Raw genomic sequence first — 72,089 nt, forward strand, 5'->3', positions numbered from 1 at the left:
TGAACAATACTGAAAAGAGAAAAAAAAAAGGAGAAAAATATGGCGACTTAATGACTTTATGAAAAATAACTTGAAAATAAATAATAATCTATTACGAAATGAAAAATGTGCGAAAGAACACGCTTCTTCTGCTCTCTACGTTCAACAAAAAATTTATTAATTTATCATTGCGTTTATTTAGCGCAAATCTTACTGACAGCGACAACAATACTGCCAACGAATATAATATACAACAACGTAGAAATTTCTACAACATTATACCTTTCATGTTTGTTTATTTGTACTTATGTTACGGAAAAAAAAAAAAAAAGATCGGATCGTCGACGTAGTCATCAATCACAATTATGAACTGGAAAAAAGCAGCAATAAATTAACGATAAAAGCTCTATACTTACGTTATTTTGAAAGGGTGTTGTCCGCTTACAAAAGCACATAAGAAACAACAATACAATATAACACACAAGATACATGTACACACACACACACACACACACACATACATATCATTTTAATGGATGAGATTTTAAATTTATTTCTAAAAAAATTATATATAAATATGTATATAAAAATAAATAAATAAAAGCAGAGAAAAAATCTACAATTTGTTATATGTGTTCACTAGTTCGGTACTTTTACTTTTTATTGATAAAAACCTTTAAAGTTATCAAGCCGACCGATCACCAAATAAATTGCACACATAACAGAAGTCCAGCAGTCATTAAGTATAACCAGATAACGCGTATCGTTCTTTTTTATGCCTTTCAAACTTAAATTAAACCTTTTCTTTGACTCTTAAATATATATCAAAGTACGTATGAAGGCGAACACATAAAAATTGAATATTTATCTTGACTTACACATGCCATAACTTAGAACTGCTTTCGGTCTACAGCCATGAAATAATAATAATAATAATAAGTGAAAACATTATAGTGAGAAACGACCCACTACTAAATATCCTACATTACATTAGTTAAATACGATTATTTAAGGAATGACTTTTCAATATAAAACTTTATGGGGGAAATGGTTGAAAAAGTTGTCCGATCCGCACCACTTTCTATTCCTACTTGGGACAAGACATGTCGATGTACCAAATTCCATCAAAATATTGCATAAATTACGCTCTGAAGATCGAATATAAGTAAATAAGACGGACAGACAAACACATAGAGAGATGGACGGACAGATCATCTTACGTCGATTTAAAAAGTGACTCTGAATTGATCGGTATAATAAAAGGTGGACATATCTTAAATTCTCCTAGGTGTTGCAGACATCCGTACAAACTTAATATACCTTTGTACCAAGAGTGGTGTAGAATATAATAAATAAATGAATAAATATGGCTAAGAAATCATATAAAATTTAGGATGAACCATAATACCTTTATCATGAATTTTTTCTCATTTTTACTTCTAATTACATAACCGCTAGAAAAGCAATAAAGAATTTCCGCACGACTACCTTTGCGTAATATCGTATTTTCTATGTCCGTGAAATGAAGAGAACTATCATCAGAATTGTATTGAATTTGAAGCAAGTAGTTTGCACTGAACACAATTAAAGCATAATCAGTCCACTCCGAACACTGCCTTAGTGTAAGAAATGCAGAAGTTTTTCCCCTTTGAATTTCTTTGCGTGAGTGCTTGGAACAATTTACTCACAATAGTAAAGCTGCACTTACGATTTATCAGAAATTAATACGAAATGAGTAAAAACATTATAGTGAGCCATAGCCTCTTCTTAAATACCCTACATCACCCTCCAAGTATTCATATAAGGATTAGAGAAGTTAAGGCATCATATGGAGGTCCAATCCGAACTATTTCAAATAGCGTTTGTCCTCAGACCAAAACATGTCTCTGTATGGCAATGTCATCAAAATATTTGCAAATTTTGCGACCTTTAGGTTGAACACAACAAAACAGGACAAACAGACGAACAGAAAGGCTAAGATCGATATGTATAATAAAAAGCACGTCTATCTCAATTCGATCTGGGTTATAAAGGTATTAAGGAAAACAATGAACATTCGTACGATCTTCAAAAAACCCGAAACGTCACCACATTTTCTTCAATAACTTATGATCCGCTGGTGGTGTTCGTGAGTAAAAAAAAAACTGCCTACAGGTACATAGAGTGAGTTTTTTTGCTCTTTGTAGTGAACTGAATTGATTAGCATTAATTCGATCGCTTTAGTCAATGTAGTAAATCTAGTATTCGCCTCACTTGTAACTTTTTACCTCTACATACAGCTTATTTGGATAAGTAAATCATAAACTGCCAAGGAATCCAATGTAAGTTATTCCCGTGGTTCTGGCTCGTAAGAGACCCAAAGACAAATTGCGACATGATTCTTTATAATCCGCATGAGCAGTCGAATAGTTACGAATTGCGACTGTCAAGTCAATGTTCGCGGGTACAACTCTCAATGCGGTAGAGCTAACTTTGATGGTAGCTATAGTGAGCGCTGCTTCGGTAAAGGTATAATACTTACCAAGTGAGCACACAGTCACTAGGCGGAGGCTGCTCCTTATCTTTTTCCCAGTACTAACTTTTTTCTGACCGTGATCGTGTTAACCTGAGTGATTGTGAAGGTTTTCGATGAGGGGAATATTACAACATTTTTCTCGTAAGACACTTCTATCACAAAACTGTGACCTTGACCAAACAAGAATTTGTATACAAAGTTCGCGTAATTTCCAAAACTTATTAAAGCGCTTATTATCCCTTGAACAGATGGTACATTCTGAATGGAGTGAACTACTGAACAAAAGAAATTAGAAGAGATGTCACAGTTAAAGAGAGTAAATAAGAATAAGACTCTGTTATAAATAGAGAAAGGTAAATGTAAGGAAGCACAACGAACCGCGCAGGACATTCAACAAGGAACGAATTGAATAAAATAATGTCACCTAAATAACTCGTTGAAAATATCATAAAAAAGTGATTACATCAGAAAAAACTAAATCTTAATTTTGAATTTAGAGAATCCTGACATTAAGGCTAACGGCTTGAAAAAAGTTTCCAAGTCGCCAACACAATTCTAAGAACATGGACTAATTTCTTTGCTTTTACTCAACAAACATATATATTTCTCCATATGAACATTGGAGATATTTAATAATATCCACCTGCTCTCGCTGCGCATTTTGTATGCCATTCGTTCGCGCACTATGCAAAGGTTAACTGTATAGTAATTGCTTCTATTTAACAAAATTATCAACTGCTACTGGTTTTGTGTCATCGCAAAATAATAATAAGAAAAAAAAAAAAAAAATGCAAATAAATTATGAAAAGCGCGAAAACAAATACAACAGAATCAACAAATAAAAAAGTTGAAATTAAACAAACTTCTCTTACTACTGACACTAAAGCTATAAACACACTGACGTTATAATACTTATTTATGGGGTGGAAACTTACAATCTTATTATTATATGATGTGGTATATTGTTGCACATATATCTTGGCTTTTAAATTTATATACGCTTTTTAATAAATTATCGTAAGTGTACATAATAAAACAACTTTATATAGTCTGTCCCTCTGTTAAATGTTAAGGAGGTTCAGGTGAAGAAAACATTGGTTATCGGAGAAGTTTTCATATTTGTCACGATTGAAGAGCTGGTCTAGCCGGTTGCTGTTGTATATTTAGAAATCATTTCCCCACACTTATGACCGAATATGAATTCAGCAATGTTTCTAATCATTTTTACAATCCTTGCATCACACACTTTACAAACCATCGGTAATGCTAAACTAAAATTAAATCTTTTTTTTGGCAAAAGCAGGTGTCAATCAATAAATGGAAAATCCAAAGGAAAGTGATAACATCTAAATAATGCTATGTTTTTGCAGTTAACAAAGTTTGATACAGAAAATATATATATATGTCTACGTGATTTACCTATGTCGTACTTAAACTAGCTTAACCTAGCTAACCTTAAAAAGTCGTTACGATTCGAAAATGAATTGTTGTTAACTATTATCGGTTGCCAGGCTTATGCATGTTTGCGATGGCTTAGGGGTTCATTTGCAATTTGGTCCTATACCGGTTGTAGGTGTGGCTCTATGCTGGTTGTGTACATGCTTCTATTCTTTTTTTCCTTCTTATTTGCTTTATTGTACTATTATACTAAGCTTTATTATTAATTAATATGAATTTTGCTTTAAGTGCCAATTGAACTCGACTGTTTTTGTTTGGTTGAGTTTCATGTATAAGTAGAATTAAAATAAATGAATAAATAAAATGTCCATGAAGAATTTCGATAATCATTTTTCTATAAAATTTATTCAGAAAAATCCCCATGTATTGCAATAAGCTAATGCAAGCTAGTACCTGAGGATTTCATAAATGGTTAATTGCTTTGTTAATAGGGGGAAAGTCATATTTATTGGATTGATTTTTTTTCGGAAAAATTTATTTATGCACACTTATTAGGAACAGCGGAAAAGTAGAGGTTGACAGCGAATCGGTTGCAAACACTTTTATCGAGCTCCATAGACAGAGAATTTGCGATAATCATATTCTAAGCTGTCGCTGCGGACGCATATTCTTAATGGTAACGGGTTTTCTGCAAAATTTCAGGCTTCGTTACCTTATCAGTCAATACACCTAACCTGTTTCCAAAATAAACAGACATTGATTGTTGCAACCTGATCTTTGTCTGTTAAGAAGAATATACGGCGCGGGTCAACCACATCTTCATAAACACAAAATTTAAAGAAACATTAAATGCCTATCACTGCACAATACATTGTTTATTAAATCTTGGTACAAAACTAATCCAGCACATTGATGCAACCACAAAAGGCCTTACAAGTAATATAATATATATATATACATACTTACATACATACATATTATATAGTAGATTAATAGGTTATATATATGGACATATATATATATATATATATATATAATGATAATATAATTTAATCATTGCTTGTTTAATATACTTAATCCAGATCGAAAATTTGATGTACCCATAAAAAGCAAAAAAAGTGGGTGTGTAAACTTGCTAGTCTCGATTATTTTTCGACTAACATTTTATACAGACGGCTTCGATAAATGATATACGGAATCACATCTTTTACATAGTAGACGTGGGTACATTAATAGGTATATAAATATATATATATATGTATATGTGCACATGTATCGTAGATAAACGAAGAGTCTACATATAGCTATGACTATATTTATTCGTCTATCTGTCTATCTTGACAGCTTATGTTTTATGGAATGACTGTGATGTGTCAGCGCTGAATAGCACAAAACAGTAAACTTTTACGATTTATATGTTGTGCGATAACCTTAAATGGCAACAGATACAGAATGTTTTACTAATAATTGCAATCATAATTTATAATAAGCTCTCCTTTAGACATTTTTTCTGTTTTTTTTTTTTTTGCTTTTTCTTTTCTTTCTTCATCATTATACTCTCATATATATTTTTTTTTTTTTTGAGCTAACTGACTGCTGGCGTTGGCATATCGATATGGTGCCAGTATGTCATACATTATAAATATTATTTACAGCTGCAAAAGTATATATGTATATATATACATGTATATTATTATAAACATTACAACTTACGTGCATTTATTTTGATTTATTGTCCGAAGTCATTTTTAATATTTTTATAAATTTTAAAATGAAATTTATGACAGCTCTGACCAACTTAATGATTGACATAATGCGGGTGCATTAAAGTTAATTTATGAAAAAATAATTCATTTATTGACGAGCTCGTTGACTAGAAGAAGTTATATGAAAAGATTTGGCATAATTTTTTATTTATTGCCACTAAAAGTAGAGAGCCGTAATTCCTCTTTCTAATCAACAGCCATAAGCAATTCATTCATAAGTTATTACACACAAGACTATGATTGAATACATTTTTTAGTATAACATTTAGAAGAAGAAAAACTAAACTCAGTCTATTATGTTATATCGTCAAGTCAAAATGATTTTCTGACTTCATTATTATTTACTTTATTAAAATTATATGAAAAAATTCCAAATTCATAACTAATTGCAATTTCATATCTAATTACATACGATATGCTCTGTTTATATCGGTTAAATAAGGTTTACGAAGAGGTTTCAAAAATGAGAAGAAGGTGTGTTTTTTGCCTATAGCAGGCAGAAATGTGATCGGATCGAAACTTCTTTATGTGGCTTTAAGGATTGATAGGATTTCCTGCAAGCGAATGCTGCAACTTGCTAAATAAAAGTCTATCTGACCAAACCTAAAATATATTGACAACAAATTTTGTCGTTAATTTAAATAATACCCTGGGCTGCGGAAACAGGTTTAACAAATTTATAACATTGCCCTTTGACTTTTTTATTCATTTCTCATCTTTGCCACAAACACATTATGTCTAACTTCTTCATGTGGGCTTGGCATACTCACTCGAAGGAACGTCGGTGACCCATGTCGAACAGTCATTTGTAGACGACGTGACTAGAACGAGCTGCTTAAAAGAAAAAGTACGTATTGTTTACCTTCGTTTCACATATAACGAATGAAGAAGCTCGTCACATTTTCGTTAATGTAGGAGAAACTTTTAGGGCCGCATCACACTTACCCTATCAAGCCATTGTATATCTCATGGAAAGTACGAGCGCTAATCAAAAATAATGTGAAAGGCAAAAGACATTAGTTAGTTCACCCGAAAGTAAGTGCGTCTTATTTTATTAATTAATATGAGCGATCACTAACGGAATGTCCCTAAGAATGTGAGACGGTGATGGTCAAAGAGGAAAGAGATAGGGATTGGTCGTAGTCTAACGGTTGTATGTTCAATCGGAGCCTTTAACAACAGAGCACTCAACTTACTAGGACCAGGCGTGGTCACATCCCACTGATTTTTGAACATGTGAATACCGGCTTGCTAGTCGCGATCCTTACCTAGTCGACTATGCGGCAGCTTAAATAAAAAAGTTCACGATATATTGCAATATTATTTTCAGCAAAGCAATAGCGATTCGCAGACTTCTGTTTATTCAGAAGATGCTGCGCCAACAGGCAAATGTTGTGCTAGTTGCTGGAAATTTCAATCTTAATGACATTAAAAAAAATTGTGAAAGTCCGACATTTCTTACTTGATGGCTACTGAAATCAAACAAAATCGAGGCATTCTTTAAAAAACCTATAGCGATCGGTAACAACATAACTAGGAGGTTTTATTGCATCCACTATACAGTCTGGACATTGTCTTGTTCGTTTCTTAATGATTCAAAGTTGAGTTCAAAGACACTTATGACAATTGTTTGATTCAACTTTTCGCCCAAAAATTTCCATAAGTTTTGTAGTGATGGTTTAATAGTCTTACCTACGACAAAATAGCAGCAGATATAAATTTGATTTAATAAATTTTATTTAAAATGAGTTATGTTGAAAAAAGCCCATGAACTTTTTCCTTAGCTCAGTAATCCTGCTTGATTACGGTGTAATCTCAAATTCATTTAAGTTTCAAAGGAAAATGTGATTCAAAACTGATCCATATATACTAAGTGAAGATATTTAAATTTTATATCTCTAGACATATATGAAAAACACAATCAAAGTTTCTCTAAAAACAATTATGTGAAAAACATTAGGTCAGAGAATGTTACCTTGTGTTAATGCCATAAGGAAATCATTTAAATAAATTAAAAGGAAAGGGTTGAAAGCAACCTGTGAGCTGTCTGACCGTTGTCTACCCTAATCAACTCGAAAGAATCAAGGTTTATAAATGTAAGTAATGTTAAAAACGTTAGCATTAACATGTGTTTAGTTGGTGGTTGCATCTTTCCATTCTTGTTGTGAAACATTTCTTGCATTCGAAAATATATACCTTTATATTTGTCTTCTTCTTCTTCTTGTTCTCTTTCTTAAATTACAAAGAATTTCATGAACTGTCAAGATAACGCGTTCACTGACAGTTTAGATAGCTTGGATTATTAGTAAAGCACTGGGAATAAACATTGATTTATAACTCATTATTTGTTTCAACTTGCCAATTACACATTTTAGCACCATTGCCCTTACCGCTACCACTACATAACCTGACATTGCTTTTTACAAAAAGAAAAAGAAAAAAAAAATATAAAAAAAAAAAAAGAACCAAAAACATTAAAAAAAAATAATAAATAAACAAAAGGGGACGAAGTTATACCCCGCTGATATAATAACTACCCGTCTATCACACGTTGCTATCGTTAAAAGGGTGTTTGATATAGCGAACGTTTGAATATCACGTCATCTCTATGGGTGGGAAAAGTGGGTTGAGTGTATTTGTTAATGCTAACAAATAATGACATGGAAATTTGCAGATTTAACAGATTTCGCAGAATTCCTGCAGAACTTATCGCGCTCTCTTCCCTTTTCCCCCTTTATACATGGCTGACGTCTAAATAAATTTATATACATCGCCCAACATTGCGCTAAGACCATGACTGCGAGCTGCCAAAAAAGGTTTCATGTCATGTCAGCAATATGTGTTTTTTCTCTTTTCGCTACGCTTTCAAACATTAATTCTTAAACACTCTACGCAAATATTTAGTTTCATAAAGTCTGCTGTGCCTGTTGACTGTTTGAGAGAGAAGAGAAACAAATCCTATCATTGTCAAAGTGATGCTGGTGCTGTTGTCGCCCCGCTGTTACTCATGTCAGTTAAATCAAACAGCACAACGCCAGTACTTTACAAAAGAGGTTCAACAAAGCGGCCTGGCTGTTAGTTTTGTCCCTCCTGCTGTCCTAAATCACAATTTCATTTCTGAGTTTTTTTTTTTTTTTGTTGTTTCTCTTTTTTTTCTTTGCTGCGCTACTATAAGAATGAGTTCTCACTTAAGTTTACGAAATATAATTGCTATTGCTGTTGTTGCACCCATCATCATATAATGAAGTGTATTGATTTTATCGTTTTGTTTGTCTTAGAACTCAGGAGTAAGTTGCAGAGAAAGCTACAGCGTCAGCCAGCTTGAAGAGGGGGGATCTCATTTTTGAACTGGTCACATAAGACTGGCATTTGGCAAGTAAAAGCTGCTAGGTTTTCACGTACATACGCTGTGCGCTGGGAATGCATGAACGAGATAAAGCTACGGTCATCGTCCTATATGACAGCCAAAATTGACGTACACAGAGCAGGAGAATCCAATGGAAATATTCGTTAAACCTCTGCCAACACAATCTAATGTAGTTTCGGCCATGCAGTCACTTACTCGACGTGCGCGATCACTTTAAGATTATGTTCATAATAGGTGAGGGCTTTGATCCATTAAAAGTTGTTAGATAAATCTCTCTCTCTCTCTCTCTCTATATCAAACATTCGCCCTTTATTAGGAAGAAAAGTGCTGTTTTCATGTCCATCCATCAAACGTAGAGGTATATACGAGTCGGCTTGAGAAGAACAAAACCCTCTTTCTTTTTGTTATGTGAACTCATGTTGAGAAACATATAATTTATCATATTAACCTATTCTTTTTTTTGTTTTTAATAAATACGTAGGTAATAATCAACTCATTGGTATCTACTTAAATTCATATATTTTAACTCACTGGAGGTGGGTTCTTGCGTAGAACAAATGGCATTTATCTATGTTACACGCTGCGATTTTAACAGGATTGTAAAACACCCGCTGAACGAATTCATTTTTTTTTTTTTTTTTTTTTTGGTATAATTTAGCATTAATTATAATGATGCTGCTTGCAGAGTCGCTCAGGCGTGCATTACGAATATAACAAATGCTCAAAAGTGATATTCGTATCAACGGTGGTGAATGTTACGAATAAGGAGTCAATTCATTTCTGCTCGGATATGCGACTCTAATAAAACTAATGATATGATAATAACACATTGACAGACCGAAATAGTAATGAGGTTTAATAGGTAGGTTGTTTTGAGCGAATCACATTAGCACCCATAATTCTATGAAATCTTTGGGGCGCTTTAATATAACCAATATTTTTATGCTCAAAATTCTTTAAATTTCTACTAGAAGAGGTTCAAATCATTTGTTTAAGCAGGCGATAATTTAAGTTTTGGAATCCGTCAAAGCGTTTCTAAAATTAGGGTGAACTGTTCATTTTAACCATAAAGTAGATTAGTCTGAAATCAAATTAAAGGTGTTTTCATTAAGCATACGAATTTTACAAATGTAACATAAATTTATACCCATCACCACTTGCGATATTGGGGTATATCAAGTTTGGGCGGATGTATGCAGTGCACAGTAGAACTCAAGATAGACCCACCTTTCGTTAAAGCGATTAGTTTGGAATTACTTTCGGAATAGGTCTCACTCCACAGGCAGTCATTTTTTAATTATTTTGATGAAATTTCTTACACTGCCTCAAGGACAGATGTTGTTTAAAATGGTTTGAATCGAACCACCGTAGAACGTCTTATTTTGAAAATTCCTTATATGACTAACTGTAGACTGGTGTAGGGTATTTAATGGTGAGACGTGATTTACTACAGATTTTTTTCTTGTTTTCGTTATAGGACTTAAAATTTATTGGTTTTATTGTCAATACCTGCCCTGCGGTCTTTCGCAATTTGTAAACACTACTTCTTCATTAACCTTAAATGCACGAATGAAAAAAAGTGATAGTCATTTCTGCCTTTGGCAAATAAATCACACACGCTTCGAATAAAATATGCGACTTGAAGGATTTCATATATATTTAACCATATTATGTTTGGTTAGGCAACATCAAAGCATTCACAAGTTTTAGTATGAATTATTTACCGAAAAATTGGAAAGAAAGCGAAAAAGGTTAACAGACAAGCGGTTGCACTACAGACATTAAGTATGCAAATCAACAGACATTAATGCATACATTTGATTTCACCCGGTTTTCGATTTCCATCGCTGTGGTCCTGAGTATGCAAAAATACCGTGACAACCTAAATTGGAAAAGACAGTCGGCAATCGGAACATACGTATAAACGGCGACATAGCCATACGTACTTCTTTATGCAGAGAGAGTAGAAAATACAATGCAACATGGGATAGAAAGTCTACCCATACACAAACACACATACACACACATACACACACACACACACACACAAATATGGTGAATAAAAACAGATGTGATTTAAAAACACTGACGAGAGGCAAAATGTAAATTTTCAAAAATTTATTTTACATTTGGGACACAAAACTGACGAATACTTAAGCAAAAGATAGATATATCTGTAGGGAAACGGGGAGCAAGAAGGAATACATTAATAACAAATGACAACTGAATAATTGTGAAAATTGCGTATGTCATATTTCAAGCGTTAAATATCAACAATCAACAAATTTTTAATGACACGCACGACATAAAAGGGATTGTTGTGATTTTGTACACTATGACAATATGAATACATTAACAAATAATGACTCGAAGCAAAAACACTCTCATATACGTATAATGACAAGCAATTGGAGGATTGGATGGTCAAAGGCAACAGTTGAAAGGGAGAAAAAATTATAAGAAAATGGGAAGTAAAGGAGAGTGAAAGTTAGCAAGCAACATGTATTCATCATATGCGCTCGTGCATCAGACCAGATTTTGTGCGAAGATTCCTCAGTCGATTTACGCATTGCTATTACATTTCGGTTGTGACTTATTTTCCTAACGGAATGTGATATGTAAATCAGACCATAGAAGTTGTAATAGGTTCGGTAACATATTGAAATTTATCTCGCAAATCCTTTAAGCTTGTATATGTTTGTGAATTATAATTTTCGCATTTTTGAGCTAAAATTTCTTCTTAAGAAAATGTCCGCGTTGAGTTTGAAAATTAATGAAGTTGGACTACGGGTATGCTCACAATATCCAAAAAAAATAGTATAAAACGTGAACGGAGCATCTACGTATAGCGCCCTGCTAGTTGATAAGAAACACCACTCTGAAATCATCATAGCCGTGTTCACTTCCGGATACGGTGATCACAACTCTTCAGCGATATACTCCAATATTTGTGAAACATAAAGGACTGTGTAATATGAAATTAGGTTGTAATGAAACGACTTGACAAAATCACTGTAATAACGATAAAATTTTGTGAGAAAATCCGATGGACTGATGGACGGACCATGACGTATAAGCCCATCATACACAGTGAACTGGTTATTGACAATTGATGACTGATAACAGCTATGATCAGTGCTCAACCGGTAAAGGCATAATATTCAGTTTGCGCGTAAACCTCCTCGGCTGCGATCACAGCCTATTTGTCTCGCCCCACTAGTTTTGTGCCATCTTCCTCTTTATATACGATGATACTTCTTGAGTGACGTGATAATACCTACACGAAGTAAAATGTGATTATTCTTAAGGTCGTCTGAATCGAATACAAGTGATATACATGCATATTGAGTTCTGTTGCTTAAAACGTAACGATGGGTTTCAAAAAGCTGAGCGCATCGTAACATAGCTTTTTTCATTATTTAACAGATTTGTGGTCAAGAATGTATATATTAAAAATTAATCAGAAAAATTACCCTTTTAAAATCTTCGCGTAAATGCATACACATACATATATACATATGCATTTATACATATATATATATTATATATATACGTACACGCCCAATTCTCTTTTCACACCAATTTTTTTTAGACGAAATTTGATTTAATACGGGTTAAAAGGAAAAAGTTCTCTTTTTACGCGAATCGTTTTGTTTAACCCGATTTTCTAAATCCTATGTATGTTTTTAATGAATTTTTCCGGTCATTTTTTTTTTTTTGGTGTTTCAATGAATTTTTTTCATTCCCTGTCCTCACAAATATGCATCGGAACTCTGCTTTATATTTTTCATAATTCATTTAGATTAAGTCGATTGTGTGGATATATGAGAAAGATTTCCCGATCTATCCATAGAGTAGAAGTGTAATGTATTTTTTACGATTTATTTAGTTTACTTCTTCAAAGCACAATTTATTTTTTCTAATATATTTAACGAACTAAAACGTATAAGCACGAAATGCATTCTTAAGTGAACTCTAACAAAACTGTTTTAATATTGTTTATTGTACTTTTTAGATGTGAAAACAATCGACTATTTTCGACTAAGCAAATATCTCTTTTTGCACGAATTTTTTCCATCGTGCAAAAAAAGAATTTGGTATATGTATATGTATATATACATGTATCAATAATATCTTTACACAAATAATGGATTTTTCAATTCTGCCATTACTTGAATGCGATTGCAAACCCTGCTGTGTTATAACGCAGATAAAGAAAGACTTCATTCTACCCCTGCTTTATTCTTGCTTTTCAGTTTCAGAAACGTACATTGCCTTAAATTAGCATCAATTAAAAACTAATGCATTCTGACATTTTTCCAAATGTTATTTTAACAATTTTTACATAATTCATTTGTTGCATTTTTTACATGACAACACACACGAAGCGGTTCATCATAAATCTTGTGACAATCAACGCCGCCCTCTGTTCAACGTTCATGACATTTTGCGTTCGTTTTTCATGTCATATCACTAAAGCATACAGAATTAAGAATAAAAGGTTGACAGTTGTCACAGTTGCTTGTTCCTCTTTATGTTTCATATGAAAAATGAATTATGATTTTCATTTTATACATTTATGAAATTTATCATCATTTAATTTTTGTATAAAGATCCGCACATGAAAGTTGAACTTTTTCTGTTTCTCTTTTATTAATTCAATTTACGCACGCATGGAGAAAGAGCCGTTTGGTTGCGAACAGTTCAGTATTTGAGTAGATACACGAAAAGTAGATTATGTAAACGATAAGATGATGAGGGTAGTGAAAGGAAGAATTCTTATTCCAGAGCACCAGAGCTAGCCAATATGAGCACGGGGTCGAGAGTCTGCTGACTTAACACAGGTAACGCTGTTATATTAGGAACCATTTGATTGATCGATTGTTCTTCCATTTTCTCTATTTGTATAGTCGACAAGTGAATTTTGTCAAGTGCTAGTTGTAGCTGGGTTACTTATTTGTAGAATGCACCTGGTGTTCCCTTTAATACAAGTACGTGAATAGCTTCTACAAGGGGAGTTCATAGCAAGAGTCATTTTTGGTCGTTACTCGTCGCAAAGAGCGCATGCCTTCTGGCAGCATTGCACAATGACAATACGCATCTTCCTAGCAAGATATTCTTTGTGGCCCCTCGGAGAGCAAATCGATCGGTGAATACCCTATTTCGAAATTGAGTGGAACAAGTAGAAGTCATATTAATTGTCAGTACGGTTTCGAATGCCCGAAAAGCGTTCGCCCAATGATATGTCGTTCCTCTGTTTAATCTTTGAAGAGCAAAACCTTGGAGAATCCTGTGTAAAAATATCCTATGTTCTGCAGGAGCGGTTGCCATTATGGAACCTCATAAAGCTCGATCCCGGATCATTTCGGCCATGTTCTGCGGCAAATGTTTCTTATCTAGGTGTCCCTTAGAGCTTCCCCACGCATTGCGTAAACACCAACCAGTTTTTAATTACTGTAAATTTGAAATCCCCTTCCGAACCACATATATGACTGGCCTTCTGTGGACTGAAGACGTTTGCAAAACTAATCTTGAGCTCTACCGGCCGTTTTTTCTGCTTTCCAAAACATTAATCTCAGGTTTATTTCACTGTTAAAATCTTAAAATCTTTGTTTGATTTAACTATACACTGCTTTTACAAGTTTTTGTTCTAATTCAAGTGTACAGTGTTTGTAATTTTTTTCTTTTCTTTAATTTCTCGAATTTGATCCGCACACTAGAACTTAACTACCACCGTCTGGTTTTTGTCCACATCGAATGGATGCCCAAAAAAACAAAGAAAAAAAGAAATATCAAAACAAGCATCAAACAAGTCATACCACAAACATTACCGCACGCACGCACAAATACTAATGCAAAGCAACCTAAGCTTTGCTTAAATGGGGCATACAAACACGAAGCAATACAAACGATGCCATCGGAATGCATTCAAATTCAAGTTTGGCTAATTGTTGTACGATTGGTTGGCATACTTTGATGAAACACTTGTCTGACGGCATCATTAATGATTAGAAAAATTTGGCGTTCGGGTGTTTCTTGTGCCATACTATGAACAGTTTTGTGGAACTTGACTTCCTTTTTGATTTTCATTCTTGGTTTTCCTCTCCGTTTTTCGTTCTTACATCACCTATGGTATATTGTGAACTTGTTACTGTATTTGAAATTGTCCACTGCGCAAGATTTAAATTTGTTCTTGAGTTTCTTTGATGTCCTTCTTTACACACAGAGAAGATAAACTGGAAACAGGGTCTGTTTTCGTAGGTAAAAAAGTAAGACTTTCGCTTATTACCAATTATTACAAGACACGTATTTCCACGTATATTCTATTGATGATGCTACAAGAACTAAGTGAATCAATCAGGTGACGGATGCCACTTAACGAACAATCAATAGCTAATCAATCTCATTGCGGTGTTTAGAAGTTTTCACAGTGTCACGACTGTCATGTGTTTAGCTATTCGGTATCTATCTTAGAAAAGGGGCCGAAACTACGGAAATCACCCAGGTGGCGGATGCCACTTTTAGGTCGTCCAAAGATTAATGTTCAACCTTGCCAGACCTCACCTAAGAACCATATATTTCAACAAAGAATTTCCTCTAAGCAGTCCTTCCTCGCGCTACACTAGTCCGGTGTAATTAATTCCACCTGGACGGAGAAGAAGTGCACCAAAAATGAAATACGATGGCACATCTAGCGTAGTTTCTGTTTTCTAAGCGATATCTTTGATTAGGGTCTGTATATATATGTTGCTTAAATAATGCTTTTGAATCTTTTTGACATCTGCCTATGTAGCAGGTGTTGCTTTTTGCAATTCAATAAGTAAAGTCTGTCCTACAGAAGTACTGTTCGTAGAAATGTTCTTATCTAAAGATCATATGGATTCGTTAATATTGGCGTCATATGCGTGTAATCCTACGTTCTTATTGAGCGATATGTTGTAATAAAATTATCAATACTTAGTGAATGCTTTGCTTTTTTCAAAACGATTGGCATAAAAGTGCCGTCTCTTGTTGCTTATGGTGTATTATGATTATTCATGCCTTTTCTCAAGGGATTGATTTTGGTGTTGCATTATAATTTCAACATATTTGCATTGTATGATAGCTTCACACACGCACACGCACACGCACACGCGCACAAACACTATGCTTTCATTTTGAATAGCTAAGAGAATATGTAATACAATCAGTTATACTTAATCTTAAAGATAATTCGTATTGAATCACTGCATTAAGAGTTAAATCTTTTAAAAGACATATTTCAGGTAATTAACAAAGTCGAGACTTCGGGCTATTTATATTATTTTATCACCTGCGCCATTCTCTTACCTTTAGCCATCTTTCTACCTTTTACACAACAGCATGACAAATTATCACTTAATTATAATCCCAGGGGCCTTACAATAAATTTCGAATAAAATGAAAAATTACAATCATTAATTTTACATAAAAATACACACATCACCGGATTGCGACGAGAGAGAGAGAGCGAGAGAGGAATTCTTAAAAAAAAAAAAAAAAAATGTCTTCATAGATATACGAAGAATATAAAAAATGATATTCATTAATATGAAGCTTCCTTAAAATCGTATAATTTATAGATATATAACTGCAGTTTATTTTCTACGACTTTTTCGTTCTTTGTAGTTACTAGTCAGATGGTAATTAAATCTCGTAAACAAACAGGTCTTCAGATATATAAAAACGCATAATTTGAATGTCTGTCCACAGTCCGACAATTAAAAACATGTCGATTAGGCATCGATTTACACTGAAGTAGAAAGGCTCATAAACTAAAGACGAAGAAGAAGAAGAAGAAGAAGCTGTTGCCGATAAGGTGCGTTAAGAACAGCATTGACATCCAGCATTTAAACCATTTATACTATAATATAATGCTTCAGCGCAGAACTATACTATGAAATATGTGAAAGAAAAAATAAGAAGGCAGATAGAGAAAGCGAGAGAAGATTATGCGGAGCTTACTCCAAACATGAGCGCTTCCAACGCTTTCCGCAGGCGATGTGAGGCGAGGAGCATCTAAATAGTTAAATACTCAACGTAACATTTTCAAATGAAACACATATCTGTTGTCAATGCAAGACAAACAGAAAATAAATTCTCCAAGTAAAGATATACATATACTTTTATATATATATATATATATATATATATATATAGTGCTCTCAGGCGGACTTAATAGAGCACAGAGTGGAAGGTAGACGTCCTGCTGTTGTTAAGGCTGATATCACTGGTATTGAATATCTGCAAACACACAGACATACACTCTTGTATGCTCCGCAGTCGTTCTTATTGTTGATTTTAGCTAAGCCACCGAGAATGCATGTATCTAATTTATGACTTAATTATCAGGCCATATTTAATGCGCCAAATAAACTAGTGTACAAAAGTATACAAACACATCGTGTATCTCTCTCACTTTAAACCACAAAGTATTTTGTTTCGTCCGTCAGTCGTTTAGTTTTCAGTATCTTACTAAGATTTTATGTAACATTATGTCGCCTTGGTCTCGGTTATATTATCGTGTTGTATTAAGCATTGGTTTTATTGCTTATAGTGGTGTTGAGACAACTTAGAATTGTCTGTTTGCTCGTGCCTTCGCCTACCTACCTACTGCATAAGTTTGTTTTCCTTTTCTTTTCTTTTTTTTTTTTTTTTTTTTTTTCTTGTTTTTAACATTCGGACATTTCGCCTCTCCGACCCGCCGTCAGTTACTGAATGGCAGTTTTTAATACTTCTTTTAAAAAAGAAGTGTCCTTTAAGTAGAGGGAAACTTGTGTTGATGGTGTTGGTGATTCACCTTTAGTATTAACACGATAAGCCATCGCTGACTGTAGGCCTCTCAAGTTTCTGAAGTAAATGTCTGTCAGCTTGGCTGGCTTAATATACGTGTCGCTGTCTCCATGTAAATGTGCGGTTGTATGTGCATTGTTGCAATAAAAATCCATTTAAAGTGGCAGCGATTATATCTCAACAGACCATTAAAGTCACTCAAATGACAACTACTATTCTACCCACCACCATCATCACCAACATCTTCAGTAACATCATCGTCATCATCACGACCATTATTATTAGCGCGATCATCAGGTCGCTTTACATGAAGATAATGAAGATCAGCATGGTTAAGCAGTCACGATTTCGAGGAATTTGTGAAAAACAATATTTGAAAAATTAATACCCGTTTTCGGATCCAAAAATGCCCCAAGAATGAAGAAGAAGAAAAAATATATGAGAAAAGTATAAGAGAATGACAAATTTTTATTAAAGTATATGTTAAGTACCGACGTTCATCCTAATTGTTTTTTTACCAATCATATACGTGCTAGCAAGCGATCAGAACGGTTTTCGCAACAAATCGTAGGATTGTCCCTCCACTAATACGAAACAAACGATTGTGCTTGTTGGCGATTTAAGACAATTTTGAAATTCTTTTTCCATGGTCGTCGTTTAGGAACTTGTATGAAGATCAAATTCTCCGGTCTCTTAAAATACGTAAATCTTATGGGTATGTAATGCGTTTCGGCTTTTCTGAGAGCAATGCCAGATCGACTATATTTGAATGTTATAACTAACGTTAAAACGATTTCTAATTTGGATCATTCAAAACAAGGGAAAACGCTAGACTGGGCCATGGCTCACCATTAAATATCCTACAGCACTTTGTACATATTACGACTTTTCAAAATAAGTTTTTATTTGGGAATTGGTCTAAAAGATGCTCCGATCCGAACTTTTTTCAATAGTGTCTGTTCCTAGATCAAAGCATGTCAGTGTACAAAATTTCATGAAAATATCTCAAAAGTTGTGTGTTGAACGCAAAAAATTAGACACCCAGACGGACGGACAAGCTGAAATCGCTTTAAAAAGTGATTTTGAATCAATTCAAAATGGGTCGACGTCAAGTGCTTCTGGGTATTGCATACATCCGTACCGTGGTACAGGGTACAAATATAATTAATCGCAGCGAAAGAGTTGTTGTGCACATAAAAGCCAACATAATATTAATGTTAAAAACGGGCGATTTTGCCGCGCCCTATATAGAATTCGAACAAGTACGAAAGAAATTCTAGGCCGAAATGAAATAACTCTAACTATACGGATAAGAGCAATCTTGCTAATCGTAAACCAACTCTCTGTGCCTGTTTATATGTTTCACGAGAGTGAAGTCAATTTGCTTATGGTAATTATGCATGAATTCTACATCTATAAATGCGTGAGAATAAATTGGAAATAAATTGGGATTCGAATTTTTTCGTTAATTGTGGGCGTATTATTTAACCGATGCCGATCATTTTTGAATCGAACTAGCAGATCCTAATGATGAACATTAGAAACATAACAGGTTTTCCGACATATGTTCACAAGATAGAAAGTTATACGCGAAGACATGGAAAAAGTCTTCGAGCCTCAGTTCCTAATCTGTTGTGCGCGAGTGCTCGAACAGATCATAATAAGTTTTGAACCTTGCATCCTTAATGGTGCAAGCAATTTTTGTACTAAATTTCAAAAATCTAGCTTCAGTTTTACGACTAATCCTTTCTTGTACACATAAGTACACGTCATCGGCATCTCGAAAATTAGACCAGACATAAAGAAATCAGACTTTGAAAGTTCTTTTCATACAAACAGAATTCACCAATAAAATTTCTATCAACTTTTTTTGAAGGTTGACCATTAGAAGGATCAAGATTACGTTCTAGTGTTAATGCAGTATTAAGGTAATAAGTTGGGCACGTTTTTAGTCCCAACTTTGAAGTAAGTTTTCTAATGAAAAATAAAAGAAAATAAATAAACTTTAGTTAACCTTAAGTTAACTTTAATTAATTATAATTCAATAAAAGTTTTTAGCCCTGAAACGATTTAAAGAGAAATGACTTTTCTGTTCGTTGTCACAACTTGACACTGCCATTTCTCTTACATTATGTACATCTTTCTTAATAGCAGCTACGCGGCAGATCATGATCGTAATTTTATGATTTTAATTGCTTAACGTGTCAAGTCAATTTTAAACACTTCAGCAACTTTTCGAAGTTTTTGTGAGCAACATAAGCACAAACGTATACATTATACAAACGCATGCAATAGTTGTGTAAAACTAAACATAATCTACTTTTCAAATGATTTTATCATCTTCATAAAATGACAAGAAAATTAATTTAGTTGAATAAGAAGACGTTATGTATAAAGATGTTGTTTATATATATATATATATATATATATATATATATATATATATATGCATGCAGTAAATAATTGGAATGACGCAAAGGCATACAACTCAAGTCGATTGCAATAGTGAACATTAACACGCAGTTGAGAATATATAAACTTTTTAACTTAAAATCAATTAAAAAATTATAGAAGATGCTATCTTAGATGATAATGTCTACGATGATGACTATTAAATTTCTACTAGTTTTACTATGTGAAAAGAAGTTGATTTTATTAAAGGCATGACTATAAGAAATACCTTAACGTGTAAAGTATTATCTCCATCTACGGTAGGCATTTGAAATTCTCTGTTCGTTTGATTTCGATTCGATTTAACTATCTGCACCAGCTTGTCCATTCGCTTATGTAGCACTCACGCAAAGATTGGAATTAAAATTTTTGATAAGTTCTCATTGTCTAAATATTGCTGAGGTATCTAGTTCTTGATATCGGGTAAGTTTGATCGTAGTTTGAATGAATTACTGGACAGCAGTTTTACGAGCGAAAGGCTCTTCCTTTGATAATAAGAAAAATGCATACTTCATTTCATTTCAGCTGTAAACGTAACATTTGTTAAAGCGGGTGCATAATCGACAAGTTATCGAGAATCATAAAACGATACCTGTTGTTTTAATACCAATATTTCTCAAGGGCCACGTAAAAATATAGTCTTTATAAGGATTGGAGCACGCAACTCTCAGGCTCTCCTAGAAGCAAATATTTTATAAGATTTTCACATTGGCTTGAGGTGGAGGATGATGGGCACCAAATATTCGTTCCAATGTCTTTATATTTTATTCCTATATAAAATAAGTTAATGCCTTCTGTTACTGGATGACAAGCACAAAATATTATGTTCTAACCAAAACATCATCTCACAGAGTGACAGCTTGTAACACTTAATATTTCTCACATCTATCAGCCATATTGACAGTCTCAAGAATCAATTCATTCACAAGTCAGCAAAGCAAAAAAAAAAAAAAAAAAAAAGTAGAGAATATCTGTGAACTGCAATAACAGTAGCAACAATCAGAGGAAATCATCTTAAAATGATGAATTGTCAGCTAGATACGCTCGGCAACATCAGAATTATCATCATCTCTGTCATTCAATCTCTGCATAAATTTCTATAGTGTTTATTCATCATGAACATGACAAAACTTGTTAATGAGCATCTTCTCGCAGCCACCTATCAAGTGAAGGGTACAACGTACACATTATCTCTGATGCTATTATGCTCAGATGTGATTTGACAGCATCAGCAGCTGCTTCTGTCCATTTTTGTTATTGTCACTTAATGCCGCCACATCGCCTCATAACACGCACATACAAAAAAACAAAAGAAAAGATTCAAACCGACCGCGTCATCGTCGTATTCATCATCATAATCGTCATCATCATCATCATCATCATCAGGTTTCAGTCTTGTCATTCATATTTTCTCTTCTGTTTTTGTTTTATTGTTTTATGTTTATTTGTCTGTTTCGGTTTTATTCTATAATATAGCTTTTGTAGTTATTTGTCATATATATTCATGCAGTTGACAACTATTTTATTATGTATGTGCCCGCAAAACGCTAGATACGCTAGTTTCGCTGACGTTTTCATTATTATCCTTTATGCCGCGAGTAGTTTAGATATCACTTTGGAATTTGGAGAATAGCAAAAAACGTAAAGCAAGAAACACTCACTCATTTAAGATTGTGTTTTCTTTTTTTCTATGTCTTCAAATATTAGCTATGACTTCGTCATAAGATTGACGTGAACCCAAATTGCTTCAAACAAAAAGGCATACTGACAGCTTTAAAATGAATGAACGCAAGAACAACTACCCACACTCACTTCTCAATCACGACAGCCGCAAAGTTTATTTCCATCAGATTTATAGTCTACTGTTTTCGGTGCAATTTCATATTCTTTTGGGAAATTGATAGTTGTTGACGGCTCATCTCACAACAGCGAGCATATTTTTTTGAGCCTTTGAACTAACACTACACCAGCTTGTGTGTATTAAGGCAGCAGAGTCCATCTAGCCGGATGCTCGTTTTAGAAAAGAAAGCTATGCTATACGATTGATATAAGATTTTCGTAAAGGTAGTTAACATTATTGGTGTCAATGGGTATCGGCCAGTAGAGCTGTCACGAATTGCTCGGCAGAAAGACGACTGGATTCATAATAGACGGTGAAAGAGATCATCAACTTTTTAAGTTCCCTTTAGATGACATGAGTTCTTATGCTTGTTTTGATCTCACACGTAGTTCGAATACATACGATCTTGTTAATTTCTCTTCATACATATTATACTTAATACGTATATAAGGATTAGCATTTAATATAAAGACCAATATGGAAAATGGGAGGATGAACCGATTGGCAGCTTCAATTAAATTCGAGCAAGTGTAGAGAAGAAAAGAAAATTGCACTTCCTTTTTCTTCTATATCCCCGTACGTACGATTAACATCGGGCACTAATAAAACCAGGTCCATTGCGCATCCGGACAGGAAAGATGTTAAAGCAGCTTTGACATTTTGTAGTCCGATAGAAAAGAGTTATATAACGATAGCGATGTTTGACAAGTGATAGATTGCAAGGAAAAACACACTCCATTTATCATGATCCCAATTATACTACAGCCTTCGATAACTTAGGTACTGAGGAGAATTTATAATCATATTGAAGTTGGAAAAGCACGTTGAAGAGTTTGATAATTGGAACATGATAATGACTTTGAAGATAACTTTAGAACACTTTTCTAATACGAGATTCGAAAGGTTGATCAAACCGCTGGGACCTGCCTAAGACAGAGTTATATAAAACTCTCTCATTTAGGAAGAAAATTCAAATCTTTACAAACATATCCAAGAGATGTGCTCTACACTGACTCTCGTAGAAATGAGAAAAACAGAACGAGAAGGAAAAGCCCTATCCATTTTCTGTATTCCTGCTTTGCTTGGCAGTAGAACAGTGAAAACTCCAGAGCGTGGGTTTATTCATGTATTTTGTAGTCTATACATAAGTATAAGAAGCCATCAGCTTTATTCATTACAGAATTGCCAGTTTTTTAAGAGCTACTGCAGTTATTGTGAGCCATTCATACCAAATCAACCTTTTGATGTTCTCTCAAAGTATTTATATAATATAAGATAATATAAGAGAAAGCAAAATATGAAATCATCTTCCCGCTTCAAATTCTTTTGTTTAACAAATTGAGTTTTTCCTGCATGTCCTCGCTTTTTATTATAATAAGTCAAAAGTAATTTGTTAACCACCACCAACTGTCACCGCAGTATCCAAAAAAAAAAAAGAAAGCCCCGCTATAATTTTGTGCCATGTCAGCTAAAAATCTATTAAACGAATTTTTTTTTTTTTCATTTTTTTGTCTATTCAACGGTTTTGGAACGATGAAGGTGGCAAGGACTTGATTTACCCACAAAAGGCTCATGCACGCATCAAATATTTTAATCTAAACTGCGAAATTCACGTAATATCCGACAACAACAACAATAATAAGAGCACATCAACGAAGGAACGCACACAATTAAATTCACGCGAAATATATTTCCTTACGTCATTTACATCCTGCACGGAATGAATGATGGAGTGATGGAGAATATTTAAATAAGTGTCCGTCTGCATATGCACAAGAGTGTGTACATTTGTGTATGTACTTAACGTTGTTGTTCATTTGATAATGTAGATTTTGTGCGAAAATATTGTTGTTGTTGTTGACGTAACGTGATGCCTAGCGGCTGTTATTTCTTTTCAACTGCTATTTTTTTCTCTCGCTTTCTCTCTCTCTCTCTCTCTCTCTCTCTCTTCGCACAGCGTCTGTTTGTTATTGTATGTAAATGCATACATATACATGAAGATATATAGATATGTATATAGTTTATACAAGTACAAGTAAACATGCATTCATATGGAGATTCGCATACGACGGTGCTAAACAATTCCCATCAAGCAACTTCACTGTCACTTGTCACATCTCACATGTCAACATGTTGGCATTGAGGTGACAGACAGGAACAGAACAACACAACCAAACTTGTGAGTTGAACTAAGCCGAGCTGAGTTGCGATAAACGCGAAAATAACAGTAAGTGCATGTTTCGTATGTGTCAGTGCATGCCTTAGTAAGTGATAAAGTATGTGTACATGTATATGTAAAAGTTACACATATACACTGCCTGCCAGATCCTGCTGCATGCTTGTATATATTATGTACGGTGGAGTTGATGTTGATGATGCCGTTTCTTTGCTGTTGTTTTTGTTGTTGTTGCTGTTGTTGTTGCTGTTGTTGTGCCTCACATGACACAAAATGAATTACTCGCGTGAACAACAAAACTGTCAGGGCGCTGTCAGTTGAAGAGGCGTGTTGCATTCATGTTGCGTGCTTATGTTAAGGTGTCAGCTAGAGCTGTTTGAATTTTCACAATAACAAGAACATTATATTTATATATATATATATATATATATATTCGTATGTATATAGTAAAATAGATGACAAGACAGCAACGCCGCGATACATACCGTGCTACTGCTACTAGCCATATCTATGCTCGCATACACATAAATATGTTCTCTTAGGCATACTTGCACGTCAAACACACAAACACGCGTACACATATACGAGCAGTCACACACACACACACACACACACACACACGCATATACGTTGATATACTATTCATTCATTCATTCATACTATCAGAAATTAATGCACTGACAGTAGCTGTTATTGTTATTGTTGTTGTTGACGCTGACTGTTATTCTTTTAACATTAAAATATACTTCTGACAAAACAAAATATGAGATAAATTATTTTAATTTTTCTCTCATATCTGCATTTGCTTGTGTGTGCAGCTCTCTTCCTTTTTTACACTTTTTTTTTCTCCTTCTTGCGCTTTCGGTCCCTTTTTTGTCAGTATGTATGTTATTGCGTTCCTTGTTCGAGGAAATTCGTCGTACGTTTGTTGTGACAAATGTGTTTTTACGTAAAGAAAAAACTTTCGGTAGGCAACGCCTCAGGTATTTTGTTAAATTGCTGGAAATTCTTACGCGGTGGAACAAAAACAAAGCCACAGAAAAATGCTTTTGGCAACTCGTCTGACTCGGTGTATATAGGCATGTGTTTGTGTTCACGTTTGCGTATACGTGTGTGAATTTCCATATTACTGTATATGCGCTGGTTTGAATAGTAAAATTATTTTTCCACACGTGTTGAGTTATATGCCACGGTTCCTTGCCACATATCCTCCTTACTCGTCTTCTTTTAAAATGTTTATGTTGATGGATTTCAAGTTGTTTTTAAGTGAATCGTTTCATATTATTCCTTAAATGTCTTTTTTTCTCCTGTCAGTAAGAACACATACATAAGTACTTCACGTACTTTACAGGTAAGTGAATTTAAACAGAATTTTATTGTTTCTGCCTTCTATGAATAGATTACGCGCCTAGAAAAATGATTGACGTGTGACAGTTATGCAATTGAGGAGGCTTTATGAGCATAAGAACATTTTTAGAGACGTTTCCATGCGGAAGAGAAGAGAGAGTCAGACGAGGCAAAAAATGTACATAAATATCTGCCACATGTATATATAAAAGAATTAAAGGAAATTTTTTTTCCTTTATTATGTATTAAATCAGAAGTAGTCAGAGTTCCGTGCTGACAGAACAACAAATTCGACACGAGTAGATATGGAGCGCGTCCACCAAGTCAATCAGCAATCTCAATGCGCTGGAGTTTGGTTTGGTTGCAACTATAGTAGGTGCTCAGATGCAGTAAATGCAGAAAAGACTTTTCATCCGTACATCCACTAGATTACGGCCGCTCCTTATCTTTTTCGCATTCCTCACTTTCCATTTTCTGAACATCATCGCGTGACACATCCTTTGAGTAGTTGGCACACTTTCAGTCAAGGGCGGAAAAAATGGCATTACATCAATGTCGGTAACCAAAACCAGTCAGATGGATAACAGGAGGAAGCGTAGTACATTTCAGGTTAGCGTCGTTAAAGTTCCTTAGGCAGGCTATGAAGGTATTATGATTTTTGGCCACGATTTGTAGTTCGCGGTTTGAATTGAATTTTTCAATTTCAATTTTTACAATTAGTTGTTGTTGGTAGCACTTCGTAATGATGGTTGAAATGTGTTGCAACAAAACAACCGTACACTCGTGCAACCGTACCCGACTGATTCTTCCCAAATGGCGTGACCATGGATATCCACACGATGCTAATAGTTTTTCTAGGCTTTCATATCGAATATCGGAAGGAACCCCAGTTACTATTCAGCAGATTCGGAATAAGCAGAAACAGTCAGTATTCCCGAAAATAGTGTTCTCTTGGCGCAGAACTTGATCTATTCAAATGTCTAAGACCCTAAGGGAGCATAAGCTCTTGTAACGATTTGGATGGCTCTATAAAACCCTATTAGATAATTTTTTGTAAAAAACGGATGGTGTTCCATTTCACAAGTCTATGGTACATTCATTCCGTACTTTAGCAATAGCCCCATCTGTTTTATATTGACATTAGATATCCCAGTGCTCCTGCAAAGAATCCTTTTTACGAAACCCTCGATAGCTCGCTAGTAAATAAATATTTGCCACCGCTAGTGAGTGCAATAACTTATACCTGTGCGAAAAGTTCAAATAACTTCTTCTTCTTCTTGTAGAACACCCAACTAGAAAGAACACTAAACAGAAAGCATTGATCAATAATGTTTTGATATATTTTCGCAAAAGTATAGGATTTTTGTCAAAGGCATAATATTTTGGAAGTAAAAATGATAATAATATTTACTTGTAGTTTATGCTTAATAACAATGCACTACCAGTGGTAATGCAAAGGAATTCATTTACGCTAATCTTAAACTTAAAATTTGAAAGCAGAAGACACCTGAAATACGTGGAAACTGTCTCTCAGTTTGGGATTATTTCTCATAGTACTTCAAAGCCCACAGATCTGTCTAACTGTTCATGTTAAACTGCGCTTGATAATCATTAGGTGCTACTTGACAACAATCCTATTTATTTAGATGATTAAAGAAGATTGAATTGTGTTTTCAAAATTTCGTTGGATGTTTTTTTCGTTGAAAGCATAGAAGCCACGTGTTAAGCTATAATTTAAGCAAATATTAATGTTTTGAAAATTTTAATGACAAAGCGTATCTTTGTCTCCCGTAATCGGAGAACGCACTGTTGTCAAGTTTTATTATCTTTCACATTAAAAATACATTTCACTATTACTTTCTAGGCTTTTTTTTTTTGTTTTTCACTAGAATACCACAAATACATCATAACGATAATTTAACTGTTCTGTAAAAACGTTTATCAAGTGCAGCGTTTTATTTCATTCGAAATATAAAGGAACATCGGAGTATCAGGAGATGACTTGTACAGTTAAGTGACCATCATAGCATAAATAACATGACGCAGTGACCATCGTCAGTCATGTAAAGTGACAGTTACACAGAGAACAAACCAGGGAAAAATTGTGTCGGTACACATTCAACAGACATCAGAAACATAGGACCTGACGTTAAACATGCTGATGAAAAGTGTATAAAGTAGAAGAATAAAAAAGAAAAAAAGAAAAGCAAAAACTACTGTCGCAACAACAACAACAACAACAACAACAACAACAATGAACACAAATATAAGAAATATAAATGGAAGAGAGGTAGCAAACACAAATGTCAAAATGTCCACCCCATGTGAGGAGTGCTGTTGATGCTGCTGTTAGTGTAAAGTGAGTGCAACTTGCAACTCCCAACCAAACAAGAAGCATTCAGGCGAGTAAAGTGATATAAATTATGTCCTGTGACAGGCAAGCAAGTTGCACATAGCGCTGCAAGTGTGTATGTGTGTATGTGTGTATGTGTGTATGTATGTGTGTGTGTGTGTGTGTGCGTGTTTTTATAAGAATTCTAAACTAAAGCACAATGCACATACATTCTAATGCTGCTCGACAATAAATCAAAATGCAATGTCATGTAATGTAACATGCAGTGCTGACATTTGTGTCATATTCTACGGTGAAAAGTCATCATCAGGGTGAAACAGGGACCATAATGTAGAATTTTAAAATTTTTCATTTCTTCTTTTTCTTTTCAAATACAATCTTTTTAGCAAGCATCTCTTATTAAACGGAAAATGCCGACAGAGCATTTAATTAAATATTTAGACATCTTTTAGAAAATCTAGTCACCGCATCCAACATTTTACCATAAATTTTTCGATCCTTTTATATTAGATTTCTTGATTCATAAATGACTCGGTAAGAAAATAACAGTTTGGAGAATTGCACGATTCTCGGTATGATTATGCGGCAAACAGATACCAGTCAGTCTGCCTTGGTAGTCGAGTAAGAAGGAATCGCGACTTCCAAGTAAGTGTTCACTGTTTCGGGAGAATTTTCTTTCATCACAGCTAGAGTAAGTGCTTAGTTGGCAAAGGCGTCCCAAAATTCTTTTGAAATTTTCGATTTTTTTTTTCTTTTCAGAATAAACGAACAAATATGTTGTCTTAGGACTAGGCAGTTGTGGAGAATCTACAAAAGCAGTGTAGTATCTCCTCTGCTTATATTTTGACGGGAATTGATCTTGGACGCAAGTAAAAGATATTATGATTTGGAAATTTCGAAATATCAGCAGCAAGCCACAAAACGATTACCGCTAAATCGTCATACCATTGTGAGTTCCGCGTACAGCCGGTCGTTATAAATGGCAAAAAATTGGTTTATATGCTTGATTTTTGAAGACCAGTGCAAAATAGTTTAGAAAATTAAAACTTTAGGCCTTTTACGCATGGTATTTAGGTTAATTGCTAAGAGCGTTCGTATAGCAGAGAATATCTGGTTGTTGAACAATTCGAAAGAAATTTGAGCTAATATTTTCTATTATATATCTTACGCATATCCTTATAACCGATGTTCTCGTTCCTTTTAAAAGGAGCTCGAATAGGATTTAACAAAAATATCATATTTCAAAGACATATTTATTCCTTTTGTTGTATTTTATAATTATCTTAATATTATGTTACTAAGCAACACCTATTCACTCATTTAAAATAATGCGCCTCAACACGCTGTCAATCACAATTACTGACATGAAATGGGTTTACTGGGTTTATATTATGTTGTGTTGAGTTTTTATTGCTTTTGTTCTAACTTCACCACCAACACACAAAATCATAATATATACATATATACATATATATATATATATATATAATACGAAGTAAAGTAAGGTACGGTCTTACTTCTACATTTTAACTCATATTGTATTTCAATTCCTTTTATGATACACACAATACGTGTACATACATTTTGCGTATTGTCAACAGCGTCTTTACATTACATTTACATCATCGACATTACAATCATCTGTACTGTCATCTTGCGTTTCATTTTTCGCAACTTGTCAAACAATGTGCGACACGATGTATGCATGAGTGACATGAGTTTTGTATAAAGTCCATTATGTCAATGAGTTCTTATAATCATTCATTTATTCATTTTTTTCCTCTTTCTTTTTATATTAAAAGTTGTTTGCCCTTGTTACATATATGTGTTGGGTTTATTTAATAAAAAAATAGAGCACTTTCTACTTTTTATTTTCTTGATTTATGCATTGAATTAAAATTTTAATTCTTTTTAACGAAAAACGCACAGTTTTCATTTATCTCCGTTTCTTATTTTCCGAAATGGGTCGATGGCTGGTTTGACTCGAAAGAGCAACAGTTTTACTGGCCTGGTTTCCATATGAGAAATACGCATAGCCAGCGACGAGCAATACTTTGAATAAAATATTTTTCGATCATGTTCTTAAGCATGCATTTTGTATATAAACATTCCAGTCTCCCCATGTACTGCCAAAAATGCAAATTTCAATTTTTTTTTATAGCCTACATCGCTTGCGGTGCGAGGGAGCACCGGTTGTAGGAAGCACCTAAAAAAACTTTAGATAGGCCGACATTTTATTATACCGAGGGCCGATGTGTTTTCTTGCCGGCCTGACACTGCGCTTCGCTGCTTGCATAAAAGATGTGCAGCGGATTATGAACCAATCAAACGTACCTTGGAACGTGAAGAACGCCTGATTATATCGACAGATTGTGATCGTGGAAGTGAAAATGTCGACTTCGAAATTATCGCTATGGAAAAGAAAACACATTTCATTAAATTAATCTTGACAATCGAGGTGATACGATGTGTTAGCAATATGTCTGAATAAAGAGTAGGTTCCAAGAACAACTAGTTATGAAATATATGCTGAATACGATAGATTTCCCGCCCTTTACATTCAGGCAACACTGTTTTGGAAGAATCTTTTGTGAAGGAAAAGAAGTTATATAACGTTTCGTCATGCGTACAACAGGACCATATGCTTTCGTTATTTATCCACAAACAGCTGATAGAGTTAATGAGAGTGTAATTCCTAATACGATTTCTTGCATGAGTGAATATTTTCTCCCTTTATCGTTGTTTACGATATTACTCGATGTACAATAAATTTATTTCCTTTCTTTAGAGATTAATCATCATTTCCTTTCACTTATATTACAATAAAGATTAGAGATATTCAAAGCATGAAAAGGAATCATTCTTTGTAATGGTTGATGTTATGTTCCTGTAGGTAGCGCAGAAATAATTGAATTTGAGTTTATTTTCTATTCTCTTGTACGATAAAAAGGGATCCCGTAGCTATGAATGAGTATTTGAAGTCAGGTTTTTGCAACAGTAGTAAGTATGGCTTGAATTGCGATGAATTTTCCTCGAGTAATTAAACTTGTTTGCGGATTAAGAATTATTTTCGAAACAGTATAGATCATAATTACTTATAACGCAACAATTGCTCACAACGATTGCTCGCCACAGAATTCGTAATTTCGCTTGACGGGTGAGCACGGGTATGCGATGTTACGAAGGCAAGCATTTGAAAGCATTATCTTCAGACAGTGAAGTACTTCCTTAAGGCGAGTTCGTCAGCTGAGCCTAAAATCCTGAGAGCAAGTGCCTACTGAACACATGCCTTTACACAAAACGTAGTACTTTCGGTCCTTTGAAATTGGTGCTGTTAGTCAATGGTTACGTATCGAACCTATGGAATCGCTTATGTGATGATTCCTGACCCAGACAGAGCGCCATGGACTGTCGCGTGGTTAATGCGGGCTTAGTTGTGAAAATTGGACAGAGCTTTTAGGGCGCTCTTGCCACGTTGAGCTGGAATTGACTTATGGAATCTCGCACAATTTATTGCGAACCTACTTTGGCGTACAGGTAGAGGGAGTGTGAAAACAGTTTGAGGGCGGCCCGACGCACACTATGAATTTCTTGTGGGATTAAACAACATGGCGGCAAAAATTGAACGGGTTAAGCAATTTAAAACCGTTTTCAATTCGGCGAAATATATGTTGCCTATAAAGGACTAGATAGTCTGCCGGTGCTGAAACTTTTATTTGGTTTTTTATACAAGTGAGCAACAAGTTGTTTGATACAAGACTTATTAGAAAAATGTTTGTTTGTAAAATACAAAATGAATTTCGTCTATAAAAGTAGGAAGACTGCAGGTCCTCAACGAACAATATCTAAAATTATTGGTGAAGATAGCAAACTGGTGAGTTCGAGTTCAGAAAAAGCTTGGAAAGGCTTATCCCTGATTCTGAGAACTAAGTAAACTATCTTAATATATGGTTCGAAGAGAATTTTATTCTGAAAAATGATAAATTACATAAAAAGTTTCTAAGCCTTCAAAATACTTGTATTTAACTGCTTAGAAAACACTTGAAGAACGGAATCAGATGGTTGTCCATAACAACTGGTAAAATGTAAAAAGGCAGCTGATCGAATCTGGAAAATCGAAATATAATTGTGTCGAATTTCAAATATCAAAGTTCTAATCGTTCTATCAAATGAAAATTAATAAAATATGTTTTTGGAAAGGAAATCATTTGTTTTTACTCGAAGAAGACCAGCTTTTCCTTTGTGAAAGCTTTAAGTTATGGATATTGTGAGGTATGTCATCGCATTTGCAAATCTAAATTAATTTAAAGATTATGTTCACACAGTAATCACACATTGTTATAAAATATATATATATATATATATATATATATATATTTCCGTTCGAAATCAAAGAAGTCATGACATTCTTTGCACCTGTCACTCCAGTTGTCTCAATTCCAAGACAATTTAACAAAATTTGATAATATATAATAAAGTGTATGTAAATTATGCATACATGCAAATGCAAACATGTTTGTTTGCCTTCAAACGTACGGAGTTAGCTTTGTATGAAATGACAGCCAAAAATGTATATTAAATATAATCCAACATTTTGGCATTAAAACAAATTTACAAAAGTGACATTTGTAATATGTTTGCTGTTACACTCTTGTTCTATATTAAAATATTGTATTAACTAATGCAACCGAATATATGTCTATTTGTAATCAAGATGACATCAATAAAATCAAAGATCATGTTGCTAAGTAAATGGTAAAATGAACTGAATCTGATTAGGCAAGTAAACATAGATGTTAAATAAGAGACCGAGAGGACTGAGAAGAATTTTAGTCGTATTTGAAAGAGATTGAAACTGAAATTCATTTAATCTTCGTTCCTTCACAAATTAAAAAAAGAGAGAGAGAGAGAGAAGAAAAAAAGAAAAGATTTATTTTGCCTTCTGATAGTGTTGTTCCTTTTGATGCCGTCGTAAACGTCGAGATATGTAGTGCAGTGCGGTATGTAAAACATTTGCTTGAGATATCTGAGACATACTACGTTGTAAGTAAATCTATCAAATGTACACAAAACCAACTAAATCTATAATAAATTTTGTAGCAATTTACAAAATTGTTCAAAATGTCATTAGGATATCTATCGCATAATGATTTGAGTATCTATGCATACATGTAACGCAAGTTTGGGTGTAAACACAAGAAATGTGTGTCTGCAGATACCGAGGATGAAATTTGTACTCCCACTAATTGTGGGTTGCAGCAACACACGCAGCAACAGTCGTCAAGAACAACACTTGCAATATTATGTAATAAAGTAACGCATCCGTATGTGCGAAATAGAACCGTAAACACTTTTCAAGGTGCCACCAAATATGTATATATGTTGGTGTTTCTCATAATATTGTTTAACGTTTCAAAAGTTATTGGGCAAAGGGGGATAGATGGATGCGCTTAGATACGCTCTTATGTGATTGCATGTTATTTCACTTCTTCTCATTACTTATCCCTATGATATCGGTGTCAATTTGTCACCATATTTGTAGTAATCTCAAAACTGTACGTCTCAAAACTATGTACAAGCTTATGTGGAACGAAATGTTTTATTTCGCATCACACGAGATTTTAGTTTATATCTTTGCAAGTACAAGGCTTTAGGCCGATTAACTTAGGATAGCTATTGGTAATGTGCAAATAAATGATGTTAAAATAAAAAAAAAGGAAAAAGACTATAGCGAGAATGCATTGACGTTAAATACCGTACAGCACCCTACTGTTATTCACATATCGACTCTTCAAGGCAATGTGCTCGAACAAGTTGTCCGATCCGGGCCAAAACACGCCGGCTTGCAAAATTTCATCAAAACATCTCAAAAACTGAGATTTTGCAGGGTGCATATAAGAATACAACGCAGATACGCAGGCTGACAAGCTTCGAAAAATGATTCCGAATCGATCGATATAGAAAATATTGATGCATCTCAGTTTTTTCTGTGTATTGCATACATATACACCCTTATGTCACAAGTGATGTAGATTATAAACATGAATATTATGACCTGAACGACCATTCAAGTCATCATCTTGCTTTATAACCCTCAACACCGAAAGAAACACGACGAATTATGTTTCAAAACTTTTGTGTAGCGATTAAAGAATTTTAAACCCTACGCTAACACTTTTTCCTGAGAGACTGAGCGAACAATACATGAACGTTTGGCTAAGGAAGTGGCTACAGACGGTATCAATGCATAATGGTTTCCATTAAAACAAAAAAGTTTTGAAACCTGCAATCGGTCTATTGAAAAGTTGGAGGATAGATGTTCGCACGAGGAAAATTTCGAAAAAGATGTGAACGCGAAAAAGGAAATGTGAGCTCCGGGGGATGTCCTCTAGAAGTGCGCGCATGGTGAAGAAGCAAGAAAAGCAATAGTGTTTGTGAACGTTCGACTTGAAAATCAGGTACGACGGGAACGACTAATGCGGAGAGACTGTTCCAAAGGCGGGTAGTACCGCTAGAAAAATATCTCCGAGTTTAATATTATAAGAAACAAACTTGCTTTACATCATAAGCAGAACGTACAACACAAATATAATTGGAAATAAGTTAACGTCTGCTCAACGTTTAAGACGGACGGCAGCAAGAAATAACATCAATATATGGGACATGAGATTATAGTGCTTATTTAACTTAAAGATGCGAGCAAGGACGAAATTTCCGTTTCTTATCTCCATTTTTGCAATCAAAATAACGGACGCGGTACTCGGTAGTTTTAGTGTTAAAACAACTCAGGTCTGAAGAATAATTTATCTTTATTTATTTATTATCAATTTTATTCGCATACACGTGTAATTGACAAAACTTGTACAAGATGCATTACAGTTTTATTTCGTAAGACCGATTCGCTGGAATGAAATCCTCCTACATAGGGATGCGAAGAATGTCCGGTTTTACCGTCTAAAGGCCCCTCGCCTTTAACTTTTTTTGGCGCAGAACTCGACCTATTTACAGTTTATGTTGCTCACAATGGAGGCGGGACAGTTTGATTTAGCATCCTGTAGTATTTGTTCGTCACATTTCTTCGTTGAAAACAACGAAAACTTACTTCAATGCTGAAGTTGCTGTTAACTGGGATAATGTTCTTATATAAAATGCTTTGTGTTTTTGACATAAGCGTTTTTATTTTTCAATTTTTAGTTTTATCAACATTCCACCGGCTTTTATTTAGATTCATTCACATTAGCAGCATAAATTAAATATTGAAACCAACTCTGTGATTTCCCTGTTCTGAACATATGGTACTTTTCCAGGCTTATGCCCCCTGATTTAATTAATTTAAATAATCATCGCAGCATAGTTAACAGAAACACTAACAACCCTGACATTTCACTGCTTATATGTTGGCACATCTTGTCAGTTAGTTGTCCCTGATATTTATATAAGAGTTACAAAGTTAAAGAGTCTCTCGATATTTATATAAGAGAGTTAGAACAATTTCTATGTGAGATGTATGTGGGACATATATATATGAACTTACGATATTTGCTTTCCTCAAATTGAACACATTTTTATTAAGCGAAGGAAATAAAACAAACACAAAACCAAAAACAGCTTAATGCTAATATTATGCGATTTGCTTCATAAATGATTGTCAAACATGTATTCCGTATATTTGTTATCGATGAATGTGCATTGTTTGCACGGATACATCGAATTCTGATCTCGGCTGACGTAAAATGAATACGACGTTTCTAGGGAATTAACTTTGGACAATGAATTTTCAATCGCTTTCAGGTTGCTGTAGAGGAAAAAATTATAATCGTATGGCCAAAAACTGTATTTCTGAAATGTTGAAAAAATCGTGAAAAAAAAAAAAATAGTGAGAAAACCAAAAGTGAAACAAAGTAAATGAAAGATAACCGTACATCCGGTATGTCGTTTACGTTAATACATTGTATAGGGCCGTGGACCAAGTCGTCGCTTTTTTTCGCCGCATATATTTGTTTGACGTTCTGTAAATGAGCCGTATACCATAAACTTAGAAACATTCTAAGTTTGCACATTTCGTTCAAATTCGATGGCTCAACGTTACTTATTACAAATTTTCTTCCCGGTAAGACGTCATCACTAAAAGAAGAAATTCTTATTATATATGTAATAGTTAAGGTGAGTGAATGGCTTGCAAATCAGTTGACTCCTGGTAAGGTATAGTGGCTGGCGTCGTTCCCGAATATATTATGTCGTAGCTGTGAAGAGTGCTGTGATATATAGCTTCATATCTGATTTTTCTACCGGTTGGTTTTCTCGTATCGGATTCACTCGGAAAAATATCTGAGCAAAAATAAAAATGATAGCAAATTAAGATTTTTCCAAAACACACAACTAGATGCTATATACCTGTACACAATATGTTTTCGAGTCGTCGATCGGTTGCTGCAAAATTTGATTTGCATGGCTTGATGTCGCCTATGTATAAATCATTGTTGAAACGTACAATAGATAGGAAGCAAACATCGCTTATTTGGGGCAAGAGTGGAAACGACAGCAAATAGTTTAACGTATTCTCAGTCGTATAGACTCGTGTTTTATTCTTTAACGGACTTATGAAATTGTTCCTTCCGGCTGTCATCCGCCAATTAAGCACCGAGCGCAGTTCTTGAGAGAATGAATGGTCTCCCGTTAGCTTGATTGGATAAGAATTGGCTGACGGCAATCGAAAATGTTCCAAATTTGCAGATAGCGAAAAATTCCCGTTTTCTTTTTTATATAATGCCAGCAAACGCGGCTGACTAAAGTACATTTCTTCGATTGGATTACCAGAAGTGGTATCTCGATAATAATCTCCACGTATATTCATTTGTTTAAGTTATACAAGTAGGTTAAGACTGAGCCACTTTTGAAAGAGGAAAGAACGAAAAACGTCCTGCTCACGTGACACGAAGAACGAATTTAAGCTCGTTGCTGGATAATTCCTATAAGAAAATTGTTTGCATATATGCGCTCACGCGTCTACGGTATAGCGTTAAAAGTTTTACGCTTAACCAGTGATACCAAGTTGTTATTTACGAGAAATGCCAAAAGTCGTCCTCTGCTCTGTACGAGAACAAAGCATGTGCGATTACATGCAACTCGGGAAATTGGTATTTGAGTTAAAGGCAAAATTTCGTTAAATTTGCAGAACGACAGAACAGAATATGGCAGAAAGCAGAAGACAAGACCATTACGCTTTCAATGCCTTTCAATGCCTTGATATATTGAAAAATCATTTAGAAAAATTTATTTCAATGGCAAGCAAAAGCTCAAATCTTGTTTCAGTTAGGCATACCGCTCGAACTAACTAATTACTCGTAGCCTCTGTTAAGATTCTATCAAAACGCACGCCATTTCAGTATAGCGTCGTAAGAACTCTGGAAACTTTAAATGCGTTAACTCAAACAATTTTTGAATTTTCTCATTCGTTCGTCCTTGGACCAAAATATCAAAACACAGGATTCACAATGGATTCACAGACAGATAAGAACTAATATGTATAGAAAATATTGTCCTTGATTTGTTATAGCATCATAGTTAGCAAGTAATCCGCTAGTAGCCTATTCAAACAACTGCTTCTATTTTTCCGGGTTTTATGAACACGACCACCAATACTTTTGCATCAATCTTCAATCTTTTAAAATCCATCATTTCATAGCCTAATGAACAAAAAAAGACACTTGATATTTGATAGCTGCGTAGCTGAACCGGCAGTGAAGGTAGAGAGACTTTTGCATCAATGCTACGTGCGAGCTAATTGAATTATTTGAATGCGGCCTGCCAGAGTACCGGCGGGCGCTTATGCCTGCATTAGATTAGATATTGTGACTATGCATAGACGACGACGAACAAAAGAATTGAAGAGCTTTTAATTCCACAATCAATCATTTGGCTACAAAGCAAACTCATAGCCAATGATACATCATGCTGGCTTGTAGTTTACCTCTATTGCTCTTACATTAGATCTTTCAAATGTTTGCAATACATTTTTAAAAATCCTTGTGCGAAAAATGTATGCAGTCTTGATCGACTTGAAAGGACCAATCGACTTAAGCAAGTTAATTTATTCTTTTGACATCAATATTTAAAATTCAACACTCTTTCTGCCTCTCTTTATAATCTTAATTATCTTTAGAACTCTCAAGGCAGAGGGCTAATAAATTTTGCTAAACGGCTAAGATTAAAAAGAAAGCATTTGAAAGCACCTTTGCCTCTTTGGATACATGAATGCGTATTCTACCTATGTTAGACGGAATAGTAAAAGTAGAATATCCCCTTCGACGGAGGGTATAAAAAATGTTCAGAAAAACATTGTTGCAAGCTTATTTAATGAGGCGGAGCAGCCATTAGCGTTCGACGCACTGCTTCCCTAAAATTAAGTGAATATTCGCAAAACGCATATGTATTTTTAAAAAAGCAAATAAATTATTATACGTCTAACAGCACCTAATAGCATCTAACATAAGAGTATTGCGATTATTTGAGCAGACTACGAGGGAATATATCGAAGATATGAACTCTATTATTACGCTCAAGTTAATTGTTTCTAATAAGTGCTTGAGCAAAATAACGAATTAACATATGTTTCCTGCTTTTCATTCTATTACACAACTCATATAGTTGAGGCGGTTGATGTGACTGGTGTGAGAAATAATCAGTAATGCAAACCAAAGTATTTTATAGTCAACGGGTGACTAATCGTGAAAAAGATAAACAAAATAGAACTGAGGCGAATGATCCAGCGTCAGCATAATGTAATAAAACACTGAATGACAGGCAAGCATTTCAACAGCCTATGTGAACATCTTAAGGATGTAGTGTGTCGTGCTGAACATTTAGAGGTACGAACATATTGTTCTTAAATTGAATGACAGACCCCGAGTGCTCTGTCTGTTATATGCATGCGAGCATAGATGATGTGATTTTTTCTTTTTTTCTTTCTTTTTGTTACATTTTCACCCGCATGGCTAAGGACAATAAATGTATTTGTACACTTTTGAGTTTTGTATGTCGACATAACTTTACTATATCATTCACTGACTGACTATAAGGCAACAGCAGTAGCAGAAATACCATGCTGTTGTCATTCTTGTCGTTGACGTCGTCATTCATTCATATATATAATACATAAAATGCATTTGACAAATAACATATCACAGTCTCTGACAGACAAATAAAATCTGTCAAATGTGTAAACCAACAAACAAACATATTTGTATGTCGTCATGTATAAAAATGCGGACAGACAGACAAGAATTTTCATACTCAACCACAAAGTTTTATGTTAAATAAATTATTATTTTATTTATTTTTCTATTTTTCTTTTAAAAGAAACATATTCATATTTACACACACATTAACAGAACTTGCCGCTATTTAAAGATATCAGAGACGTAGTCGACGAGATTATTAGTATTATTGTTACAATGTTTCCTTAACCTAACGACACAAATTTTAGGTTGAATAAGTGGCATGGTCACTAGCACCTAAAACTGTAGGCTTTTTCTTTTCTTAAAGCTAGTCGAGGATAACGTTCACTAATACAATATATAAATAAAGTTAGTTTGCTGATCAGAATAATGTTTACGAGGATTACTTAAGTCTAACGTAGATTCCAAGTAATTGTTCTAAAATTCATTCATATGTTCAATAAGTGACTGAACTGATTTCGACTTTCCCAGATTCTTTCCATTTTCTTTTAGTAATCGGAACTATTTGCTAAATGACTTTGAGGCTTATCGACAAGCTATTAACGAGTGCGACATACAATAGGATGCATAGCCGAGCAGAAAAGAATCGAGTCTATCGAATCCGTATTCGTGGGTTTGAATCTTAGCGCGGTTTGACTGTTCCCGAACGTAGCTATAGCAAACGTTCAGTTGATAAATTATCGATTGGGTACACACCCATTAAGCTACGGGTATTCTCTCATTCTCTTTCTCTTTTCTCGCTTTTATGATCATCACCTTCCTAAGTGAGTGGTCATGCTAAGAAAAAAAGTGGACGGAGATGAAAAACTTCCCTCTGACAAAGATCGTGAGCGAATAAAGTGTTCCTTATATGATACATACATATGGCGATTTGAAGGAAACCACAAAGTGTGTACCCCTTGATAGTAGTAAGCTGTGAATAATCAAAAATCATGGCAGCGGTACGAAACTAGAGCATTTTACTTAATAGACGAACGAAGAATGTCTGAATCTACGCTTCTGTCAAAGTCATGCAAAGATCTTTATGTAGCGGGATATTATTTACAAATTTTTTATTTTTTTTAATGTATTTATTTATTTTATTACACATACAAACTGTGTGGGTTTGGTTAAAGTATTTGTGTGTCCGCTGACCGAAAATGATAATCTGCTAACTCGGTTCTTTGGTTTGTAACAACGAGAAGCAGGCAGTCTTCTTCATCTCTAATGCCTACAACTTGGAATTTTCGATGTTGCGAAATCAAAGCGGGAAATGAACGTTAAGTCGATATAATTTTGAAAAACTTTCAATATTTAATTTGCTTGGTGAAACCTCTTTCTTCATGTGTACTGGTATCGACGATAATATGATATTCAAAGTTGATCTCATTGTCCTGCTGGTTTTACCAATTATATATATATATACGTTTTTATCAATAGAACAGATTTTGTGTAAATTTAGTTATCGCTTTTTTTTCTACGATAGACGAAAACCTAAAAAAGTGACGAAACGATGTGTACTCAACAATAGCGCCAAAGTGAACTTGCCTTTGATTTTGTCTTTCTTTCTATCGCTGTTTGCATATGCAGCCATAAGGAGAAGCAGAAGATCTCAGTTTCTACCTCAATTTGTCTGCTGTCATACATAATTGAGTTCAATTTAGAAATATGAGTGGTACATGTGGAACTGTGCACATAAATGCAACTTTGAGAGGCAATTTCTATAAGTGTGCTATGCATGTGAATTTACTTTATTTAAGAGCTAAATAATATGTCTTACTTGTTGTTTGTTGTTCATGTTGAAGAGATCACATTTGATTGAAGGTATAATTCATTTTATGTTTTTAATTAAAGACTTCAGAGAATCGTTGCCGCCGTCAGCTTCTTATTATGAACTCATTGTAACCCTGCCGTCTGCCTCAGTATACTCCTCCTGAAACACGCAAAAGAAAACTCAAAAAATGAATTTAAAAATTTTTGCGCATAAAAATTCGAGTAAAATAGGAAAAATAAAAAATTTGAAGAATTCAGTTTTGAATTCTAGTAGTGTTAACTAAGCTCGCTCGCTGATTGGGAAGAGCTAACGACGATCAAACGATGTAAATGAAGATAGAAATGTCGTGCGAATCATTTTATTTCATAGGCCTTTTTGTGCATATGTTCGACCTTCTATAGTCGTTGCACTTTTTTCTTTTCCTTTAAACCCCAAAGCCGAAAAATCGGCAATGCTTATTGTGTTATTCTGCTTGTCTGGTCAAAAATTTGATCCTAATTAGTGAATAACGCTAACTTTCTAACTATGGGCTGGAATATCATGAAATTTTGACCCGAACACTCGCAACTGTTCTGCGGTCTTTTTTTGTGCGGTCTTTTTTGTACGTTTATGCGGTCCTTATTCGCCAGGTTTGACTGTACGTCGTTAAAGGTTCGATCTATCTGACAATTCTGTGGATTTGACAATAATGTCATTCTATGAACTTATTGAGTAACTTTTTATAAAAATTTTTATTGATCAATGAAATTGGATCGGCTTAACTAGATATTGCATCAACATTACACTTGATTAGCAGGTTGACATGATCGTAATGCGCGTGACTCGCTCGCAGGGAACTCAGTTTATTCAGTTACTTTTTTCTAAAAGTGTTGCTTTGACTATCTGCAGCATTGTATATACTTTTAAAGTAATTTGATTTAAACAGACCCATTTTTCTGAAGAGAACCGCACCCTTTTTCAGCATTAGGGAAAAATTTATGTTTCTTTATTGTGGATTTTACAATGAATAATTATTTCATCTTCCGTGTATATCCCTAAGCTTTTCTTTCATCTAAAAAAGGCATAGCGGACTCTTTAACATGAAATTGACTTAATTTCATTAAAGCAAAAATCGAAGTTTGGTCATTTTTCCCCATTCGCATTTCAAGTGGGGGATGAAATCTTCCTCAGTTCAGCCCTAACTAACTCTCCTTGATTTTCTGTTTAATAATAATTCACTTCATACTGTTTTTCTTCAATGTATTTATTAAGTGTGTGTGCATTAGGGTTACATTGTTTCTAGAAAAAAAAAAAAAAAATAATAATAATAGTAATTTTAAAAGCTTCATAAAATTTAATTTACAAAATTCGAAAGTTATTTACTCTTCCTCTTTCCTTTTTTGAATCTCTCTATAAAAGAGGGCTTCATCCGCTAATGTCTAAAAGGTAACTTTTGTAAACATTTCATTTTTTACTTAGCTCATAATTCATTAAGCAAAATTCATAAAATAATAAATAATAATAAAAGAAAGGATATTCGATTGCGGGCCACTGAAATAAGAGAAATGGAAGAATGAGAAATGGTATGCAAATGTCTTAGTTTTCTTTACAGGATGCCTTGCCCATAAATTTATAAGAGATGAGGGACTTTGTGATGTACAATGGTTGAAATACTCTTTCAAGAAAGACTCCGATCGAAATATTCAAACATCTTTTAAGTATTAGAGACAACTATGGAGGCATCAGAGTCATTCCCCGCTATGGGACTTTATGTATTTAGTAGCGTCCAAGTTATGGCCGCATGCATTGATTTTGTAAATGAAAAATTCTGGAATCGTTGTTCGAGGTCTTATAAGGTTAAAGGCTTAAAAATGCTCATATAGCGTGACTTGGTACGGATTATTCCGTTTGTTATTGTTTAATGTGCTTACTGCAGGACTTTGGTTTATGTTCATAAGGTTTTCTTTGTCAATTTTTGTCCTTTTCATCATCAATTTTTTTTTCTTTTCCGTCTATCCCTACATTATAATGTCATTTAATTATGTGTAATACAATGTTGAGTAGTAAGGCTTCCTAGTCATCTCTGACATATCACGTACAGAGATGTTGTTTTATGAAAATACAGAACTCACAAATAAACTAGGGCGGCCAAGCAACAAGGGCAAAAAAAGTACTAATGCTGCCCTACTAATGCTGCCCAAAGCTAATCTTTGCCTTTGTTCTAATTGATTCGACAACAGCATAGTCAAGAATTTTTTATATGTCTTGTTTGAACGGAAACTTTATTGCTATATTAATGTTCCGCTGCGTAAAAGAAAAGAAAGAAACATAAAAACTTGAATGAAATTTTAATGAAATTATGGACTTATAGGGTGGCTTTAAAACAAGCAGCACTTAAAAAACAACACAGGCAGAGTTGGAGAGACCCGTCCCCCCAAATGCGCATGATAATCGAGCCAGCCGAGCATTTGCATTGGAGACATGTTTACTGTTCTTTTAAAAAATCCCATTTACTTTGGAATGCAGTTCGTGAACTGCCCGGTAAGATCGTATGACGTGGCACTTGTTTCTTTCAAGTTATCGAAAAAGGACCAAAGAACAAAAGGACGATTTCCATTCGACTGCGCTGAAAAATTGTATTAAGTATTGGTGGTGATAAATTCTAAACTTAGTAATGAAATTCAATTTTTCGAAGGATTTTCAACGCTTCTTAAGTTGTACCAAAATCTGGAATAGTATCAAGTCGAAAAATTTTAAACACTTTCTCTACATTTTATGCAGAAAATAATAACAAGTTTTTTTTGTATTTTTTATAAGATAAAGAGTTCGCTTTTAAGTTATGCGCTTATTTTTAACTTTTGTTCAGTTTTCGGAGACTTCTTTCCACGTTTTCAATATCGTTCAATTATCAATGTCCTTAGCAAAGGAGACGAACTATGTTTGAAGATAAGGCCCCTTTTTGGCAAAGACAAAAATGGGGCTACGCACAGTAGGCTAATTCAACACGCCAGCCCCAAAGCTCGTTTTATGAGCTAAAAAAAACATGCTTTTTTTTGGAACTGCTTTTAAGTGAATATAAATAGTTTCCAAAGACATGTGTTAATGTATTAGAGAAGTGACGGTGGTGGTCTCCTCCGGAAAAATCATGAAATTTAAAGGAAAACAACTTTAGTGGACAATGAATCTTTTCCCACATATTCTAGTGAGTTGAAAGCATTTATTAAGCAAAAGAAAAAAAAAAAAATATTTTTTCGAAAAATTTAAAGTGAATGTTACTGAATATTACTATTCTACTGCCTCTCCTCCCCACCCCCAACAAATTATTAAATATATGCTTTCTTATTCACTTAAAGTGTTGTTAGGCCTTAAGCGGTGAAGAAAATTCTGCGTAGGTTAGAGGAAAGAGTTTAAGAAATCTAGACAACATTTTTAGGCATTCCCTCAGCGGATATTGGTCACGTGTGAATACGTCCACAATAAGCAAAATGTTCGCAATTCATAATCTAGAACATGTGTTTATTTAAATCTGAGTACAAAAATTTCCCAGCGCCATTTGGATGGCTTAATAGTATTCTTGAATAGGGTCACGAAACAGAGTGCTTTGCAATTTGCACAACACGCCTGCAATTGTTGTTCGCCAATATGAGACTAAGTTGCCCTTGGAGTAGAAAAAGATCAACGCATTTATTTATTTATTTATTGCTCATATATTTTGGGAATAAGTTTACGTAGTATGGATTTCAAAGGCTGCCGGACAACTTATACCATATGCTCGCTTGTATTGAAAACTCTACCGTACTTGAGGTTGTTGCTCACAAGCCTTTGCCTATTCGGCTACTCATGCTATGAAAGTGATATACATTCCGGAAACCAGCTCCAGATTTTGAAAGTTAAATTCGTGAAAATGACTTGCAAGCATATTTCCAGGCGTTACGAATGAACTGATACATTCAGCATATTTATATTGTACAGTATGTTGTACATTCATGTCATTAGCTTATAATTTAATACAGTTACTTGTACGTGCATATATTTTGCATGCACTGAAACTTTTCCTAATTAGTTTGGTATACATGCGCGTGCATGTGTATTTTATTGGTGAAATGTCCAAATTCCAAAACAATGAAATAATATGATCGGTTATTATTTTGTTTTTTGCTTGTTTTCGTGGTGCTTTGGTTTTGTTGCAAATCTAAAAAGTATAATCTGACATTTAATTAACAACAAATGCGACATTTGTCGTTTTATAAAATTGACATTCATAATTCACATTTGCGTTGTTGTTGTTGTTGTTGTTATCATTGTAGGTGTTTTTGTTCTATTTTATGAGCTGTCCAGCATTGAAACGCAGTTTCAATAAAAACGCACGCACAAAGTCAACAAACATATATCCGCTACGATCCTTATAATAGTCGATAGTTTTATAAATGCGGGAGGGTGTGCAAGTGCAGTTGTGTATATATTTCCATGACGCATACGATATGAATTAAATCACAACCAACAATTCAATTGAAAACGAAATAGAAAATAAAATGGAGAAAAAATAATAAAAAAAAACAGAGAAATTACCACAATTTTATTAAGTTGTTAGATGTCGATTAAACTGAGTTGATAGCAATCAACAGCAATAGCAATCACAGCAGCCTCAAAAGCATAAGTAAGAAAGATTGAGATAGAAAGGGAAGGGAAAAAAACTCTATGTTCTTTTTTTTTTTTCTTAGGTTAATTGACTTTATATTGATTGACTGAAAGAAAAACATTGTTGTGCACAGATACGGAGAGATACGAGAGCAGACGGAGAGAGACTAGGCGTAGTAGTAGAAGTAATTTAAATTAATAAACTGTGCTTGCTTTGAATATTTTTATGAAAATATTGTATAGGCAACCATAAAAATTTACGTCTGAATGGCTGACATAAATTTCAATATGTCACAAGGCTGTCATGACGATAAATTAAGAAATAAATTTCAATTTCTCGGTCGACCGTTTGTTGAAAATTTCATTCTTTCGTTCCTATCCGTATACAGATACATATATATATACAAAAATGACATGAGTTTTTGCATTTGTGGTGTGTATCGTACGGTTTCAGAATATGCTTTCAGTTATGAATTTTATCTACATATTTAACTTTGAATCTGAAAACCAGAGAAATATTTTTTATTCGGCTTGAGCCGCATCTTTTCATAACTAGCTTGCTTAAGACAAGGCGAACACTAATAACGCTAAGTACATTTTTGTGTAATTGTACGAATGGAAAACGTACCTATGCAGTTCACTTCAGTAATTGGAGCAAAGTATTGGTTCGATTGAGTTTGATTTTTCGTCACGACAGAGCTAAGAAACAAATAATGGATGGAATTTAAAACTTTAAACCACGATTTTAGCGATTTTGATGCAAAAGTTTTGAAAAGGAGAAGAAAGTTAGCAGCTATTAGTAAATGTGGTCGTGTTCCCTTAATTTGTTTTCATTTTAAGAAAAAAGGAAAATATAGTGGAATTTTGAAAATCCGTCGCTTCATGAAAACCAACGGAGATTGAATAACTCTGTCGATAAATTATAGGCATATTAATAAATCGAAGAGAATTGTCTCTTTGTGTCAAAATAGCTGTAGGGTTTTAATAAAGTTTCGGCTTGCGTCCTGTCTAAGATTTATTGTACAGGTAGCAAAAGCAAGGAGGAAAAGTGTATAAGAATCAAATATAAGACGTTAAATGTAGCATTTAAGTCAACTTGCACTCTTAGACCGCAGCGTTGTCGCACATTTATCACGATTTCCGTGCTTTTCAAGCCGTAGATATACGTTACTATCAACTAAGTGATTTATCTGTGATAAAAACTGTCAAAAATAGGAAAAGAAATGGAGAAGAGGAAATAAAAAAATAAAAATACGCTTACCTAAGATTGCTGCGATAATTGTCGTAGTGTGTACGAGCAAGCAACTGAAATGCTGCATGATGAAGTGAATTTAGCGGATCAATCCAGCTGAGTTGACGTTCTAATGCAATCTTCATAAGTAGCAAGCAACCTAATCCTGTTTGCTTGCTGTTGTTGTTGTTTTACTTTGCGACATTATGATACATCCTTCAGTTTAGCACGATTCGAGATAAGTATGTGTTAAACAAGTGCGTTTCACGTTGCAAGAAATTTAATTTCTTCGATTAATCCTCGAGGTTATATTGTACCCGCCAATGGATCAAGCTTAGCAAAAAAATTGTCTCTTGATAGATTTCCATATAGATTGAGTTCAATTCTCTAAAATCGTTTGACATCACTTTCTAAACCCGTATAATATTCGAGACAGTGGTTATTCGAGTTTCGTTGCCAGGCTTTCTTGCTCTTACTATCTTCGTTTGTGTCTTAGATCGAACCAAGCAATGCCCACACACCGGTGAGATTAGCTTCGAGAAGGACCAGTTCATATGAAGGACCTATAACTCCTTTCAAATGTGGGGATCTCCCTTTTAGAAGCCAATAAATCAATTGCACATAATTTGTTCTTTCGCTAAGATGAAGAAAAAGAACAAATGATGTTAATTGGTGACTACCACCAACTTTCCAGAATATAAAATGTTCTCAGTCCTTCTTCCGCACGGATTTATTCGTTAAAGACGGACTAAAATGGCATCGCAATTCTTTCAAAGAACATATCTTTGGTAAGCACGAGATTATAAGTCGCTCTGCCTATTCCCTATTCTGATCCGACCAGAAGTTCGCAAATAAAAACAAGTGATGGAATGATGATGCGGTGTATGGAATTACCGTGTATGCGAAATGTGTGTGACCTTGAAGCTTGATATCGATACCACAAAATAACTTCAATTTCACATATTCATATTCTCTCCTTTCTCTTCTTTGCAAAAAATTGCTTGCAATGATTGTTTTAAGTAAACTTTCTTTCTTTTGAAAGCTTTCCATGCGGTTTTATTTTTATTTCAACAACTTCATTTCCTCGCATGTCAAATAAATATTAAAGCTGCAACGGAACAAATAGTGTTAGAGAATTAAACAAACTTTATGCATAGGTAAGCGCAAAAGGGGGAAAACAGTACAGGAACGAAGGAAGTTCTATATGTTTTAGTTTTTGATTTTTTCCGTTTGCCTTGCAAAGCATGAAATTCAAAATGAAATGGCGATCAGATAAATAAAAATAAAAATGATTTTATAAACGATACGAGAAATTCTTTGAACTCGCATCTAAATAAGGCAAAAGAGAAGTCAAGGAAAAGAACAAGAACCAGTAGAAAATTATTGACTCGCCTTGAAGTGAATTACAAGTTGGCCGCAAATTACTTCCGGTACTTGTTAAAAGGAAAAAGCATATAAATATATATATATATATATATATATATATATATATATGCTTAGCAAATAGCATTCCATGGGTTGGCTTCAACTTAAAAGCAATTTGCTTTAAAACGTTAAATAGAGAAAACAAGTCAGGTGGCAGATGTTTCCCTTCATTCGGTTTAAATTAGTATTTTGCGGTTGAATATTTCTCTTTTGTTTGATTGCTTTTTAAATAGAAATACAAACAACATCAGTGAAATTTATTTAATATAACTGACATTGTTCCTCTATTAAAGTAAATCTTAAATCAATTCCATTTTCATCGGATGCTCAGTCCCGAAGAAGATTATGTTTTATACATTAATGAAATGGTTGAGTAAAACTCCGTACAACCGGAATTCTTATAAATATCAAGGGCGAGTAGCAACATTTTCCATCACTTTGAAGTAATTCACTCACTCCCTCATTTATCTGCTTAATGTACAGAGTACTTTTCTATTGAAGTCATATCCAGAATACTTAGAAGCCTTTCTTATGGGCTAATATGCAAAGTGTTACCTAAGCAAAGCCTTTTTAGGCAATTCTTTTGAAATGCAAGAACAGGTATTAATATAATCTACGAAGAGCTTGTAAAGCATGTGATTAGGTTTAAAGAGAAAAAAAAAAAAAACATTATATTTGAAACATATTGTATGCTCGGTGGACACTTTCAATTTAAACTTCTCCATGATCCATAGATCAGCTGAAATAGATTTATCCGTAGTTAAAGAAACTTTCGGGTTTTTTAATAGGGTTGAGCTCAATTTTCGAGCAATATTTATATGAAATCCAACCACAATCTGTAAACTAATGTCAAAACTAAGGAAAAGGTAGGCAATGGAGTAAGTTTTTTACGCATGCGGGTCGCCCCATGATGAAACATTTCCAGCTTACGTTAAATATTAGAAATCCGCGTCTAAACCTCTAAACTTATGTACCCACAGAACAATTAATGCTATTAAGAAAGGCGAAGCTTTGTTACGTCACTTGATGTCCTTACTTATGGGAAAAGACAGAGAGAGAGAGAGATAGAGAGAGCGATACAGAGAGAGAGACAGATAGAAAGTTCTTGCATATGTTGAGTAATTATTTTTACCAAATTTCAGGTTGATTTGAAAGTAGATTCAAGATTAAAGCACCTCTATGAAGTTGTGAATCCAGTGTTCTCAGCACTAACCGTTTTAGCTCCAAGACTTGCAGTTTTCATTATTTTTCATATAAAATCATTTTATTCCCGGCAACATTTCGATACAGAAAAATTGAGTGAAAGCCTTACCAAGTTCCCTATGTAATTTAAAGTCTCCTTAAATGGTCACGGCACAATATACGCGATGCGCGTGATCTTTTGCGTATAGCATGAAGACAATAATTTATTCTGGAAACTTGCGAGCATAAATAAATGTGAGAAAAATGACAAAGTTTATGTCATAAAATAATTTCGACAAATTTTATCGCAATGTTTTTCAAACGTTCGAAAATAATCTATATATTATTTATTTTACATTTGAGGTTTTGTGTTAAAGCAATCTGGGACCTTAAAATCTCAAAATATTGTGCTCTTCAACAATTCGAATACGAAGACGATGTTGTCAAAAGTCCTGCGGTTATAATAGGAAATAATGTATTATTAGGAAACGACGTGAATATTAAAGGCTTAGTCGATTTCAATTACTCAACGAGCAATGAAGTTAGAAAACATGCGAAAATAAAGAAATTAATTGAGTACCCTAGCAAAACTGAGGAAGCGGGAATCTCCATGATGTTGGTGGTTACAATGCACAATCTTGAAGCGGATGGGGGAAATGTCGCAGTTATACAAATAGCGAGCAAACCCTTTGAAATGAACGCTATTGCTTGTTCTGTGATTATTGAAGATAGCTATGAGGCGGTAAATCCTATGCAAATAAATGAATGCAAGGAAATGTTACCAGAATTGCGGGAAGGCTTATTATGCGTTCATTATTCCGATTCAGCAATAAAAGGTTTTGCATTAATATGTAATGACGAATTGGTCGGTCTTAATGACCCGAAAAAAATTATTGTACCCGACGGTCCAGTCACTTATATTGATATCTACAAATATAGAAAATGGCTAAAGCAGTGTATTGAAGAGGAAAGACTAATATTGAGGATAATAACAGGATTTCCGAACAAGGCAAATCCAAAAAAGGCGTTGGGAGAGACGCCTTTACGAAAACGCGTTCGGTCGTCTTCTGGAAAGCCCAAGCTGATGGCTATAACCACTTTTATATTTTTTTGGCTATATATAAAAGGATGACGTCCCCGGTCGAGGTTTGGTGTTTATATGTAAAAACATATTTTTCAATTATCGCATTGTACCGGCTAGAAGTGAAGTGAGATGTAATAAATATTTGCATATTGCCTAATAATATTGCTTACTAAGCCATTTATAAGATATAACACAAGAGAAATCAGGATTAATTGGCTTTAAATTGGAAAAGCTATCAACTTCCATCGGATCTATCAATTGAATTTCGAGAGAATAAATCATTGAATGGGTTATGCTTAGAAAATCATCAATTTAATAAGAGCTGGGAATCAACGTGTGTAAGGCGCGTAAGTTCATAATATTGGGAATGTTTTATTAATTTATTGATAAAAAATGAGTAAGCAGCAGAATCTGAAAATTTATCTTAAATGAAATCAATAACAATACTTTGGTAGTTAGATAATACCTTACATCGCTTCTCTTAACACCATTCTTCATATAACGATTTTTGAAAATGTGATCTGATGTGAGCCACAACATGTCAATATTCCAAATTTCATCAAAATGTCACAATAACACAATACTCACAACAAAGCAAGACGAACAAACAAGCTTAGATCGATACAGAACGAGATTTTGATCGGTATGATAAAATTTGGGTGGTGACTATCGGATAGGCTTAATATACCCTTGTACCCCAAGTGGTGTAGGATATCAAAATTATAAAAAGTAATTCTTTACAAATCCATAAAATTCAGAAAAAAGGAACCCTTAAAAACCAGACTAAACAAATAGGTAGCTGAACAAACGAAAAATGCATATGCACATGTAGTACAGAGGTAAACGCTCGATCGCTACGGTCGGAGATACAAATACACCATCAATCGACGAAGAATGCAGATTCTTGGCAGCAAATAACAGCAAAAGTAGTAAGTCAAGCAACGAATTCTTTTAATCCCTAAAGATTAGTAATTAATTAAGTTCAATATCGGCAGAACACGGACATTAAGGAGGGTTGATTTCGTTGCATATATAAAGTCACATATGGCTGATTTACTCGTTGGCTGAGTTTTACGAAAAGAAAATTCCTAACATCGCTTATTAAAGACGTTCGTCGAAGAACTTCATTTATCTAAAAAATCTACGTTTCCTTAGTGAAGTTGGGGTTAGACACCTTGGAGCAGGAAACGGAAATTGCTTCCCAACAATAGACTCATACGACCGTATATTTTTTAGCTTTTATTTTGAAATACCAGTTATCCGGTCGCACTGCAGTTGCAACTGTAGTTCACTGCAAACGTTATTGGGATCACTGGACGAATATAAAATAGCCGTTCCATCCGAATATGTTGCAGTCAGCGATCGGATGATCTTAGCTATAAATTGTGCAGTGTTTGATTTAACACACTTCCCTGAGAGGTGCTCAAGTTTCAATTTTTTGACGTTCATTTAGATATTTTCACGGAATTTTCAAGTTTAAAAATATAAAAACGATTTATAAATACATAAAATGTAATATCGAAAATTTAATAAGAAATAGATAAATTTCCAATACCAAAAGACAATTTTTATCCTATGAATCCTTTGTCTTTACGTTGGGTGCAATTACAAACGCATGTTCAATTTTTTGACATGAAATTCAGTTGGAATAAGAGTTTATTACGTCATAACGATGCTACGTAACTATTGAAACATTTTCGCTCCTAATTTAAGCCTTCTTAAGGATAATAAGCAAATTACATCGGGTGTAGATTTAATGGAGATCTTCACTGCACAGCCGTAGTTGGGTGCCGCGTGGTCTGGTAGCTGAAATGCCATGCACTTTCCTTAGAGACACATGTCAGAACTCTGGTATTGTAGACTATAAATTGTACCTGAATATATAACGCGATTTAGTCACCTACACGGTATGTAATAAACGTGAATTTTTTCGCATTTAGAATTCGCAGCATGTGCGGCCCACTTTTCCGGTCACTTCCCATAGAATGTGTTATTCTGAAAAATCGTTCTGAGAGTGACGGTCTTGAGCGAGGAGGAGCAGTATATTTAATAGTTGAGCGCGGCCCACTATAATATCTTGATTTGTTGTTCATTTCACTAGAAATTCTTTCCAGCTTTTGCCTTTAAAAAAATTATAATTTCTTTCGTCCTCTACAAGTTTTTATCTTGCATTGATTTATCTCTTTTTCTGTCTGTTATGAATTAATTTTACATTATCTGTTCATTTTTGGTTACAATTACTTTATCAGAGTTCTTTGGCATGATAAATGAACGAGAGTAATTTTTTGAAATTATTTATGTAAACATAACCTGATACTAACGGAAAAATAATAACTATGTGAAAAGAAGTAAACAAAAAAAAAAAACCCACACACACACACACAAAGAAGAATAACCTATCATTAATGTATACCGAGATCTCATCGTTTATCGTTTAGTTTTTAGGTATAAATAAAAAGTGAAACGCTTTTAATCAATCTAAGCGGATCTCTTGCTCTTGGATCTCTTGGATCTTAGTTGTCAGAAATTCAACACGCATTCACATTCCTGACAAACTTATTTATTTAAATTCGTTAATGTATATGCATACATTTGTATGCATAGAAATTTTAATTTTTGAAAAAATTTCACCTGCCCCATCATTATGTTATAAGAAAAGAGATGAATATCTCCCGCAGTCCGATTAATGTGGTTGACTATCAATGCCAACAGGCCGTATAGCCAGCATGTAAATAGTTACGCACATGCACATCACACACGTTGCATGCTGCGTTGAAACTACATGCGAAAAAGTTGTTTATAATATGAACTGATGTAGAGAGGTAAGACCGAGGGCTATCTACAAACGCCACCTCTGGCTGTACCTGCGATGGCGATATCAAAATATACAATAAATAAACTTTATTCATGGAATGGAGATATGATAAAAATAGAATGTTGTTACATATATATTATTTTGTGTTGATCGTTTCATTCTATCAGATCAATGGCAGTAGACCATGATGTGCTTGCCAATATCAATTAATATTAATCATGATCATAAAAATAATGCGATCATAAATAATTAATAGTGTACCTAGTAAGTAAATTCATCTTTAATTACAAATGTTTTATTAAGAAAAGCAACCATGGCTTTTGAATAGGCCTTTGACTGTCTCCAGATGCAGATATTCGTAAACTGCAAGCTGGTAAGTTTCAGCGAATGCAATAGACTTTATACGATCCAGCTGCTGGTAAATAAGTCAACAAAAAAAGCAAAAATTTTAACGCTATAGCGTTTTAGGCTCAGCAGTGGCACTTTTGTCTAATTGACTCACTCTCCTGCCCGTCCGTCTATTTAGAAACATGGCAAGACAATTCGACACAGCATGTTATGTGACATTAGCATGCAGACATTAGCAAAGGAAAACGACAAAAAAAAAAAGAAGAGAAAAGAAAAGAGATAAGCTCCACATCAAGCACATTAAGAGAAGCATGAAATCATATGTATGTTAAAATCTTGTTCTTCGGCTTAATATCTTTTTTCCATTTTTTCTGTTTTTTTTTTTTTTTGTTTTTGTCTGACGATTAATAATTATCAACAACTGCCTCAGCGGAGGTCTCCCACTTTGAAAAATCACTTTACTCTGTCTGAAAGTAGTAAACGTGCGTTGTTGTTGCTGTGTATGCGCTGACGGCACTGGTGCAGCTACTTGTTATTTTGAACCGAGTGCTACTTTTCATGTTTGTTGCGTCCTCCTCCTTCATTTCCCTTTTCTTGTCTTTTTCTCTCGTATCCCTGTTTGACATTTAAATTAATGCCTTCGCATGTGTGCTGTTTTTGATTTCCTTCTACAGGTTGGAGACCGAATAATGTTTTTTTTTTTTGTTCTTCACAAAGTTTTTATCACGTGTTTACAGCATTGTCAGTTTTGTCGGTATGTCACGATTTGACATCGTTCCTATTAATGAAGATGCTGATCTTAAGAGCTACTTGATCTTTTAAAATTCTCTTTCAAGACCACCTGAACGATACGAACCATTGTTACATTTAAGATATTTGCCTAAAAAAGAGATAAACCAAGTTTTTAATATTTTATACAAACAACATTTAACGTCTTAAATAGCTTAAGAGTCAGCCGCTTTATTTTTTCGATTTGATATTTGATAAACTTTGCTTTTTTCAAAGCCGATTCGATTTTAATGAATTGTTTGCTAGGCTTGCATATTACGTATGCCCTGCTGCTTAGTAACGCATAAGAAGAGAACAGCTGCAGATTTATTGAAAAAGATTCCAAGTTAAGTAGACTGTTCATCAGTTAAATTCATTTCACTTTGTATATTTTTTTTTCGGAAATATTTCCAGAGCCACTTATTCGCGTGTGCAAGCGTCAATGAAAGCCTTTAAAATATTTACCGAACTGAAGATAGGCTACATTTTTCGGCCATTGTGTCTTTGCTAAAAACGTTGTCTTGGTTAAGTTACGGTATACCTCGAAATCAAAAAACAAAACAATAGAATAAATATTTTATTTAAAAAATTATAGGACACGTGCACAAAGAAAGTGAACCTTTAAAGTTCACGACAAAACAATAAAACTACACTTGCAGCAAATTCGCTGAAAGATGGTAAGGTTGAAATCGACTTTTAGAAACATCCAGGCATGTGAGCCTCATGCAGATTTTTAATAAGTGTGTCAGACATTGTGCCTACAATACCGCAAAAACCCCATTTTTTTGCCAACTCGCATACATATAAGAGATTAATTCCAGCTTTCCGATGTCTTAAAGAATGCTGGAGGTTATCAGTAAAGTCTAGTTTCACTTCCACGTTTAGGGGCCGCCAAAATGCTTCCTATGTATGTATCTATGAAATTGTTTATAATTACTTTTGTGCCTTGTGTGGGATTTAGGTGGTGATAGATTGAATTTAAATCTTTCCCACAGCTTTTAGGGCCCTTTAAGACCCCGGTTTTGCCGTAGCTTGTATATTGCAATTTTTCTCCTTCTTTATGGAAAACACAAACAATATTTTATCGTTTTTTTTTTTTTAATTTTTTTTTATAGCAATAAAGCATGATTTCGTTTTTAATTTATGTTTGCACGCCGGTTTAACTTCACTCCAGTAAACAATTAGCTTTTGAAAAAAGACTGGTTTGTCTTACTGTACTAATAGACCACCTCATGTACATGCGATTTTGTGTGATTAACTACAATATCACGATAACGACAGCAACAACTCTGTTATAAAATTAAACGTGTTGTTCATTTTAATTTGGAATTTAGTTAATTGCCATCAAAGTGCTCTTATGAAAGGATGTTTTAAGGAATACAACTTTTTTCAATTTACGGACCTAATATTTGAACTTTTCTATGAAAGGCATTGGCATACATTTTTTAATGGTTATTTAAAAGTAAAATGAAAGTGAAAACAACTGCAGTTTCATAACAACACGCCTAGTGACACCCTTGGATTGGATCGGTTAAAAGAAAAAGACCGCTCTATTTGTCGAAGATGTCTGTTGAAAACCGTCGATAGAGTCCTCTAAAACGACCTAATCAGAAACAACGTGGGAACTGGAAAGACTACTTGGAACTTATGTGCATGATAGCATGATAGAAAAGAAACTCGAAGATATTTTAGGAAAAGAGTGCATCTTCTCATAAAACAAAATCGATACAAGAATTATTAACCGTTTTTGATAAATAAAAAGGAATTTCCGAAGGGATTCAAAGATCATTAAGCACAGACTGATATTTTAACGGCAGCATTAATGCTAAGATGATCTGCGAACGAAAAACCTGTAGAGCGTATAATTTAATGAAATAGTTGGCTATGTCTAGATTTTATCGCGCATGGACGTGATGTATTGTTTCCGTGCCTGCCAATGTCCAATTAAAACTTGAGAAAGAATTTCTACTTATTTGGAGTAATTATTATAAGATAACCAGCAAATCTCAATGAAGTCTGAAGGAAATCCGAACGCAAGTACACTTTGAGAGAGCGAGAAACATCCTTTAGGACTTACGATAGGCCAGTGCATGAGTGCAAGAATTTTTTCAATATTTTCTAAAATATCTAAAGCCATTAGCTGGTAATGCTTGTCGCTTAAAATACGTGCGTATTTATATGTATTATAATATGTGTATACAAGTACGAAATGCTTGAAAGTCTCATAACTAAATGCCATTAAAACCAGTATCGCATTTTTCGCTGGCACATAATTTTGTTTTTACAATTATCTAAATATAAAATATTTATAATATAAGTCATAAATTTTAAATAATTCGCAGACAAATATTGTAACATTTATTATTTAAACATTAAAAGAAAACCAAACGAATATAAATCACTTCTTATACGAAAATATATTTATATTTTAAAATTTATTTATCTTATTGAGATAAAACGGTCGAATGGAAATACACATAAGTGGACAAAAACGCACTTTTTTGTTTTTTTTTTTGTCGCACCAAAACGTGTGATAATGAACACAAAAACGAGTATATTGAAGTTGTTATTATAAACTCTAGTAGCTACAGTTTATTTATTATTATTATTATTATTATTGTTTAAGCTATTGTTATAGCGATTTGCAGTTTTGTAAATTGCGCTTTCTTTTATTCGTTTTTTTTTTTAAATAAATACATAAAAGCCACACTGGTCTTAGGTCGAAGTTTGAATGCACTCCAGTTTTCTTGCAGGTGAGTATGGGTGAGCCTTGCAAATGGATCGATTATATGTTTAGACAGCCTTGATAAATATTAACGTCACATCCCATTCATTACCAACAGTAACAATTTTCCCAGTTCCCATTTCCCATATGTCTACTTATCGAAAGAAAGTTCAAACTAAGTGCATACGCCTTAAGCTCTTCAAAATTAAGTTTGCCGGCGGATACGTTACCAAACTTTTGCAGCATTTTCATAAAAAATCTACAATCTACTGTACGTATTTATGTGAAACACAAGTAAGAGTAGTATGGTCGGACGAGGTCCACTATTGAACAACCTTCATCATTTTGCTTGTTACAGTTATTCATGTAATGACTTTTCAAAGAAAGGTTTTACAGGGGGAACGATCGAAAAAATGGCCCATTTGCAATAAATCCCATCCTCGGGCCAAAACAGGTCGGTGTGCCAAATTTGCTTCAAACAAAACAATATCCAGGCAACGAACAGATGGGAAAACAGACGGAGGGACAGACAAGCTTACATCGATTCAGAAATTACGATTCCGGTGTAGAAAAACATGGGGTTATCTCAAGTCCTTTCGGGTGTCGCCCATGCCCGCGTGCTATATGCACTTACTCCCTGCAGAGGAAGAACATATGCTTGAACTACTCATTCCGCCATATCATATACATGAGATCATGAAAACTGATTGGTTTGTGGCAAACTACATAAGGAACCTGTCTGCGGCAGAAGGCATCTACGATTTTATGAATGAAATGATCACATGTTCGGACAACGGATTGAGAAACTTGTGAATATATCCGGGGATTTGCTTTCGATGATATTTGCATTTCTTTGTGCGATCAGCTAACTTTTATATCATTATATGTTTGCGAATTGAGCGGCTTACAGTCCAATGTGTCAAACAAAAAATGTTCTGGTTATTGAGTACTTGAACTGGAGTCTCGTCTCGACTAGAAGAACATTACAAATCAATATTTTTTATTTGACTTTCACGACTGCAATATTATGTGCACCCTCATCTATTGTTGAGCAGTAACTTAGAGGTCAAAACTTTTCAAAAGATTTTAAAAAGTTCGCTTACGATTTGCCAATGCTTGTTAGCAAACTAATGTAGACAGCAAAGTTCATTCTCGTCAGGAGCTATAATCTCTATACAAAAATCAAAAAAAATGCACATTTGTCGAAAACAAACGTGCGATGCAGGAAACCTACTGATGCATATTAACGACTTACCAGTACTAAATGTGCAGACGCTCCATGTTCTCGGGCTCACGTTTTCAAACAATTATCGTTGGAAAGCACACTGCCTTCGGTTAAAAAACTCCCTTTTAACAAGGGTAAATTTCATACAGTACGTTGCTTGGAGAAGCCATGCGCATATTAACACTATCGCTTATCTTACCAAAATGCTTGTGTTAAGCAAGATTGACTATGCTTTGATAATTTATGGCAATAGCTGCAAATCGAATATCAACATCCTTAAACCGGTCTATCACCAAGCCGTTAGAGCAAGTTGTTATGCTTTTCGGACGACGCCCATAAATAATATTATAATTGAAACTGGTCTCCCAACTTTAGAAAATAGACTGTATGAGTTAAAAGCTAGAATAGTCCCTAAGCTTCTTAATTCAAACAAATCCATCCTCGGTGATGACGTAAGAAAGATTATTAATGCGAAGAAAGTCCCAAAGTCACCATCTGCAATTGACCATTGTTTGTGCATCGCAAAGGAATTGAACATTCCCTTAAAAATTTCCCGCTCTTTTGGTGTTAAACCTCCCTGGATTTTGAAAGACTGCTCTTTTGACGTCCCACTGTCTATGCACAAGAAAGAAGATACTCCTAATTACGTCTTCAGGAATCTAATAGCTGAGAAAACCCAAGCATTGGACAATACTGGTTGGAATCTTTTGTACACAGACGGCTCAAAATCTCCTGGTCTGCCTCCTGCTTGTGCGGTGGTAGATGCTGCAGGACGGGTTCTTCTCAACCACATATTTCACGAAAGCACTTCAACTTTCATAACCGAAGCCAGAGCTATCCTTCACGCTGCCAACCTTGCCCATAAAAACAAACTCAAAACCGTCATTGTTACTGACAGTTTGTCTGTATTACAAGCTACCCGGAACCCTTCGACTTCGAGATGGAGCACAAATTAAGGAATATAATTACTACACCCGACGGAAAAATTAAAATGTTATGGGTACGAAGTCACATCGGTTTACTGGGAAATGAGCAGGCTGATCGAGCGGCAAGGTATGCTGCTTCTGCTCCTCTAATTATGGATGATGTCATGGAAAAGTTGGATCTTCAAAGATACATTGGAAGAAAAGTTAAAGAGAAAATTGCAGAAGGAAATTTCCAATACCATCATCAACACTACTCTTGCATTAACCCTCAATTAACTCCACCTCTATATCCAACAAATGTTGAGAAAACCAAGATCCAAACATTTTCGAGAATTCGCCTTGGTCATACAATTGCAACTCACCAATGGATCCTGAAGAAGTCTTCTCCCCCAATCTGCTGTTGTGGACAAACTCTTACTATAAAGCACATTCTCTGCGACTGCCTCAACTTTTCCTTGGCTAGAAGTATTGCATTTGGAACGATTAACCCCTCGAACATTCTACAATCAGCTTCAGGACAGAGTTTCAATTCAATATTTTACTTTATTAATACTACTAAGCTTATTATCTAATATCCATTTATTTAAATTAGAGCCGATAGCCTGTGTTGCTAGTGCTCAATGTCTTTTTTTTTAGTCTAAGAATTCAATTCATTAGTCTAAAATTAAAATAATAATAATAAAGTTCATTCTCGTTTCATTTCTAAAAGTTGAAACCATGTGCGAACTGAACTAACTTACGATCACTCAGCTTGGCAGCTTAAATGCGTATATATGAACCAATCTACATAAGACAATTTTAGTTGGCCGATGATTTTTGACATTACTTTCGACTAAAATGGCTTGAAGAATGAAACGTGAACTGCAATAGACTAATCGGTGTGAAATAAATTTTAAAAAGGAACTTTTTTTTTTTAGTAAACTCTTAGGCAAGTGAAGTAAAATGTGAAAGACAAACTTTATGTCAGTCATTTTATACGGGTTTAAGTGAAAGGTTGGGGCGTTTAGGAAAAGTCATTTATCTCGCTATAAAATTCAATATAAAAAATCAACATTTGTGCTTTATTTTATTTATTCTTTGTTTGTAGAAATCAACTGGACTAAGCCAATAAGGACTGCTTATGTGTCTACTCAAAAAAATGCTGCAAATTTATTGAAGGAAAACTATTTTTCTTTTCCTGCCGTTTAAAGAAGTGAACTGTTACCTGTGGCGAAAGTCGCTGGACTTTCTTATTTATGCTTTATTTAAAATGTATTTTTCTATTCAATTGACTCGGTTGAAGTTACCATTTACACAAGACTAACTGGGACGAAAGTTCATTTCTACCTTTTCGTTCACATCGAAACTTATTTCAGGAAGACATTTTCATATAATTTATTTTTTATTTATTTATTACGTATATAGATGATACAATAAGCTCAACTACAATTGCAATTAAGCAGTAATGAGAAACGTAAAGTTATGAACTTAAACTGTCAAATTAAAGAAGAAAAAAAAAGTAAATAAATAAAACGTACGGCTAGCAAAGCCCATAAGGTGTGCACCAATGAGGAAAATTGAGAGTATATAACATTAAAACATTTTATGTACGAGATAGCCAAGCCCCAGCGACTAAGGTGAGAAGATTTCGACTTTAAAGAATGCGATTAATGAATCAGTTAATAAATGCCATTTATATTGTTACAAAATACACTAAGTGGTTTAAATAGTTCATAACTTCGTTTGTACTTTTGCTTAATGATGTGAATGTTAATAGTGCTCCAACTTGAACGAGAAGGCTTCACTTTGTTTCACTCAAAATGTCGCCTTGTTGCACCGATTACGACTTGTTTCATCCTTTCAGAGGTACGTGAGTGCGATAACTTGTAGGTTATTTCCGGCTCATCCTCATAAATTACATTAAAGGTACTATTCTTAGAAGAAGCGCAGCTGAGCTGTTTCCGGGTAAACTAGTATTAAGTAAGGATAACAATCAAATCAATTTTCCGCATGCACGGACCTATAATTTATCGAATGATCCAGATCAACGACTTACCGTTCATATAGCTTTGACTTACTGTTTAATGGATCTTGTATTTTGCGAGAGCAGACCCACAATAGGTTGTAGCATCGGGAATAACTGAACTTGTAAAAAATTTTCTCTTCTTTTTTTGCAGAATTTACATCAGTTTAGACTTGACTAAGAATTTTTCGTAGGTACTGGCTAAATACAGATTTTGTGACATTCTTGCTAGTTGCCGAGCGGTAGTTGCCTTATATCACCTTATAACATTTAATGTTTACATATTAATCATGATCGGTCATTGTAGCTTTGGACAATTGTAAATCAACTGATAGTACGAATTTGTGGCTGTGGTTTCGTAGCCAGAAAGTTCCGCAAAGAACGCTTAGGGACGTTGAACTTTGTTTTGTTTTTTTTTTTAATAAAGCAATCTACGTTCTACGGAGAAGGTTACGTGTCTCCATTAGTAACAATCTACTCCCTTTCGATAACAATGAGCAGGAGCTGTCCCCTTCAACATAGTGACGACAAAGTGGCATAATATACTGCCTTTTAAAATACACTTCTAGGCTACATCTCTTTCGACTGAATGAGTAAACATACGATTCCATTTTGCGAAATGTTTAAATCCAAACCAATGTGTTCTTTTGTATATCAAAATATATCTTGACGTACACCTATAAACGACTATATCAACGCTTGTCCGAATTTTTAAATGTAGACCACAACAACGGGTGCTCCTAACATTGTTGCCATAACCACTGGATCGGGTATTGTTAAGCTAATATTATATGGTAACAATTTTTATTATATAATATTTAGTTGTAGATATTTTGAGTTCATGTGTGTATTCCTTTCTCTCAACACAAGCGTAATAAATTATCACACAAATGACTTTAATGTTGTTATAGACATAAATATTGTAAAATTTATAGTTAAATATTATTTATGAATTTGTTAAGCCATTATTTATAGAATACAACAAACCGAGCTCATGTACGTACGCATACATTCATTTTATATTCTATATATATATATATATATAGATATATATAGATATATATATATATATATATATATATATATGTATATGCGTTTTATGTTGTATGCAAGAAAGTGTGTTTGCTGCATAGAAAAAGAGAGACAGACAGAGAGAGAGAGAGAGGAAAAAAGAAAAAAGGGAGAGAGAGACTAAATGGTTTATTATCCTTTTGTAAGCAAGTAACAAATTGCATTCAACAGAAGAATAATAGCAACAGCAGAGGAATATTACGGTTAAATATTTATTTCCATATAAAACAGCAGTTCGCAATGGATTGAATTTACTAGTTTGGCCAAGTACGTAAGCAAAATAGACTGTACTCAAGCTTTGCGATTAAATCGTGGATGGGGGCGAGGAAGGGATGGAGGGAGATAGGTTAGCATTCAGCATTTGCTTAAACTACACTCACACTTACTCACAAACACCTACTTACCCACAACAATATGCAAATAAACCACATTAATAAAGTGCAGAAATTCTCGGAAAATATACTGCCAGCTCAATATGGTAGTGATGGTGGACACATATGGCGTTTTATTGTGTGTTATATATATATATATATATATATATATATACACAGCAAGTGAAAATGAAATACTCTGCTTGTTGAAGTATTACATGCAATTGTACCCCTAAACTATGCCCTATAGTGTACATGGGGCTTATACATGCTTGCGTTAATATACAATGAATACTTTTTCAATATGCACTTACACGTACACTTGCTCGTAACTATGAAATACGTGAGGTCATAAACAATTTAGCCAAATGTAAAAGGCTACTGATCTGTATATGCATAGGCCTGTTCATGTACGTAATACCAACTATTCAACATGCATAAAATATAGTTTTGGATACAAAACTCCCTATAAATCTATGTGTAGAGAAAATTTATTGAAATGCAAGCATAAATATTATTTCTCTATTTAGTATCCTCAGATGGCGGCCTCGCAATGCCTGATTGTTGTTGTGTAAAAATTGTGGAATTTTACAGAACGCATAATGGTCTTGCCAAGCCACAAGCTTTACAAGAATTTAGCCTAGAAACAGTACAAAACTCTTTAGAGAATTTATGATATTAAAATTGAGAAAAAGAAGCTCTTAATGCATTTAAATATCACACAAGGTATGAGGTCAAGTTGGATAAGTAAATCAAAACCTAAAACAAGTAGATGAGGGATGGGTTCTATATTTATTCTCATTAAGATAATACCTTTTATGCCAAAAAAATAAATCTTTCGAGTAAAATAAGATGGCAACCGGTGGTGAAGGCTGACGGTTCAACTTTTTTAAATCGCTAGTTGTTTTGGTGAAGCGTGCAATAGTGCAATAGTTATGAAATGAAGCAAATCAGATTTGTTTACTCTCATGAATAGACTTAGAATACCTTTGATGCAATGAATCGTAAGATATGTTCTTAATCCAATGAGCCTTGTTTGCGAATCCTTTCACCAACATTTTCTTTTCTCTTCTGTCTTTTGCTTCAATACTTCTATTGAGCAGCTTGTTTTTATTTTTTTGTTTTTATAAACAAAATAATTCTTCTTCTTCATCTTCTTATAGTGCTTAGCAAATCAATAAATCAGCAGATGATTCATTGTGCTGAGCAGAAAATATTTACTTATTTATGTTATCAGTTGTAACTCAACAAGTCAGTGCAAACATAAGTCCCAATGTACGACACTTTCCAATAATCAAATAGCTATGATTGCTGTTATGTAATCTGCAAAGAAAAAAGAAACATCTAAAGAGCAGACAATCATATTTAGAAGACAGTGTGTCGTGAGAACTAATATTTTCATCGTTCTATAACAGTCCTATATAGTTTTGGGTGATCTATTACTATACGCTACCCATGCCACTTTTGCCATTTAGCTTTTTCATACGCCCCAGAAGGTCACTCAGTTTACTATCTTGTCTTGATGAAAAATACTCGAGGAGGCATCATCAACACAGTGCACAATCCACTGTGACACATCCCTTCCTAGTTCCTCCGTAGCATAGAAATGAATAGCAAAAGAAGAAGTTTCGTCTTTTCATAAAAGAAAAGAGGTTTTTCTTCTGATGCTTCCTTTAGATTTCGCGAGAGAAAATCGTCCTTGGATTGTCAATAGTAAACCTTCAACTCTTCCTTGTCGATAACTATCCGGTTCTTGAAGTCAATAACAACGAGCACGAAGAGATAGGGGATCCGCTGCATCTATGACCTCCGAGGAGGGCAACATTTCTAGTTCCCCATGTATTGAGCGGAAATCGGACCTCGAATCAATTCAACTAAAGGAACCAAACCAATCATTGAGCAGTGATGGTAATCGCATAAGTTTAGGGGGTTAAGACGCGACCTAAAGAACTAAAAAAAATCTCTAAAGGGTCTCTATTTGGCCAATGTAATATATATAGACAATAACGTCTCCAAACACCAAATTCAATTTTAGCGTCGCCCTAAGTTAATTTTGTTAGTTTCTTGGACGCTGTAAGACTTACTGACGTTGAATATTTGGAATAGAACAGATCACTTATTAAGCCATTTGATGGGTTTAAAGCCTCAACGGACTTTGTGTGAAATAGCTCGATCATTCCGCAGATCATATGCTGAGAGAGCATATTGGATAAAAAGAAAGCTAAAAGAGGGCTCAATAATTAAATATCAATTATTATAAGTTGACATCTAAAGGAACAAAAATTGGGCAACGAAAAGTCTATATACGCAAAGAGACATATATTATATTGGATGGAACGAGAAATAGCATTAATTCTCCCGAAAGGGCGAAACAGTTAGACAGACTACGATATTTGCACTACGCATATCATTAGGACGAAAATAATGAAGCAAAGGGAAAAAGGAGCAGAGGCGTAAAGACGAAACAGACAACGAAGGAAGAAACACGTTTAGTTTAGTATTCCAAGTCTTAGTAAAATGTAAGGTTGAAGGTGTTCAATGTTACTCGTATTCTGAATATAGCCAGAAGTTAAACAAAAAATAACAATGTTTTCGTGCATCTTTTTTGTTGTATTTTACGGATCAAGGTGGAAAAGGGACAAGGTCCGCCTGCATGGCCATAGAAAGCACCTAAATTAACCTCACACATAATTTGTGCGTAAAATTGCGTCCGATTTGACAGATATTATAGACCATTTGTGTGGTGGATCAGAACATGTTTTCCTCCAGCGATGCCTTTTAAATTGAGCTCAGCCATTTTCGTAGTTGTTTATTAAGTCGTCAACTTTAAGTAACGTAATCAATACAAGATTGTAATTGTAAGTTATACGTACACATAAACACTGTAATCGTTTTCCATGATCAAAAGCTGTTGCAGCGCAACAACAATAAAGTCATTTATTTTATTTTGAATGGTAAAAGAAAAAAAAATAATTCGAAGAAATCGTGACCGTTATAATCTATCAAAATTCATCTAATTATGAGTAATGCTCATCTATTTTTCCTTTGGATAATTTGATATCTCTGACATGAAATAATGGTCGCTCATAAATATTTTTATATAATTTTTTCCATAATTTTTTTAAATAATGTTTTGATTGTGAGTTTTTTTCACCTTTTTTTTTTAGCCTTTGAAAGCTTTCATAACAATGAAATATCGTTAATAAGTTTTTCGATAACCTTATAACCAAGCCGTTGTATATTTAAATTTTATCTTTTTTTTTTTTCATGGTTTCTGGGTATGATTGTGTGCGCATTACTGTTCACCTGATGTTAAATCTTAAGTGTTAAAAAGAAAAAAAATTGTTTTTTTTTTTATTTATTTATTTTTTTTTAATCGCTTACAGCTAAGTATATGGAAATAAACATTTGTTCAATTTGGTTTGTTGTCGAACACTTCGACATTCGATTGTTTTCAAGCAACTGTATGTGAAAAGTAAACAAATGGCTTATTAAACACCCCCTAAGCGATTTTAAAGACTTAATTATTGTTAAAAGTCTTTTAAACGTAAATGTTACAATAACTAAATGCTGAAAGAACTGCAGCGATGACGATTAGAGAAACGTGAGGAGTGAGACGGAGAGAAAGATATGGGGAATTGGTGGCCGTAGCTTAATAGGTATGGGTCCAATCGATCAGTGATCTATCGACTAAGTCCTGACCTATAGCTATGACTGAAGTAGACTCTACCGCATTAAGAGTCGAACCCGCGAACACAGACTTGGTAGTCGCGATTCTTATACTCGGCTACTCATGGCAGCCATGGCCATACCATTGACTTTGGATCCATTTCTTTAGCAGCCATTGTAATTATCCAGATCTCTTCGATGATGATTGGTACAATGATTTTATTACAAATTACGAATAAATTGAAATAAATTGGAAATAAATTGGGGATAAACGGGAATTAAAATTTTATTGTGAACGTATTAGCAGACATTTTGGAAGCACGTTCTAGATGAGGACATGAAAAACTTACTGTTTCTTTTGAGGTTGTCTGTTTCGGTTTTTTGTTGACAGCTGAGCGTACATGCGCACAGATCACATGCATCTTTTTAACCACGGGGTCCTTAATTGATCAAGGAATGTTTGTGCCAGCTTCTGGTTTGCGATCACCATTTTTGCGACGATTCCAAAAAAGTGCTGGCAAAAATTGGCCTGTTTTCGCGAAAGTAAGTGCAGACAGAACGTTTGTAATTCTTATGTTAATGAGGCTCTAAGCCGTGCCTGTTCGCGCGATACTCAATGAAGAATAAGTTACTAAATGAAATTTTTACAAATGTTTTGTTCTTTCGAGATGGATTCAGTTCTATTGTTATTGTATATACATGCTTCTGAGGCCATTGTTGCAATGAAAGAGAATGAAAAAATCGTACGAGAACTTCACATCGATTAAATCGCGAACAATAAAATTGTCACAAACAAATTTTTAATTCTTGAAACAGTTCGTTTTAGATCTCATGCTCCCCTATGAGGATATTTGTCCTACGATTTTTTCGATCCTATACGTTTTGAGTTTCTTTTCATATATATAATTAAAACAAGAAAAATCGCATAAAAAACTCCTAAATACATAAGCAACACCACGAACATCGTAGACCCCTAAAGTCATGATTTCTACAACACTAAACATATGCTTTTAGTTTATTAAGTGCGCATGGTTTCTTGCTTATTTGCTTGTGTTTGTTAGCATCGCGTCTTGCACTTAGCCAGAAATCATGTAACGTGCAATAATGGACGGTCTGACTCTATCTGTAATTGCCACTGATATTTAAAAAGCCAAACAACCGCTGTTGGTTGCAATTATTAATTGATGGTTGTCATAAATTTATTTTTAGTTAGCAGAATGAAAAAAAAAAGAAGAAAAAATAGATAAATCGTACACACGATATCAAGCTATTATAAAAAATTGCACTTTATGTGCTGTTGTGGCTTTTGGGAATTGTATGTTTTCTTGTCCACACACAAAGAGAGAGAGAGAGAGAGAGAGAGAGAGACGTTGAAGCGAAGTGCTTGTTGCAATAATAATAAAGAGGTGGTAGTAGCTTTTCTTTCTATAAAATGCCAAATTGAGATATCTCGCTTAATGTAACAAGACAAAGACGGACGCGGAGCCAAGCAGACCACTTCTGCATACACATATACATATATGTATATATATATATATATATATATATATATATATGTGTATGTACTTATGTATGCATTTATGTATATATATGTATATAGGTATAGATATATATATATATATTTTTGATATTAAACTGACTGCATGATTGTCAGTTTGACTGTTTGAACCGATTGGCAGAATAAGTTGTAATACAAGCAAACAATAGCAAATTTTGTCGGGATACACCTTAATTTCTTGCTTCAAGGAGTTGCTTTTATTTTTTACTTTAGTAAGATGTTAAACATTTTTAAAAGAAAACGTGTGCGCCTGCGCGGTACCAACATCATTAACGCCACCACCACCAGCAACACCAGTTGAACTGAAAACGTTTTGGTAACTTTTTATAATGTTTACTAGACGTTCATTTAGCCCAAAGAGAGAACTGATGCCTATGTTAAAAAATAATACGTACGTATATATATATGTCTGTGTGTGTTTTTCATTTTTTTGTTATTGGTATTACTACGCCCGCCACCGCTCCTTGAGCATTGTAGAAACTCACAAGAATTAAAAGAGAGGCGTTGAACAACACGATTTGCCATCAGATAAGTTTTTCTACCATTCTTATAATAAAGGGCTTGCAGTTAATGCTTGATTTTATTGTTTATTGCATAAAAATTTCTACAATATAAGTCTTGTTGCATTAGCAACGATCGCCACGAACAAAATGAGGAAAATGTTTGCAGCGCAGAGGCTCCGCAGAGGGTTTCCTTAAAAAAAACAAAACAAAACAAATTACAGTCAATAATTTAGATCATTTCATTATACGCGAAAATACTATATCATGTTATAAAGGTGATGTGGGACCGCTCATAAAAAATAAAATTTAATAGTTCAAATAATAAGAAAAACAAAAAAAAAAAAAGAGAAAAAGGAGCACATAGTAAAAAAACTATGATCTAATAACCGCAGTCGCAAGCTCATAAGGTTAACAGACTAGATTATCAAATTTGGGCGAACTCAGCGAAAAGTACTAAAGCCATTTTTAATATTATTTATTAAAATTTCGTTAACCCGTTACATTTATTTCGAGCGTTAATTAAACATCTCAATAAAACTTTTCGATCGGGTAGCACTGTACAGAGTTAGCGAAGTTGTGTAGTTAAACTTGAATATTTCCTTATACTAGCATCTGGAATTCCGATATCGGATTACAAGCATGAATATTAAGCAAAATTGAAAAATGGATTTTTAAAGTTCACGATGACTCCAGCTTACGACAGAGAAAATAGTCGAGTCATTTTTCGCGAGTTGAAACAGCTTTTACAAAACATTTGAAGGAGAGCCCCGTATCTTCAGAAACTTAATAAAAACAGATAAGAGGAAGTCTGGTATCCCCAGAAATTTCAACTGAGCAAAAAAAAAAACAGAGGAGTGATTCGATTGAGTGACATTTGTTATGCTGTCGTTGCGGAAAACACAACCACGTCCGGCATTTAATTCAATTAAGAAAAAGTCAATTCATTAAATAAGTTTATTAAGGTTCAAACTTGAAGAGCTTAGTGTTCACATTGAACGTTGTCTACACCACACAGCAAATCTTCAATTGTTGGTTTGCTAAAGTGCGGGAGTAGAACGAAGAATACTCGTTTCGGCCTTGTGACGTGGCGGACGTTTAGTACGCATAAATATTTAAAAATTAAAAAAAAAAGGAAAAAAGTACTTGATGGTTATAAAAAACGCCAAAATAATTACAGATTGATTTTGAAAGCAGTGTGAATTCCAACTTCGGTTGAGAACTTCCATCAATTAAAGATTGTTCTGTCGACCTCTCTCCTTCTGCTTCTACTGCTACTGGTTAAAATCGATGCAGTCGAAGATGGGCCGACTTCTTCTCCTCGAAACCATAAAATTTCTACCGCAAGGGTTCCCGTGGCCGATTTGACCTTGTAACAAGTATTCTTGAATCAAATTTTAAATTTATCAAAATGTATACAGAATTTATTGCTGCATGCAGTATGTAAACTATATAAACTAAGCATCCACTGCAAATAGTGTGACCAAAAAGTAAGACGAATATTCAAGTTATATGGCGCGCATATATCGAATATCAGAAATATTTTTTTTTGCTAAATGGATTGCACTGTGACAGATATTTGTGGCACATCATAAACATCATTAGTGTTTCAGCTGCACTTGGAAAACATGAACCGAAAAAATTACGCAAAAGTCTCATCAAGATGACATTAATAGTTTCACGGTGTAGTGCATTAAGAGCTCCTTCACCGGGCCAAACTATTAACAAAAAATGTTATTTGAGTTTGGGGATTACTTTGAAGGCGACGAAATTGATTTGGAATAACAAATTGATTGAAAAAAGAAAAAACTATATTGGTCATTTTTGGACACAGTAGTATGTATATATACATATATATATATATATATATATATTGTTATTGTTATCAGAAAAATAAATTCCAAGACTGAACCCTCAAAGCGCTAGTATCTAAGGTTATCGGGTTTATTGTAAACTTCAGCTTTGAAGCCACGGCCATTGAGTTCTTAGTCGGGACCCTTTGTCTACTCCGCCAATCAGCGGGATATATACATGTATGTTAGATACTTTAATAGCTTATTATATTGAAGTGTTTATAGTGACGTGGTAAGATGGTGTTATGATAATCCTGGGATATAATTCCTCAAGCCACTGAACTTTAGAGAGCGTTGTTAACTTTATAAATTTTTCGATCCATATTCTTCTTCTTTTTGTTGTGATCTAAAAGAAAGTAAGAATATTAATATCGGATTGAAGACCCACTACTTACTTGACTCTATGCTGTCGTCGCAAGAACAGCAACAATATGAATTTTGGGTTTCGTGTTTATCGCTTTACATTGATCTGTCTTTTCCAATATAGTAAAACATTTTTCAACTTTTGCAGTTTACACATTAAGGAAATCGTTTTATTTTAAGCAAACTGGAAATCTTAAAGATAATGGATCGTTCAATGAGCTGAAAGAAAGGTGAGTAGTCGAAGAAATCTTTTTGCAGAAAGTTTGTTACGTTAATTGAACTTAAAGTTAAATTTAAAAATTCATTCACTTATCACTTTTTTGACTAAATTAATTTTACGCGAATAACATAACTTGAAATGGTTGATTTCCTCACTTCCTTCGATTCCTTTACATAATTCGGTCTGTTATTGCTTAATGCACAAATTGTATGTGTTTTCTTTACTCTCATAAAATTTTTCTCTTCTTCCTGCGGAACATTTAGTCTAACGCTATGTCATGGATAATATTTAATTACATGCAACGTGTTAAGTGGTAAACCCTTCTAGTTATTTCTCATATTTTACGATTATTATGTTAGAATAGCAAGCTGTTGTTATGAAAACAACATAAATTAAATATATAAGAAAATAAAAGGCGCTGGTGAAAACACCGCTATGTTACATCAACGCTTTCATCTTGATGGTAAAATATTGGGAGAAAAAGTTATCTCGGTCCGTCTTTTTTGTGGCGGCAGATCAGGACGAGTGAACAGATTCATCAAGGTATTTATCATCTTTGCTTGTTTCATTTGCCAGGCAAATTTCGACTTATCGCGAACGAGCCCATATTTAAGTTAGGTCATAAGAATCGAAGTACCGTTCGAGGAAACAACAAGTTATCTATTAAAACTTGTGTTCATCGGAAAGAGCAGTGTCTGCCAATAATTGCATGGAAGATAGAATATTTCATATTAGAATTGCAAACCTTTCCAGAGCGAGGTTTCCTAAATGGAGTATGAATTACTGATGATGTTATTGGTTCCTATACTTTCGCTGTTTGGGCTTTGGATATCGTAGGGCATCCATTGTACTTCACCCCTAAGGATTTGATCGCTCTCTGCTTTGGATCTATCCAGAAAAGTAAGGTTTGCCGCAAATTGTAATTATTTGCAAAGCTCTTCAAAGCCTCAAGAGATTATGTTGTCTATGCTTTAGTGTAATAATTCATACAGTTACAGCTTAAAGGAGATACTTTCAAACGGAGAAGAAGTCAAAGTTATATTCCACACACTCTTTCTTAGAAACCGGGTTGAGATCATCTGCACTCCTGAAGTCGCACAAACTAATTTTGAGAAAAACTTCACAACTGTCACAATTGTAAAC

This window comes from Glossina fuscipes, unplaced genomic scaffold, assembly GCF_014805625.2.
Source record: "Glossina fuscipes isolate IAEA_lab_2018 unplaced genomic scaffold, Yale_Gfus_2 2, whole genome shotgun sequence".
Taxonomy (NCBI): Eukaryota; Metazoa; Arthropoda; class Insecta; order Diptera; family Glossinidae; genus Glossina; species Glossina fuscipes.